The 61,178-nt window shown below is 36.2% G+C and overlaps 4 protein-coding genes and 1 long non-coding RNA gene across 14 annotated transcripts; 3 read left to right on the top strand and 2 right to left on the bottom strand.

Moving 5' to 3' along the window:
• The first annotated feature begins 1,511 nt into the window (after positions 1-1,511).
• Positions 1,512-12,026, top strand: LOC113723026 (acetyl-coenzyme A synthetase, chloroplastic/glyoxysomal). 2 transcript variants are annotated; one of them, XM_027246293.2, is made up of 18 exons: positions 1,512-2,170; positions 2,441-2,584; positions 2,742-2,897; positions 3,001-3,123; positions 3,247-3,415; positions 4,603-4,685; positions 5,093-5,194; positions 5,291-5,379; positions 5,492-5,582; positions 7,100-7,213; positions 7,909-7,985; positions 8,088-8,166; positions 8,262-8,330; positions 9,920-10,095; positions 10,252-10,308; positions 10,498-10,588; positions 10,679-10,777; positions 11,543-12,026. In XM_027246293.2, exons 1-18 carry the CDS (start codon positions 1,616-1,618, stop codon positions 11,726-11,728), a joined length of 2,460 nt encoding a protein of 819 aa, XP_027102094.1. In that variant the 5' UTR covers positions 1,512-1,615; the 3' UTR covers positions 11,729-12,026. The 2 variants fall into 2 exon arrangements, with proteins under 2 accessions (XP_027102094.1, XP_027102095.1); XM_027246294.2 differs by having other exon boundaries at positions 1,583-2,170; positions 2,347-2,584.
• Positions 12,002-13,573, bottom strand: LOC113723027 (uncharacterized). The gene is made up of 3 exons (XM_027246295.2): positions 13,203-13,573; positions 12,650-12,919; positions 12,002-12,192 (listed from the first exon to the last, which is right to left on the bottom strand). The coding sequence occupies exons 1-3, from the start codon at positions 13,429-13,431 to the stop codon at positions 12,137-12,139; spliced, it is 555 nt and encodes a 184-aa protein (XP_027102096.1). The 5' UTR covers positions 13,432-13,573; the 3' UTR covers positions 12,002-12,136.
• Positions 13,574-19,098: 5,525 nt separating this feature from the next.
• LOC113723006 (zinc finger BED domain-containing protein RICESLEEPER 2-like) lies at positions 19,099-20,543 on the top strand. The gene is made up of 2 exons (XM_027246273.1): positions 19,099-19,506; positions 19,548-20,543. Exons 1-2 carry the CDS (start codon positions 19,099-19,101, stop codon positions 20,541-20,543), a joined length of 1,404 nt encoding a protein of 467 aa, XP_027102074.1.
• Positions 20,544-26,943: 6,400 nt separating this feature from the next.
• Positions 26,944-29,634, bottom strand: LOC140011501 (uncharacterized). The gene is made up of 2 exons (XR_011818686.1): positions 27,981-29,634; positions 26,944-27,614 (listed from the first exon to the last, which is right to left on the bottom strand). It is a non-coding gene; the product is annotated as an uncharacterized lncRNA (long non-coding RNA).
• Positions 29,635-31,849: 2,215 nt separating this feature from the next.
• Positions 31,850-53,446, top strand: LOC113723117 (transportin MOS14). Of its 9 annotated transcripts, none has more exons than XM_072059718.1 (24): positions 31,850-32,362; positions 32,795-32,893; positions 32,977-33,201; positions 33,309-33,428; positions 34,099-34,182; positions 34,270-34,329; positions 34,597-34,725; positions 34,887-34,948; positions 35,332-35,388; positions 35,580-35,703; positions 36,311-36,457; positions 37,477-37,557; positions 41,134-41,247; positions 41,432-41,511; positions 43,003-43,138; positions 43,638-43,787; positions 46,081-46,166; positions 46,843-47,030; positions 48,546-48,638; positions 49,225-49,412; positions 49,598-49,709; positions 50,706-50,863; positions 52,130-52,270; positions 53,035-53,187. In XM_072059718.1, the coding sequence occupies exons 1-23, from the start codon at positions 32,147-32,149 to the stop codon at positions 52,268-52,270; spliced, it is 2,850 nt and encodes a 949-aa protein (XP_071915819.1). In that variant the 5' UTR covers positions 31,850-32,146; the 3' UTR covers positions 53,035-53,187. The 9 variants fall into 9 exon arrangements, with proteins under 9 accessions (XP_071915819.1, XP_071915821.1, XP_071915820.1 ...); XM_072059713.1 differs by having other exon boundaries at positions 31,851-32,362; positions 32,980-33,201; positions 52,130-52,246; positions 53,035-53,446; XM_072059712.1 differs by having other exon boundaries at positions 31,851-32,362; positions 52,130-52,246; positions 53,035-53,446.
• The last annotated feature ends 7,732 nt before the right edge of the window (positions 53,447-61,178 follow it).

The following is a 61,178-nucleotide window of genomic DNA, read 5'->3' as shown; positions in this document are numbered from 1 at the left end:
TCCTTTATTTTTAGTGTCATGATTTTGAAATTATATCCATAACAATTCATAATTGTAGGAAATACATTTTAATTATCATTAAATTTTTAAACAAAGGCTTTGTTCCCGACTGATTCTGATTCTTAAATATCAAATTTTCAGAATGATTCATGCATTATTGTTTACTATTTAAAAAGCTTTTTTAATAAACGCATAGGTGTTCTAAAAAAAAAAAGTTAAAAACTGATTTTGAAAAAAAAAAAAAGATGACTAAGTTACCTTTATATGCTACATAAATGAATTTTTGTTTGATGTAATTAGTTACTTTTCATATGAAAATTAAATGATGGATGAGATAAACAAGGGACACATATATAAATGTGGGAGTGAAATGAGAAAATGAAGAGACCGTAAAAAGTTATCTAATATGTAGTTAATTTAATAATTATGTTAAAATTTAAATGATGATTTTGTCTACATAAAAAAAGTAAGCCAGAATTAGAATCCAAAAGCATATTGAGATCTACTTTTGATTTTCAACTCTTTTGGGTCCAAAAAATCTAAAATCAATTTTTTAAAATCAGTTGAGAGCACAACAAAATATTCAAAAGCTAATATCAGATTTCCAAAATCAATTGAGAACAAAACCAAACTCATTTTGATAGTATAAAACCAATGTCTATGAAAAAGCATTTATGAATAAATGTATTTTTATTATTTGCAAACACATAGAATATGCCTTAATTACTAGTTATCTTTTATTTGAAAACAAAAAAAAAATAAATTGGTGAATTTAAAAGCAAGGCAAAAGTCATTGGATTATAAGAAATTAAGAATTGGGCATGGGGGAGTGAAATGGAACGGCACCAACAAAAAATCATCAACAGCGTTAAACTTGCTTGCCGTCCGTCGTGCCTAGGGGTGTTTTGCGAATGGAGCCGCTCGCGGCTCGAATACGAGCTCGACTCGAGCTCGTCAATATCGAGCTCTAGTCGAGCTCGAGCTAATTAAGTCGATCTCGAGCTCGAGATCGAGTTCAAAAACATTAAACTCGTTGGCTCAATTATATATATTTTTTATTTTTTATTTTAATAGTAAAATTACATATATATCCCTAATATTTTATTATTATTATTAAAAAAATTATTATTTTATTATTATTTTTTTTAAAAAATAAAATAATAATAATTTTTTTTTTTTATTTTTTAAACTCGAGTTCGAGCTCGAGCTCGACTCGAATTTGACTCGAGTTCGAGCTTGATATTTTGAGTTCGTCGAGCTCGAGCTCGAATTCGAGCTTCACAAAATTAACTCGAGCTCGGCTCGATTAGCCAAAACTCGACTCGAGTTCGGTTCGTTTGCACCCCTAGACTCGTGCCTAAACTGTCACTAAATATTTAAGTAAAGTAAACTAAACCAGTAGACCGCAGTAAAATTATATTGATTAACGGGTACTTAAGAGTCAAAAGGGTTGGACACCTCTGTATGTCCGCCTCCGCCTGTACAAAGGAACAAATATAAACTTATACACATGCGTAGACAGAGGCTGTAACGGTTGCAGTGCACTTATTTGTAGTCTGGGCAAGATTTTCAAGTCAACGGCAAGAAAAGGGCGGCAGGGAGGGACGGGGGGAGGATGGCCCTCTCTTGTTTGAACGATGCCACTAGTACAGCTAATAGCAGTAATTATTACACTGCTCCCACTAATACTATAATCAACAATATCCGGAGTAGATCAATTACCCGTAATAGATTGGCAGGTGGCCAACCCTCCTTCCCGATCTTCCGCAGTTCAAAGTCCAACTACTCGCTGGTCAACTCAAGGAACCCCCTAAATTATCCCTCCTCCTCATCTTCCTCCAGCTTTGAGTGCCAATTCTGCCGCCACCGCAACCACCACCCGGTCAGAAGCTGCTGCTGCTGCGCCTTCTGTTGTGGCACGACCTGGGCGGCATACAGGAGGAGGGCAATGGAAGACGATCTCCAATCCTCTAGTAGTCCTACGAAATGCTTGAAGACTTCGAATCACCTGCGCCACGTGGAGTCCATGAGCATCCTGCCCTCCGGCGCAGGCCGCATATCCAGATTGAACGCCGTTATTCTGGGCGAGTCGCTCGCTTCCGAGGAGGATGATTTGGTTTTCCCCAACGAGGCCTTCTCCAAGCAGGCTCACGTTCCCTCACCCCAGAAGGTAATAAGAAACAACTCTTTGCCATCTCTGTCCCGCCCTAATGTTTTAATCCTACATTCCATTCTCACAACCATTAATTGATCCTTTTCCATTCCTTCCCCACCCCACCCCTTTTTCCGCTTTTATTTTGCTGCTGTGCATTTTCTTTCTTCTGAATGCTAAATTGTTTTGTACAGGCATGGACTTTCCCTCCCATTACTCTGGAATTCTGATTTTTTTTCTCACTTCTTTGTTTTTGTCTTTCTATTACTTTGCAATTTATCATCCAAGTACTTGGAGATGTATACAAGGTCAATTGAAGATCCAGCCGGATTTTGGTCAGACATCGCCTCGGAGTTTTATTGGAAAGAGAGATGGGGCCCGCTGGTTTACTCCCAGAATCTTGACATTCGTAAAGGAAATGTCGAGATCGAGGTCTATCCCATTTTTATCCTCTCTTCTTTTATGTACTACCAGTAGCACTCTTGCGCCCTCCCACCTCGTTGCTCGTGCATTTCTTTTTCTTTTATTCCCCATTCATCTCCTTACCGTTTTATCTTTATCTGCCTGCGTTTGTGCCCGCTCAATACAGTGGTTCAAAGGTGGTATGACCAACATATGCTACAACTCTTTGGATAGGATCATAGATTCTGGGGATGGGGACAAAGTCGCAATTTTCTGGGAAGGAAATGAACCTGGTTTTGATGGCACCTTGACCTACAACCAACTGCTATCTAGAGTTTGCCAGGTCTCTATATAACCTCTCTCTCTCTCTCTCAGGACTTGAATACTCTGTTTATTTATTGTGATCTTGACCTATGCGATGCTTTCCTGACTATTCCTGCCAATAGCTTGCAAATTACTTGAAGGATGTTGGTGTCCGCAAGGGAGATGCTGTGGTGATTTATTTGCCTATGCTTATGGAACTACCAATAGCTATGCTTGCCTGCAGTCGCATTGGTGCTGTTCACTCGGTACAAGGCAACCAGACTTCTTTGCTTGCTCCCTATCTTTACCTACATGATACACCTTGCAGATTTAAAAAAAAAAAAAATTTGCAATTCTAATATTTCTTAATCATCTCTTTGGTACTTTAGGTGGTATTTGCAGGGTTCTCTGCTGAATCTCTTGCCCAGAGAATCATGGATTGTAAACCCAAGGTTGTTATAACTTGCAATGCTGTTAGGAGAGGTTCCAAGGTTATATATCTCAAGGACATAGTTGATGCTGCCCTTGCAGAATCTGCCCGAAATGGCATTCTTTTGGGTCAGAAACTGAGCTATTGCATTATGATATGATTGCAACATCTGCCTTCGTTACTATGCTTGCAGCTTCTTTCCCTCTATTTGCTTAAGTTCTCTTCCCTGGGAAGAGGGGGGGCGGGGGGATTTGTGATTGAAGTAATGGAGTTGAGAGGGTTCTGGAGGACATAATTCCTCTCTGTCTATTGATTTTTTATTACAATATTTATCTTGAAGAACAAGAATGATTTGCCTGTAGTCTATTATTTGTTTGATGCCACTGATTGTTGGTAGGTACAATAGTGTGTTTTTAAAATCATGTCAATACAGCACTTAAACTTGCAAGTTTACTAAATTATGTGGGGTTAAACTGTCTTAATGCTTGGAGATGCACTGCTAACTTTTGGAATAATAAATCAGTTAACTGTTCGGTCTCATCTATTGATAAATAACCAAAACATAGCATCCAGGAAGAAAATGTAATCGATCCTTTCTGATTACTCCCATGACTATCTCTCTTATATGGGCAAGTGTTGGGTCCATTTGGATAGTGTGTTTTGTGTGTGTTTTTCTAAAACTTTGCTGTAGCTTACTGTAGTTGTTTTAGAAAAATTGTGGGTGTTTGTACAAAACAACCATTTTTCCTAAACGCCCCTTTCCCTCTCACAACTATTACCCTCCTCTGCCACTGGTTCCCTATTTAATGTATATTTTTATTGGTGTTTTAGAGTGTTAATGTAGATGGTGTTTTACCAAAACTGTCTTTCTAAAGCACTCCTAAAACAGGGGTTCCATAACAAAACCTGATATTACCAGAGCACTAATTATAATGCCACGCAAGTTTCTTCTAAATGACAACTGGGCTCACTTTCAAAAGGGTAAATTTCTCATTATCACCAGCCTGTTATGTGTTTTTAACTGTCATTGATATTACACTCATTCCATGGGAAACATATTGGACATGAACTGTTGATTGCATGTTTGTAGTTATAGGAATTGCTTAAAGTTGCTTTCTGAATCAGGATGCTTCTTACATTACAAGTTGAACATTTGATTTAGGAGGATCTAGGATTGACTTCTGAATTTTTCTCTCTCTTCATTGATTGTAATTTCCTCTTCCTCAGAGACTTTGCTCAGTGGCTGGTGCTTGACAACTTAACAAAGCTGAGAGTGCTTCCTTTCTTATGTAGCATGTTATATTACTTATTGCAGATATATGCTTGACGTACGAAAATGAATCAGCCATGAAGAGAGAAGCTACGAAGTGGCAAGAGGGAAGAGATATATGGTGGCAGGTTAGGAGCAAAAAACGAAAAAAGCAATACCTAGTATTTGGTACACAGAAACATGAAAGTTGTTACCGTTGTGTGATCAGTTATCAACTAATTACAGGCTTACAGTGTAGCTGCATCTGCAAATTGGACATTGAATTTATGTTTAACGTTACCCGTTGCCTGTTACCCGTTACCCGTTACCCGTTACCCGTTACCCATCTTTGATATAGTACTACAGAAAAATTTAATACTTTGTTGTCTACCCCTTGCTTTGGAAGAGATTCCTAGGTCGGGAGATCAGCATTTATGTCCCCCATTTTCTTTCTCCCACCTTTATAATACATCCCGGAGCATTTCATGGTTTTGAAATTCTGAATTTTGTATTCTCTACATTCATTTCAAATGCTATATTGTTTGTTATTTTCCAGGATGTTGTTCCTCAATATCCCACTACATGTGCTGTGGAATGGGTTGACGCGGAGGATCCGCTTTTCCTACTCTATACCAGCGGGAGTACTGGAAAGCCGAAGGTATGTGGACTAATCCTGAATATGCTGAACTATTGACTCTTTCATTTCTTTTTCTCTTCTTTGATTTATTAAGAAACACTTTCTGCAAATCTCAAGGGGGTCCTGCATACAACTGGAGGCTACATGGTATACACTGCAACAACTTTTAAATATGCATTTGACTACAAGCCATCTGATATATACTGGTACTTCATAGTTTAAAAGTTGTCCTTTTCTTGAATACTTATAATCCTAGCAAACTGGAAGTGGATTAGAGTTGCTGACACATTTCTTTGGCCCTCCGCAATTTTGATTTAGGTGTACGGCTGACTGTGGTTGGATTACTGGGCACAGCTACGTTACATATGGACCCCTGCTAAATGGAGCAACTATTGTGGTTTATGAAGGGGTAACCTTTTAGAAACACACTTGACTAGTCCAATGTAAAAGTCTAAAACAGATAACTCATCTCAGTGAAATTGGTAAAGTCTCCTTTAGTCCTTTGACATCCGGATTAACAAAATGATTTAAAATAGCAAGGGAAATAGGAATACTGGTGAAAAGCACCAAAATTACATGTGCGCAAAACTGACTCACATGCTTAGTATCACAGTGCATCTTATAGGTACAGATACACATTTACACCTGCACACACTCTAAAATGTATACATTTGCATGTTTATATGCACATACACCTGCGCAGAATGTCATGCAATTCCAAGCAATGTTGAGCATATGATTATCATGATATTGTCAGCTCTTTTCCCCAGTGTGTCATACCTAATTTGATTTTACAGCCAGCATAAAGTAAAACACCCAAAGGCTGTATTGGTTCTGGAGCAATGGTGCATACACCCACAAACAGATGCATAAAAGTATACAGCAGTAATGGAGCATGTAAATGTTAAGATGGTGGGAGGGTTAGTGGTGGCTGTGACCGACATGGTAGCTGGAGGGAGGCAGGGCAGGGAGAGAGAGGAAGGAAGACTATGGGGATAGTGAGATTGTTGGTGGCGGGCAAGAGGGATAAGGATATGCTGAGGTGATGAGTGGTTTGGGCCCTAAGAAAATGCTTAGGGGCAAGTGAGGGTGGTGGAAGGGAGTGGGGCTCTGATTTGGTGGGGATGAGAGCTCACAATTAGTGAGGATAGAGATTTCATTTTCCATGAACTAGTGGGATGTGGTAGAATTTGGGATGGGCTGGTGGAGTTGGGCAGTGAAGGAAGGTGGGAACAGGGGAAAGTGAGTGTCGGGTGGGGGGTGTTAAAAGGTTGTTAACAGGACAGGACCAGTGATAGCAAACTGCAAGGTAGCAAAAGAGTCGCTTTTGGGGTCAACTTGTGTTTTAGATGGAAGAATTGGTGGCAGGAGTTGAGATTGGGTGGCTGTATTGGGTTGGTGGTGGGGAATGTGATGGAAAAATTGTATTAGTGTGAAGAAGAGAGGGGTTGGTGGGAAGGTGGATGTTTGTGGAGACTGCTGCTCTAGATGTGGTTTAGGTGATCAGATGTGTGAAATCTTGGTCAGAGGCATCGGGGTTGGCTGGGGATGCTATGCGTATGGATTAAGAAATTATGGCTGGGGATGCTATGCGTATGGATTAAGAAATTATGGCTGGGGTTGTCACAAATAATTGTTCAAAGGGCAATGTGAAACACGGCTGTTAGTTTGGGAGGTTTGCTGGATTTTGCAAAAACAAATGCAGATCCATTTGAACAAATTAGGGAGCATCATTAAGAGCTTCATTATCTCAACAAAATAGGCAATTGAAGAATATTAGGTAGCATCCTAGTCAGTCTGTTTGATTAGTTGATAAATGAATGTATGAAATTTAAGATGATAGCACGTATAGTTGTTCAGATTTGTAGAGTTTCTAAAATGTTAGTGTGCTAGGCATTCATATAACACATCATATATTTTTTGCAGGCTCCAAATTATCCAAATGCTGGTCGGTGTTGGGATATTGTTGATAAATACAAGGTGTCAATATTCTACACTGCCCCCACTTTGGTGCGGTCGCTAATGCGTGAAGGCGATCAGGCAAGGATACAATCAAATGTTGTCCTGTCCAAGTTTTCTAGTCGTATTATCTTGAATGGCTCTGAGTTTATTATTATGTAATTTGTAATTGGAAGAAAATTATCAGTCACCTTGTACTGCCTAGGCGCTTGTGTCTATTTTCTTTTTTCTCTTTAGATTGGATAAATTTGTAAGAGAGTTGTGGGAAAGACAAAAAGAAGCAAGATTTGACAATTCAGGGAAGATAGAGGTGACATTATTGTCTAAAAAAAGGGTGACATTATTGTCTATCATTTGCAGTCAAGTTGAGAAAATGTGAAATATTTGTAAGTGCACTAAGATGCGTATTAAGTAAAAATTTCTGGTCTTGTGCTTCTTCAAGCATAAATAGCTGTGCTGTCAGTGAGGTACGTGCTTCACAATTGAAACTGTGAGGTTAGCTTGAAGGTGTAACAGTCTCTTTCTCAAGTGTTTGATCTTGTGTTTCTACACCCTTTCTATGAAGACAGTCACTACAGGAGAAAAAATTTAGTAGCTGCCTTAGATCATGTTAAAATAGTTATGGCCTTATTTTAGATGTGTTCCTGCAACACTCTAGATTGCATTTGAAGCAAAGCTTTTTCATTTTTGAGATATTCCATTTTTTTTCTCCTTTCCCCTTTTTTCACATGTATGGTAATCTTGGTTATTCTTTCCTCCTCCATCTACTTGCACAGTACGTCACCCGTAACTCACGCAAATCATTGCGAGTGCTTGGAAGTGTGGGTGAGCCGATCAATCCAAGTGCATGGAGGTTTTTGTTCTACAAAACTTAATGCTGTACCCTATTTCAAATTTTTCAAAACTTCTAAAGCTGTTTATCGTGCATTTGTTAATGATCCTTTTGTTGGGCCAGGTGGTTTTTCAATGTAGTTGGTGCGGCAAGGTGCCCTATCTCTGACACTTGGTGGCAAACGGAGACTGGTGGTTTTATGGTATGTTTCTCAATAGTTTCGTATTTAGTGCCTGTGCCTGTCTTATTTGGGGAACCATTATATTTCTAATATGTAGCACTGTTGTAACGTTTCAGATTACTCCTTTGCCAGGAGCATGGCCTCAGAAACCTGGTTCTGCTACATTTCCTTTTTTTGGAATTCAGGTACTTGCAATAAATTATGCCACCCTTTCTCAAAGGGGAAAGAGAAAAGAAAGATTATGGCTTACAAGCATATGTAAAGAGGGAGGTTAATAATGATTTTTCTCAGCCTATAATTATATCCCCTTTTTATCTGGTTTCCAGTTGAATCACTAGCGACACTTAAAAAAGTTCTGTGGAAACTTTTGTAAGTCTAGCCATTGTTAGCATGCAGAATAAAATATGGAAACAAGGCTGGTTGGAGAATTCCAGAAATGACAGATTTCTGGAAATTCCTTGCTATTTCAGTATTTCACTTTTCAGGACCTGTTTAATGTTGACAACTGATTTTAGATTTTCTGGGCCCAAAAATGCTGAAAATTGGAATCAGGAGAGAATTGCTGCTTTTGGATCCTTTAAGGGCTACTATTTTATATTGAGAAAAATTCCCTCAAGACTTTAAGATAATTACTGACAAAATCTAAAGAGCGATTACCTACTGTTGTTCTCTTCTTTGTTCGTCTCTTTCTGTTAAATCAGTTATTTAGCTAAACAGGGTAACATATAGTTTAAATCAATGAAGTTTAATCCTAATAAAAAAGTAATGAGTTATAGCAAAAGTTAATGAATTAGCACGAAACTTCATTGATGCAGCATATAATGGAAGTGAAGTTAGTCAAAAGGTCAAAATCAGCTTTTGTATATGTTTTTTGAGAACACTCAAATTCGACTTTCACATTCAGTCAAGTTAGCTCCTTTTCAGGTTCTTTGTAAAGAGAGAATCTTGTGATTGTTTGGTTTTGAATTGCTTTGTGGAAAACCAATTTAATAATACATTGGGTGGTTACAATGATATGCACTTGTCACTAGCATAAAAAATCTACTGAAATGAATCATCTGTGTCTTTGTTTAGAAGTTTGCAAGCTTGTGCTCTCTTTGTGATTTAAAATTCTTCTCCTACTGGATATTCATATTCACATCCAGTTGCAGCTTTATGCTGTAAATAAAGATCAAAGAACGGACTAAAACAAAGAAAACAAGTTATCACCAAGTTTAAGAGATAGGCAAACAAGTCATCTCCAACTCAACCTTTATTATGGGATAAATATCCCCACTAGCCTAGACAGGGTCAAGTTTTCCTGCATGTGTGACATTAAAACTTTAAATGGGAGAAATAACTCTAGGCGGAAATCTGAAACAAACAAGGGCCTGGAATTACTTGGAAGTAAGTATATTATTCTAGATAATGCCATGAGGTGAACCGGCTTATCATTGTAACAGCATAAAAAAGATTGGAATGAAATGAGGTTTCTGAGGTTAGGATTTTGTGTTGTGCTTTCTTTGAGTACTGAAAGCAGCCTTACCTTGGTTGGTTAATCCCAAGGAAATCTAAGTGGAATTCCTACAATTTCTACTCTTTTTTTTTAATCATTTTCCTCTTCCTTGTTTTGTTCTTCTAAAATTGTATCTTATAATTCTTAAAAATTTCTTCAACTTAGAACCTGAATTCTCATTTTATCTGCTAAAGCTTATTTGGTGCATTACTTGTGTGTTCCTTTTCTTTTAAAGTGAGGAAGGAATGGCATGATATATGATCCTGTGATTTGTTACAGCCTGTCATAGTAGATGAGAAAGGTGCTGAAATTGAAGGTGAATGTAGTGGGTATTTGTGTGTGAAAAGCTCGTGGCCTGGTGCATTTAGAACTCTATATGGGGATCACGAAAGATATGAAACTACATACTTCAGTACATTTCCTGGTTATTATTTTAGCGGTGATGGCTGCAGCAGGTAGTTGACTGTTCTATGTGCGCTTACCATGTTAAGACATCTTTCATGGCATAATAAATTCTTAGGTCATTTATGTATTAGGATTTTAATTTCCTCATGTCTGGAAGCACAAAATTCCAAGTACCGCTAAATAATTAGGGACAATGAATTCCTCAGGGACAAGGATGGCTATTACTGGCTCACTGGAAGAGTTGATGATGTTATTAATGTCAGGTAATCTTTACAAGTTCCATTGACTGCAGTTTGAATTCCCAGAAACCACATCCTTTTCTACTTCAAGGTTCATCTAAATTTGATTCACTCTCTGCCATGCTTCTGTTGACAAGAATAAGCTTTTATTCATATTTGTTGGGTTCTTCACTGTTGAGCATTCTTGTGATTTCCTGTTTGTCATGCATATAGCGGCCATCGTATTGGAACTGCTGAAGTGGAATCAGCTCTAGTTTCACACCGGCATTGTGCTGAAGCTGCTGTAGTTGGTGTTGAGCATGAGGTATGTGTTCTTCTCGACATGTTTCCTGAGTATTTGATATGCAAAATGTCTTAGTTTTTCCTGTGGCTAAATGACTTCGAATGCATTTAGGTGAAAGGACAGGGCATATATGCATTTGTTACACTAGTTGAAGGCATCCCATACAGTGAAGATCTGCGTAGAAGTCTTATACTAACAGTGAGAAACCAGGTATGTTAGAAGAAGAAAAATTGTGGTCCATATCTTGAAGAAGTGATATTCTTGTTCTATATGCTTTTTCAGAAGTTATTGTAAATGTAGCTTGTAGTAATGTTTACGCACAGTTATCTTTGCTCAGCTTTTGGATTGGCCACTCAACATTAGTATAACTTTTGACTTGGTCGTAAGTTTTCTACCCTAATGCAGAGGTTTTGCTTCCTGTTAGTTATCTCCCTTCTGCCCTGTTTTTTTGGCTGGCAGTAAAATACCATATCATAACCCAGATATATGAATTTATCTACTTGTCTTGCTTGTCATAAAGTTAAGTTGTCAAACAAACTTGAATCTCAGAATGTACGATTATGTCTACAACCGATGTAAGAGTCAGAAACATGCATGATGTAAGTAATAGGTTTGACCAATTTGCATCCAATAGTCCTAATGCATCTGTATTGCTTTAGAAGCTTGATATCAATTCCTCACTGTAGGTACGTTTGGAACCTAGTTTCTGTGCCACATCTTGTGAGGTTATATTGCGACTTTAGTTTAGATGGTTTGACGCGAAAAGGAGGTTCTTTTATTATTTATTTATTTATTTTGCGTGTGTTCTTGGATCCCATTTTATGAATGCCTCTTGTGCTCTTAGTTTGTAGCAGTTGTCCCAAAAATTTCCATTGTTTATGATATTCAATGTCCTTCGACAAGCAATAGCTCAAGGTAGAATTTTGCTAGAAAATGAGGTGGTTAATATTGTAAGCTCCTAACGTCATGTATCAGATTGGAGCATTTGCAGCTCCCGACAAAGTACACTGGGCACCTGGCCTTCCGAAGACAAGAAGTGGAAAGATAATGAGAAGAATCTTAAGGAAAATTGCTTCTAGGCAGTTGGATGAGCTCGGGGACACAAGCACGCTTGCAGATCCAAGTGTTGTTGATCAGCTAATCAAACTTGCTGACTGCTGATTGCATGTTACCAGGAAAGAAATCTCACCTTATAAGGTAGGATTGGCTCAGTCCCATGCCAATTCAAGAGACTACGCCTATTGCAATCTTTTTTTTTTTGTTTCTCGGTCTTGAGCTCTGCTTTGCAAAGCCAATGTAGAAGCAAGTTTTATTGCCTGAAAGTGGTAAGGTGTTGGAGGGAACGGGACATATTTCGAGATTTGTATACTGCATGGCCATATTAAGCACTCAATGTGAAAGACCAAGGCCATGGAACTAATTATGGAATTGAAATAATAAAATTGGAAATTTTCATAAATGGTCACATTTATGTCACAAATTAAAGTATACACCGACCATCTCCATAAAAGGAAACCAGAAAAATGAACGGAGCAAGAGCAAGAGTTTTTCACGCCGAACTTGATGTAATCAAGAGCACAGTGCCTTCTCCAACAGTTCCTGCAACTGCCCGCTCTTGTATGCCTCTAGCAAATTGAGAAAATACTTATTAAGACATTACTGTCGCAACAGATAGTGAAAAAACTTATTTAAGACATATTATTATTCTAACAACTAAAGGAGAAGATCTAGTAACATGTTTTCCGCGAGTCAATGTACGTGTAACGATTCAAGTTTCTAGTCAATATACAGGGAACGATTCAACTTTTGTGCGATCAGAAAATTGTAAGTCCCTAATTCGTGGCAAATCCAACTTTCTCAAGCTCGTGTGATCAGTAAACTGTTGAGACCCTGATTCGTGACTAATCTTTTACAAAACTTTCTCGCGTTTTAAGCATTAAGTTCTAGACAGTTGAGACCCAAAACCGAGACAAATCTTTACAAAACTCTGATGGAATGGACAAACAAAGAGCAAGCAATGTGCGGGGACGTATTGTATTGCAGCAATAATAATTTGGTAAAATGGGAAGATTTTGTGCTTACCCACTGTAATATCGCAGCCACCAAAGAATTCCCCATCAATGTAGAGCTGAGGGAATGTTGGCCAGTTCGAATACTCCTTCAACCCCTGACGTAATATCTCATTCTCAAGAACATCAATAGTCTCAAAAGGAACATTTAGTGACTTCAACATCTGTACGACGGTGCTGGAAAACCCACACTGTGGAAATTCTGCGGTTCCCTTCATGAACAGAAGGACTTTTTGTGATGCGACGACCTTATCTAAGGTCGTCCTCAGTTCAGGGGTTAGAGCTGCACACAAAAACATCAAAGTCTGCATCAAAATATGGACAAACAAGTGACTTGGAGTACCAAAAATATCTCCCTACTGACGAAACGACCTGAATTCGCAGGAGAATGATAGTAATACTAATAAATCAGGGAGTATTAAGAAATGTAACGACTGGTGCCAGACTGTGATGTTTAGATTCATCATTAGTCAGCACTGCTACTGAATAATAATAAATAAATAAATAAACAGGGATGAAAAGACTATAACTAATCATTCTAATTAGTGATTAAATTCACCACCTACCGGACAAGCACCGAAATGATCTGAATTTTTTTGAGCGAAGTCCATTTAAAAGAGCGGTGCTGCGGCGAAGCGTGACGCGGCAATTAATTTTGCCTGTGATAGTGGGACCGAGGCAGTTAGAAACAGTTTTTCCGCTGCCTATGGCCGGCAGTCTTCCAGTGATTCTAGTGGAGGTGAAGACCACCGAAGGAGAAGCCCTCCTCAATGGTGAATAAGAGGCTAGCTCCATCTCCGACCACCCAGATGACCCTAGTCTTAATATTCGGATTCGATACTATAAAACCAATGCTCCCCTTCCGGCTGACCTTAGGGGTTCACGTCATCGCCTATTAGCAGCGGTAAAATATCTTTGGGAGTTGGGACAAGAGGGTAATTAGAAATGGATGCGAGAAACTATTTAATATTTGGGTGGTAGTATAATGTTCCACTGGGCCACGCCGTGCACAAGTCTAATCCAATTCAATTTCTTTTCATTTTTTAAGATAACGGCCTCCCCAGAACTTTGTTTTGGCACAATCGGTGCAATTGGTCTTTTGGGTTTCCCAAAAATTGATGTACATGACTTGCCGACATGGTTGTATTTAGGAAATTTTAGATAAAAACTCTTCCATTCATGATAAAGAAAAGTATAATATATATATATATATATATATATATATATATATAGACTTAATATAACAAACAACCGATGGAGCTATTAATTACAAGTTTCATGTCCTGTCTGGAAAACAAGGGTTTGAATTAGGCTATTAGGTTGGGGTTAGGGAAGGATTAGGGGATGGGAATCAGGGGCTTCATGCCCTTCCCGACAAAACATGAATCAAACCTGACTACTGGATTTAGGGGTAGAAAGGGATTAAGGAAGAGGATTGGGGGCTTCATGCTTTGTCTGACAAATCAAGGTTCGAACTTTGCTAACATATTAAGTTTGGGGGTAGGAAGGAATTATGAGTGGGGGGGAAGAAACAATATATATATGTGTGTGTATAGACTTAATACTCCTAAACAAAATTTAAGATTATATTAGCATATATTAAATCATATACAATATAAGGTGGGAGGGATAATAATTAGAAATTCTTGGGTTCAAACCTTCCAACTTACCAAAAAAAAAGTATAAAAAATATATATTAACTTAGTATAACAAATATTCATTTGGACTCTTAATTAAGGGCTTTATGCCCAGGATTCGAACCAAACTGTCAGATATGGGGGTAGGGAGGAAATAGGGAAGGAGGATCAGGGGCCTCATGCCAATTTCGCAAATTCAGGTTCAAATTGACGGCTAGATTTAGGGGTAAGGAGGGATTAAGGGAGGGGACTAAGGGCTTTGTGGCCCACTTGACAAACCAGGGCTCGAACTTGGTTGCCAGGTATGGGAGTATGGACGGATCAGGGATGAGGGGAAGAAACCAAAAAAAAATTATAAACTTAATATACCTAAACAAAATTCAAAATAATATTAATGTATATGTTAAATCATATACAATATACAATAATCTGATAACCACACTAATATCTCAATTGTAGTTAGCCCCTAGATCCTATAGGACTTAACAAGCGAAAACAACCTGGCAATCATTTGAGCCACAATATGTGGTCCAGTGGTCATCACCCTCTTTGGTGGTGCTGGAGGTCAGGGGTTCAACCCCTGCCTCCCTCAAATTTGCCACAATATGTGACTGGTCTTAGTTGACCATCTCCCCTTGCCCCTTTCCCCTAGATTATGCTAGTTTAGGTTATAGGACATCTATCGTTGCAGACAAAAAAAAAAAAAAATCATTTGAGCCTGCACCGATCCTTTGAGCTCGTTAGTTGGGCTTCAAAGTGACCAATCGTAGCCTCATTAAAAAACTTGACTGACCAATCGCAATTATCCCGCCCAAAGTTCATGCGATCAATCTTGGCTCATTATTCAAAATGGGCTTACAGCCAATATGGGGCTGCAAAATTTTGTAAAAAATATTTCTAGCTTTTAATGTGTTTATTTATGGTAGTTCAAATATTTCTAGTTTTACCAAAGAGACTTTAATCTAGTTGTTGAGCTTGAGGGAGGTGGTTTGGGTGATAAGATAGAAAAAATTATAAATAAGAGGTTCTAAATTGAAAACTGCTCACTTTTAAAACAAATAATAATAAAAAAGTTATTTAAATTGATAGTTTAGACTTATGAATTAAAAATTTGAAATTCAATCCCCTCTTCTCCCTCACCGTTTCTTAAATTTTACCCCTATCCTTCTAGATTATTTTGTTCTTTTAAATAGTAGGGGTATCATTCGAGTCTATGTATAAAGTTCATACTTAACTCACAAAGAAATTAGGGGTTTCGCATTTAATTCAACCTTGAACTAAACTCACAATAATCCAGAATTATATATTATGTGCATATAATATTTACTTCATTTCATCACTATATATAAATTATTATGTGTGTAATAATACATCTAATTAAAAAATAATATACATCATTATAAATAAAACTATATACTTGATTATTTGGCTCAAGTATCAATTGAGCTAAGTCTTATTAAATCTAAACTCAGCTCACAATTTAATTAGATCTTATTTGAGACCAAAGTTTAATCTGGCCCAACGATATATGAGGCTCGGTGTTAACTTTTTTTGGCTGATCGAACAATATTCTAGCTGTTTTGGTCTCATTCAATTGACAATCCTAATATATAGTTATAGAAATGAAGAGAAACAAAATAAAAGTAAAATAATTTATAATAAATTAAATATAAGTGCATTAAAATAAATATTAACAAATATAACTATTTTACAATTTTTTAGCAATATAAAATAAACAATTATAAAAAACAAAAATTATTTGAATTTGATGTTCATGTCTACCATCTTCTATCCCTTTCAAAAACCTAATGCACCAGACTATGTCTCGCATAATTAGGATTTCTCACATAATAAATTACGTTATGTTGTCCAATTAAATATACTCGTTTTCTTTTATCTATGGCAACAAGCCAAATATTTATTTTGTTTCATTTATATTAGAAAAGGATAAAAGGGAAAACATAAGCTTTATCAAACAGTAGCAAATGTACTCCTGGGAGATTTGAAATCCAGTGTTCGAGGAGTCAAGAATTTGCTGGGAAATCCGGAATGAAGAAGAGGCAGATCCAAATAAGCTTTATACGGCACGAAAATGAATGCAGGAGGTAAGCTCGATCAATACATTCGAGTTTCCCTTCTGACGTCTTGCTAAAACTTTGGTGGTTGGTTTTAGGTTGCTTCTATGGTGGAAAGTCGGATCAATTATGCACCGTAGGCAGAACTATTGCTAAGATGACAGCTCAGCATAGGCATCTTAGTCTATTTGTTTGGGGCCAAAGGTAACCGGCAAAGTTTATATTAACTGAAGTTAGGCCTGCTGGCGACTCGAGCTGCTCGCGAAACTCAGCTCGAGCTTGTGTTGACCGAGCTCGAGCCATTCGTTAAGACAAACGAGGCGAGCTCAAGCCTTCGTTTCTTAGGCTCGATAGCTCGACGAGCTGCTCGTTGGGCTCGAGTAAATGTGAAATTATAAAAATACCCCTGAATCAATTAAGATTTACAATTTCTCTGCTCACTCCTTCGATTAGGCTACCTAATTTTTCTCCTTCCTTCGATTAGGTTAACTTCTCTGCTCACTCCTTCCTCACTTCCTTCGATCGATCTTCTTCCTCCGCCGACCGACTGTCCCAGCTGCCAAACTCCCAAGTCCCACCTCCATGACTTCTCGTAGCTCCTCGGCAACCTCCAAGCTTTCTCTGCCGAGTGCCGACTGTCCCGAGTCCCAAGTCCCACTTCCGCCACCGCCATCTCTGCTAGCTCCACCTCCACCACTGCCGGCAGCTCCTCAGCAACCTCCAAGCTTTCTCTGCCGAGTGCCGACTATCCCAAGTCCCAACTCCCAACTCCCAAGTCCCAAACTCCCAATTCCCACTTCCGCTACTGCCATCGCTGCTACTGCTAGCTCCATCTCCATCACTTCTGCCAGCGCCACTTCAGCAACCTCCAAGCTGCGCAAGAATCTGAGTTTCTTTGCTTTCCCACTTCAGCAACCTCCAAGCCGTGCAAGAAGCTCTACTCTAGCACTTTACTTTCCCTCTTTTCTCACACGAGGCTGACTGACGGCCTTTCCGAACCCAACCAGCTTTCTGGCGCATTCCCATCTCAGGGCTTTGTCTAAACTTTTCCAGCGGCACAAGTCTGCAACCCACTGAGCCCATCTCCACCACTCCCTACCTTGTCCAACATCCTCAAATCAATCCACTAGATTTTCTTCCTAGATTTTGCAGGTATGTACTCAGGTTCTTTTTCTTTTCCTTTTCATTTTTTGTTTGGAATCTGGAAGGTGATCCACATTGGAATCTGAATTTCTGCACTTGTTTCTCTACCATGAGCTCTGGCACTTATGATTTCTATATATGAAGCGTTAGCACCAGTTTGGCAAAGTGAAAAGAGACTCCCATTTAAAAGCCTGATCAAACACGCTCACTGAAAATATGAATAGGAACAAGTGCTAGAGCTCTTTGTGAAAGTGTTTTGATAATAATTATGCCTAGATTGGCACTAAATTTGTGATGTCCCGTGTTTTGCTAATAATAATGCTTAAATTGTATATTTTTTTGGATTCTAAAAATAAAGGACGAATATCATAGTTGCATAATTGTTTGTTATCAATTCTTCAGAGAAGATTAATGTTTGGAATAGCTTGATAAGTTCCACAGCTTACCATGGTGTTATATTCTATTAATTCATTTATGCAGATCCCTAAAAAGAGCAAAATATTGAGTTTAAAAACTTTTTTGAGGGCAAAATGAAATGAAGATATATTAATAAGAAAAGTTGATTTGTCAAATTAGCTAAAATTCGTTTGACATACTAGTGAGACAGTGCTAAGAGGCTTGATATTTCTCTAGATCTTGTAGTAACTATGGGACAATGGCATTTAAGGAGACATACAGATAAATTACTTAAAAATCTAGTGAAGAAAAATTCCAAAATGAGGGAACAAGGCAGTCAGGAAGCCTTCCGTCATTTAACCCCAAGGGACTAGGTCAGGTTTCGTGTATTCTTGCTACTATGGGACTTGTATGTGTGGGTGAAAACTATCTCTACCTTCATTCAATTATAGTAAACATGATTTTATGGTTTTTTACTTGTTTCTTTGGGGGTGAAAACTGTGTTGACAGTGCAAGCTACTTATTATTATTCCATGGTCATGTGTTCTTGTCATTATGAGACTTGATATCCTCTTGTTTCTTGAAAATAATTACTACTACTAACTTGTTTCCTAGTAATAGTAATATGTTTTTGGAATTAAAGAATGCTGCTTATGTCCTTTTTTTTTCTTTTGGTATAGTTAAAAAAAATTGAGAATATAAAATGGATACGTCTAACCAAGAGCAGTCTTCACCAATTATTAGATCAGTTGGTGATTCCGCTAGTCCGGTGAATATCACTGACAAGGGTATTGCTGTTAACATTGACGAAGAGTTGGAATTCTCTCTTGGTGATGAAGAATTAGGAAGTGAAGATGAAGCATTAGAAGGTGATACGCATACAATCACTGAAACAGTTGTGGAAGAAGCTGCTGCGGATGATGGCTTGGATGCTTTTCGAAAAAAAAAAGGATAAAAAAATCAGTAGCATGGGATGACTTCAAAGATGTTGAAGTTAGCCATCAAAAAACTCTTATGTCGGAGTGTATTCATTGTCATGCAAAGTTCAAGAAGACGAAAACCAGTACAACTTCAAGTTTGTTAAGGCATAGGAAGTCATGTGCTATCCGATTGCAAAAACTCAAAAAAGCAACACAACAAATAAAGATCAATTTCCCATCTTCTGATTCTGTCGAAGCTTCTCAAACCTACCTTCACTTCGGAGGTTTGATATGACAGCCACGAGAGAAGCTACTGCTGAATGGATGCTTATGCATGAGCATCCATTTTCAATTGTGGAGGAAGAAGGCTTCAATTTGATGCAAAAAAGAGGGATGCCCGAATGGCAAAGAATCAATCGGACTATGAACAAAAATGACTACACATCAGTTTATGAAAGAGAGAAGACAAAATTGAAAAAGCAATTAAAGAAAGTCAAGAAAATCAGCTTGACTACAGATTTTTGGAAATCCAAGAACCAAAAAAATGAGTATATAGTTATAACCGGGCATTGGATTGATAGTAACTGGAGATTGCAGAAACGGGTTCTCAACTTTGTGCACGTTCTTCCTCCACATCGGAGCATCCAAATTGCGGATGCTATTTTCAAATGTTTAACGGATTGGCGAATTGTGAGCAAGGTTTATACAATCTCAGTCGATAATGCCTCAAATAATGACAGTGCACTGAGATGTTTGAAGGATACTTTCTCCCAAAACAAGTGTCTATTAGCAAAAGAAAAGTTGTTTCATGTGAGATGTTGTGCTCATATACTGAATTTGATGGTTCAAGACGGACTCAGCAAATCAAGGAAATAATTGACACAATCAGGGACAGTGTGGAGTTTATCAATAAGACAGATGAAATATACTTGCAATTTGCTGAAATTGTACACCAACTGCAGTTGCCAGAAAAAATGCTAATTTATGATTGCAAAACAAGGTGGAATTCTACTTATGAGATGCTGACTTGTGCACTGAAGTTTCAAGATATTTTTCCAAGATACAGAGATAGAGAGCCAAATTATGATTTCTGTCCAACCACAGAAGATTGGAAAAAGGTTTCAAAAGTGTGCAATATTTTAAAAGCTTTTTGGACAGCAACTCATGTGATATCTGGTAGTGATTATCCGACAGCAACTTTGTATCTAAATGAAGTTTGTTGGATAAAAGTACTACTAGATAGTAAGGTTGATGATGAAAATAGCTTTGTCCGGTCAATGGTGCAAAAGATGAAGCTAAAATTTGATAAGTACTGGGGAGAATGTAATTTGTTAATATCTATAGCAGCTATTTTGGATCCCAGATGCAAGATGAGAGTCATAAACTATTGCTTTCCATTGCTTTATCCTCCACATGAAGTGCAAAGCAATATAGGCAAGGTTCGACAAGCCTTGTATGACCTATATGATAAATATGTGGAGATACATGTTTCAAGCCAAAGTGGATCATCTTCTCAACTACTAATCGGCAATGATCACCCAACCAAGAGCAGCAGTAGTGCATCTTCATCAGTGTCTCATGTTTCAGGTATGAGTGAATTTCTTACCCATATTGCTACCATTGAGAGTGTTCAACCCGTCAATAATGAGTTGGATACCTACTTTGAAGATGGTCTCTTCACAGCTGCAGATGATTCAACGGTAGACATTGTGAATTTGGATGCCTTGAAGTGGTGAAAAGACACAATAAAATACAAGATTCTTCCCAAGATAGCTGCTGAAATTTTAGCCATTCTAATAAGCACTGTGGCTTCAGAAGTTACATTTAGTGCTGGAACCAGAGTAATCGACTCTTACCGTGCTTCCTTGGCTCCAGAACTGTAGAAATGTTGATGTGTGTTAGAGATTGGTGTCGTAAGCTACATGGAGTGAAGAAAAAGGAAAAGATAACAAAAAAAACAAAATTATCACGCATAATATTTAAATTCGGCCTTACTATTTCTTAATTTCTTTTTTTTTTTTCAGAAATTGAAGGATAGACAAGAGATTGTGTTGCCTATTTCTTGACTTCGGAGATGTTTGAGGTAATTCACCTTTAATTTCCTATTTAGAGTTTTGTCCAATTGTAACTCATGGTATTAAGACCTCAATGCTTTTAATTTTGAAGTTACATCAATTTTTCTGAAGTTGTTAGAATGCTGGATTTGATCTCCGTGTAATCAAATTTGTACTTGTTCAGGATATGAGGTTGTTGGTCGACAAATCCAAACAAATGAGCTGCTTGTGATATAGATTATCATAGTGCGACCTTGTGCAAATTTGGGTGTATGGCTGCTAGTTACTATTTTGTATCCAATGTAGACAAGATTGTTGATGGTTTATTTCATGCTTAATACTTTTTAGTTACCTTGGCAATCATACTGTGTGACGAGATATGAGTTCTCTGTTATTAGTGGATGCATTGCTGGTACTGAACTATATTTAGTACTAATAAAGGGAAGAACGTTAGAGTGAATGTTTTACTTCTATATGTAGAACACATAAACACTCTTTTTCTCTGGCTGGGAAGAGAATTTGAAATGATATTAGTTAGGATGCGTTGTCTTGTATCCATTAGTGGAGGTTTGTAATGGAATCATGTACTGGCTTGGGTCACTTGGGTGCCTCTGCCATGTTGCTGTGTTGTATCAGTAAGGGTCAGCTTGTATTTGTTAGCAGACTTGTCATATGGAGCAATTTGGATAAGATTTTTATTATTGAATGTTGGATTACCTTTTATTGGTGGGTTTCTGCTACTTGTTTGATGACAGGTGTCAAATTGAATAACTCATATTTGTTGGTATCATGAGACTAATTATTAAAAGCTCTTATATTATATAGTTTGATTAGCATGCTTGTCAGTTTGCTTTTCTCTTTTAATGTGATTATACTCATGAAACTTCAGGATATTTGTTGGATATGAGTTGTATGAGTTGACAAGACTGGCACAATGACATCTGATGATATGGTATGAAAATTAGAAGCTTGAAAATTCGTATTTGGCATTTGCATTTTTGCCAAATCATTTTTCTTATGACTTTTTTAATCTTTAGGAATTTTCTAGAGTTGGTGGACTAACTGATCGTGAGGAATTAGAAACAGAAATGAGTAAAGTTCCAGGACGCACTCAGGAAATTCTCGCTTCATGTCATGCCTTGGTTTTTGTGGACAACAAGCTGGTATTATTTAGACTTCTTATGGACATTTGGATAATTTGTACTAGTGGATATTTATGGACATTTGGATAATTTGTATTAGTGGACATTTGGACATTTATGATTGTATTAGTGCATAATTTGTAGGCCTCAAGATCAAGAATATGTGAAAAATTATTGTTATCATGCTCAAATTTTGTCAAAAATATGCGGACAAAAATGCTGTTTTCTTGCTTAAATTTCCAGAAAATCGAGTTGTTTTCGAGTTCGAACTCGAGCTCCTAACGAGCTAGAAATCGAGCTGACTTCGAGCTTCATGCGAGTCAGAAAATCGAGCGAAATTCGAGCTGCTCGCGAGCCAGAATTCGAGCTAAGCTCGCGAGCCATAAGCGAGTTGATCTTGAGTTTTCCTTTTCCTACATCGAGCCGAGCTCGAGCTTCATTTTTCGAGCTCGAGCTCGCGTATAAATAAGTGTGACTCGACTCGATAAATTCAAAACTCGATTCGACTTGGCTTGTTTGCACTCCTATTTGTGTAGATCATTTTTTTTTTTGTGAAAATTCATGAAATATGCGATGCAATCCCCAAACCATGAGTAATTTTTTTTAACTTAATGTTATAAGAGCATGCAAAATGAATTAATGATCAATTGTAAGTAAAGAAAAAGAAAAGTCAATGAATGATTGGTACTTAATATTATGTTAGTGCATAAGACACATTCTAGGTCTCTCTTTCTCTTACTCCCTCTCCCCCTCCCCCTCTTAATCTTTATATATATTTTTCAATATTAATAAGATTACCAAGGAAAAGAGATTAATACTTGCCACTCTATATTTTTTATTATTCAAAGAGGAGAGTATTTTCTTCTAAAATTTATGATTATTTTATCTACAATCTCAATTCTAGTTTCTTGGAGTACTATGTTAATTAGGTTTATGATTACTCATCTACAAATTCGATATTAATTTAAAAGTCACCATGTACGTATGAGATTACTTATCTAATTGCTAAATTTAAATTAAAATCTACTAGGTCAATTATGTCACAATTCTAGTTTCTTGAAGTACCGTGTTAATTATGTTTCTAATAAATCATCTATAATTTTGATTCTAATTAAAAAGCTACTATCTATTCAACATATAAAGTTAGAGAGATCGCAGTTAGTGTAAACATTTTTATGTCATTTTTCAAACTTTCTATTTTATCTTTAAAGAAAAACTAATTGTTGCTATGACTACTTAATCACATTTTACCAATATAACTACTGTAACTACTCTAAAGAATGTTTGTGTTTTAAATAATGTGTTGGGTCTCACCTCTTTACTTTATCGTCAAGTGCATTGTTTGGATATGTATATTAATTTGAATACGAGATTGTAATTGACATTTATCTAGATATCGTTGCTTGTTTGTTTCAATGGATTTACTCTCATTAGATAATCCTTATCACAACAAAATCTTTTAATTCAGCACTTACTTTTAAGAGTAAATTTTGATTTTTACTATAATTGGGTATCCTTATCATTAGATAATGTTAATATTTAAAAATTCTCAAATTTTGACACTATTTTACTAGTTAATTTTGTGATTTACAGTTTGTCATGTCTAGTACAACTAGTTGCGGAGTTAGAACTTAAGTTGGTAACTATCTAGTTATTTGAACTTATTTCAATAGTTCAAACGTTCAATCTCTGAAACTTTTGTATTATGTGATTTATATTTATGATTATTTTATCTATAATCTCAATTATAGTTTCTTGGTGTACTATGTTAATTATATTTATAATTACTCATCTACAAATTTGATATCGATTTGAAAGTCACCATGTTGCGTATAAGATTACTTATCTAATTTCTAAATTTAAATTAAAATTTACCACGTCAATTATGTCACGATTCTGGTTTTTTTTTGTAACACTATGTTAATTATGTTTCTAATTATTCATCTATAATTTTGATTCCAGTTAAAAAGCCACTATCTATGCAATATAAAAAGTTAGAGGGATCGCAGTTAGTGTAAGCTTTTTAATGTCATTTTCTAAACTTTCAATTTTATCCTTAGGGAAAACCTTTTAATTTTTGCTCTAATTACCTAATCACATTTTGCCAATATAACTACCCTAAGTATTGTAATTACCAAATTACTATAACCTTATAAACCAAGATTCTTCAATAAATTTATAATAAATTTATTTTTGTAAAAATAAAATTATATAAAATTAATTTCTTTTAATTATTTATGCATATAATTACTCATTTACGTCAACTAATAATTAAATTTAAACAGTTGTCGCGCCCCATTTTTTACAAGAAAAATAAATATAAAGGTGATTTATAAAAGATGTGATCTTATTTAAAAATAAGTGACAGGGGGACCTAGAATGGGACTTAAAAAAATGCGACAATTTGGGTCCAAAATTTAGTCTAAAAGGGTTTTCAAGAAAAAATAGGAGTCGCCACTTGGTATGGAGTTTTTGTGTACCAAGTCACCCAAAAAAATATTTTTGACAAAAATAAAATAAATCAAAACCCTTTTTGACAACTCCAGGTCTTTGAAAACAAGAGAAAATATGTTCGGGAGTCACGGTTGAAGAAAGGGAAGGCAAAGGTTTAATTGACTCAAACCTAAGGCACCCTTTCAACCTAGTCTAAGCTAGTTGCGAGGTTTAGTCAAAATTTTTTCTAATCTAACCCTTAACTTTATCATATTTGAATGTTTTCTACATGAATGCAAATCTAAATTTATAAAATATCGAAAGGGACAAAATGTTCATTCAAGGGTTTAATTGAACCAATCACATTTATTGCGAAGGCCAAAATGAATCCTCGAAGGTGTCACGAGGATGCAAATGATGAAAAAGAAAATAAAATAAAAGAAAAGAAATTAAATTATATACATATATATAAGTGATCAAAGAAAAAGGAAATGCAACATAAAGGGTACGGGAGGCAGAAAAAAACTTGTGACATAATTTTCTTATACATGGATTAATAGGGTATTTAAACTAAAAAGTTATAATCACCCATTTCCCATGTTTGAAAAATAATTATCCTAAAATGAACAAGCAAATGAACTAATTTAAATGAGATGTAACTCTAAATGACATGATTAGCACCTATAGAGGGTAGGGGATAATATAGTAGGGAATATCATACGAATGACAAAAGATCCTAAAAATGAAAATATGCATGAAAATGTAGTGAATAACACACAAAGATGAATCTAGCGCAAGATGACCTAAAGGGTCTAGCGTTGGACTAGCCCATTTCTAAAAATCCTTACTAGCGTTGGACTAGCAAGTAAATAGAGGGAAAAGCCACAACTAGCGTTGGACTAGTGTGGTGACGTCATGCATTAACAATTCATAGTGAAACAAATAAAACATAAATTAAAACAAATAAACACGTAAGAACACGTAGCACATAACACGTAAACATAATATTTAGATGCCAAAATCCTAAGAAAAGCGGATAAAACACATAACACATAAGCCACATAAACACGCAACCTATCTATTACATCGGGGAATCTAACTACAATCTAAAATGGGAAAAATATGACAAAATAAAATTAGTTATCCTATCTATTACATTTTGAGGTATTTAAATGTCTCTCGAATCATTATAAAAATTAACTAAACAAATATAATATAAGAAAATTTAAATGAACATTTAAATGCAATAAATAAAACATATAAAAATATATAAACACATAGGAGCACGTAATTGACATTGAAATAATAAAAATAGGGGTACCTCCCGTTTGAAATGGTGACTAAATGGAGTCAAATTGTCTTATTTATACTCACAATGAACAAAAGAATCATGGCACCACTTTAATTGAAGAAAATAATAATGTTAAAATACTAAATTCACATTAACATGTCAAACGCAAAGAAATTTAAGAAACATCTAAAAATTGCAAGTTAAATATATTCAAAAGTAACATAATTAGCTATTAAAGAAAAGAAACAATCACAATAAAAAGAGTCAAAATTCACTAGGGACTGGATTGCAAAAATTGAAAAAACTTTTGGGGACACAATTTATATTTTTCCAAAGTTCAGAGGTCAAAATTAAATAAAAGATAAAATTCAGGGACCAAAGTACAATTACTATAAGGACCTACATGAAAGAAATTTAAAATGTTTTGGGCCACAGTAAAACTACTCTAAAGATCAGGGGTTAAAGTGCAAGTTCGTTTCTGATTTGGGCAAGAAAAGGGCATCGGGCCTCCCTTTTTATTTTACCTGGGCCGAACCTACCTAAACCCAACTGAAAGCCCAAACCAAAACACACAGGCCAGCCCGTCTTTTATTACTCAAACCCAGCCAAAAAATACATAGGCTCCAACCTCCTAACCCAACCGAAACCCAAAAGAAAAATAAACCAAAGCCCATCCCCCAAAACCTAACAAAATAACCACAAACCTACCTAAAAAACTCATCTTAGCCCAAACCCCTTTTTTCTTTCTTTCTTTCTTTCCTTCTTTTCTTTTCTTCCTCTACTTCCAGCCGTTTCTTTTTTCTTCTTCTTCGGCCAGCTGAAGAAGCTTCAGCCGGCGGCCATGGCGGCCGGCGGCGGCGGCGGTCGCCGGCGACCTCTCCGGTCACCAAAAATTTCTCAAAATACACCTCCCCACTCCATTTTTCGCGTAGATTCCATTTCTGGAGTTAGTTTTTACGAAAAATGAGCCGAAAGTGGTCAAAATGCCAAGATATCAGTTCAGTTTTTATTTTTTTAAAACCCTCACATCTTCACCAAAAATCATAAAAATTATGCCAAAACCCTCTTGATAACTTCTACAATACAACTATAATCTTAGTTTGACAAGTAAACAACAACAAAAGGATGCATTAAATCAAAACAGCCCCAAAAATGAAGAAAATTATTCTAATGCTTTTAAGGCTCAAAAACTCCCAAAATTTTGGATAACCAAGCATTTTCAGATCTTTGCTAGCTAATGGTCTTCCATTTAAGCAAAACATACACGCCAAATTCACTTCTTTGATTCATTTTTTCATTTAGACATTTTTTCAAACATTTGGCATGCATTCACAGCACCGTTTCTTTTTTTCTAATTTTGTTCAGTGACCCATCCCAAAATTTCATCCATACAACACCAACAAAAACCAGCAAAAATAAGCAATAAAAAAGGTAACCACGCATACATTCAATCTAGTTAATTAAAAAAAGAAAAGCTGGAAAAAAGGGAGATAAATACCTCAATGAAGAGTTTGGTCCCTTTGCCAAGATTTTTTATGAAATTGCCAAGCTCCAATCCAACCGATTGCTGCCTTGTTGTGTGCAAATATGTTGGAAAAAATTTGGGAGAGAGGAGAGCCGAGAGGGAGAGAGGAGTTTTTCTCTTTTTTTTTTCCTTCTTCTTTTCGGTCCAGCCCAGAGAGAGCCGAGAGCCTCTTTTTTTTTTGTGTCTTTTTTTCCTCTTCCTCCACCTTCAGCCGTTTCTTTTTCCTTCTTCTTCGGCCAGCTGAGGCAGCTTCAGCTGGCGGCCATGGCGACCGCCGGCGGCGGCGGTCGTCAAAATACACCCCCTCACTCGATTTTTCGCGTAGATTCCATTTTCGGGCTTAGTTTTAACAAAAATTGGCCCTAAAGTGGCCAAAAAGCCAAGAAATCAGTCCAGTTTTTATTTTCTTAAAACCTTTAAACCCCCACCAAAAATCATAAAAAATATATTACAATACTCCTTATAATCTCTACATTACAACTATAATCTTAGCTAACCAGAAAACAACAACAAAAGACTACATTAAGGTAAAACAGTCCCTAAAATTCTTTTTGGCATTTTTTCAAACAATTAACATGCATTCACAAGAAACCTTTCCTTTTCCTAAATCTGGTTCATGCCATTTCCCAATTTTTTAACAATACAACAACAACAAGGAAACCAGCAAAAGCAAAAGAAAATTAAACAATGAAGCATGGCCTTAATGTGCTAAACAAAACTAAAATTACCTCAATGTAGGTGTGTGTGAGATTGAGAGGGGAAAGAGAAAGGAGAACCGAGAGATTGAGGGGGATTTTTCTTCTTCTTCTTGTGTGTTTTCTGTTTCTTTCCTCTGCCCAGGTCCGAGAGAGGGAGAGAGTGAGCCGTGTGCAAAGTGAGGGAGTGTTTTCTTCTTTTTGTTCTGTGAGGGAGAGAGCCGAGAAGGATGGAGATTTTCTTTTTTTCTTTTTGGCTTCCCTGTTGTGTCCTCAGGGAGAGAGCCGAGAGAGGAGATTGAGGAAGTAAAAGGTGGGGAGTTTTGTGTGTTGGATTGCCCAAAATGATGGTTTCTTAGCTAATGAAAAGAAAGGTGCCTGGCAATTGAGTGTGGAATGGGTTAATAGTTGTTTTGGTAGGGAAAATGATGAAATGATTTTTGATTTCTTGATTTTTCTCTTTTGTTTTGTTGTTTTTTTTTCTTTTCCAAAAACAAATCTACAAAAATGAGAAAAATACACATTAAAATGTAAGAAAATAAATAATTCATTAAATAGAAAAAATTCAAGAAAATATTAAAAATTGACAAAAATTTGGTGTCTACAACAGTCATAACTCTTCATCAGGTAAGCATTTATAGTTTAAAATTGGAGTACACATGGCTTCATTTCCACATATCTCCAAGGATTATTGCATTTGACCAATTTGGCCTGGGGAGCTGCTCCCTGGTTGATGCCAATTTTTGGGTGCAAATGAGTGCTCATGAGTTGTTGAGAGACTTACATTTTATTTTTCCTAGAAATACAATGGGACCCATAATCAACCCCGGTATCCAGTAGTTCATTTAATAGCTGCATCCTGCCCGGCCCCACAATAATGTCTTGGCCAAATTTCCTTTGCTCTTCCCACCATGCACAGATGAGTTAGCTTTCCACCATAGATGAAACCGTTGCTTTTACCTTCCCAGGTCAGCATCTTGTAAAGAAGCCTTATGAAAATGCTAGCTTGGTAAGGATACCAACTACTCTCAATCGTTTCGCCGACCATCGCTGAGCAGCTCGTTATTCTAACTCAACATTAAAGCGGGGTCTTCCACTTTTCTTCAAAGGTCCAAGGGGTCGGTTCTATAAACGACAGCAGTGGTGCGAGAAGTTAACGGGCGGACGTGCTGCAACCTAGGGATCACCAGGCTGTGATATCTGCTTCGAAAATATCTTTTAGAGGGTTCCCTCTTGAATGGGAACAAGGCCTGATTGGAAGCTGAAATCCAATTTTTTTTTCCTCGATTCAGTTCCATCTTTTATTCATCTCTCCCTAAGCTAAAAGTAAAAACTTATAGCTTCACTAGCTGCACTAGTTGAATTTTGGGTTTAAGTTAGTATTTAATGAGCCCATACAAAAGAAGGAAATATCCCTATTTTTTTCCTCTAAATGCCATCATTACATCCCTAGGCTGAAATGGTAAACCAATGATTCTAAGTCCTTCGAAGGGGTCCAGGCAGACGCAACCTAGTTTTTGATAGGAATGTCAATCGAGGTTGTTTTGAGAAGTCCAAACGTTAAGTGACACAATAAAGGGCCTGTTTGGCAAATGAGTTTTATGTCAAGTTCAACTCCTACCAGTTTTTTTTAACAATTTTAAATATAGTAATATCAAAAAAATTCTCAAAATTTTTAAATTATTCACTTTAAAATACCCAAAACACATAAAATTTGTTTCTTTCCTCCTTTCTTCTTCCATCTCAAGCCACCACCACCTCCGCCGCCAGTTCTGGCCACAACTTTTTTTTTTCTTTCTCTTATTCCTCTCTCTCACCTCCTCCTCCCCTTCTCCTTCATTTCTCCTTCCCCTTCTGCCCGATTTGGTCGCGACCAAGTCAAAACCACGATCTGGTGAGGGGGAGGGAGAGAGAAAGAGGGAAGGGAAGGGGAAGGGAGAAGAGGGGAGAGAAAAAACAAAAAAAAAAGTTGTTTCTATTGCTGTAACTTTCGACCGGGGAGAAAGAGTTGGCAGGAGATGGAGGGGGAAGGGGGAGAGGCAGAGGGAAAAGAGGGGGAGAGAAAAAGTAAAAAAAAAATTTGTTTCTGTTGTTGCAACATTCGACGGGTGAGGGGTAGGGGGAGGAAAAGGGGAGAGGGAGAAGAGAGGAAGAGAAAAAGAAAAAAAAATTGTTTCTGCTAATGGAACTTTCGGCCGGGGGAGGGAAAGTGGCGAGGGAGGGGGAGGGGGAAGGGTGAAGAAGAAGAGAGGAAGAAAAGAAAAAAGAAAGAAAGAAAGAAAATAAAAAAAGAAAAAGAAAGAAAGAACAAAAGTTTATATTTTAAAAATTTTTCCTACAACTTCTAAGTTAATTTACAATAAAATTTTAGGCAAACACCTAAGAAATTCATCTCCTCAATGGGGCCAAAGTAGAGCTTTCGAATTAGAATTTCGAGTCTATTACGTGGCCTCGTTTGATAATCTAATTTAGTAATTAAACTTAATGAGTTCAGATTTTAACATGTTTAAACGCATCTGATGACTAAAATTAGAATATCTGATTAATTAAGCGGCACTGAATTTCTTGGACAAAACTTGCTCAAAAAATAAGTAATAATCTATTCATTTATCAATTAATGTAATATATGCTCAAATATATCAAATGTAGTACTTAAAAATTCAAACTTAATGAATTTAGATTTCAAATTTCAAATTTATCAAACACACTCGACTCATACTCAACTCATAAAGATATTAGAGTATGCATATAGTATTTATTTTATTTTACCATTATATATAAATTATACGGATGTATGCAATAATAAATATAATTATTAAAAATATGCATCATTATTAATAAAAAATATATACTTATATACTTAATTATATCGGAATAAGCCTCATTAAATCCAAATTTAGCTCATAATTTAATCAAATCTCAAATTTGAAGCTCAAACTCTGCCCAATCCAATAATATACAAGGTTGATTAGACAAACTTGGGTTGGTCTGGCCCTATCAACAGTCAGCGCTTATGGGGTATAGCCAAGGTTTTAATTTTTTGGTCAGCGAAGTAGTAGTAATGATGGCTATTAGGGGGTTTTACTTTTGGGATAATTTCAGAAACCTTCTCCGACATTTCTCATAATATCACTCAATTCTTTTAAAATTTTTAAAACCTCACTTACCTCCCTTAAATTGACATTTACTGTAACATTTTAGTCCATTTGGAGGAAATGCAAGAAAGATAAAACTTTCATTCCAGTACTACCCTTATATTATCCTACTTATAAAGTTTACAACAACTATAAAAAATAAAACAAGGTTAATTTTTTATAAGGTGTAAATTTCTTGATTTAAATTTTTTAGTTTAGTTGTCGTGAAACAAATCAAAACTTACACCTTGAAGAATTCACACATATGAAGAGATTATTATTTTAATACAACTTAAACTACATCATGTATTAAAATCTATTTCCTAACAAAATTTCTTGACTTTTTTTAAAAATAATTTATTTACTTTTGTATAGCTGTCTACGAAAGTTTTCAAGGTATTAATTACTCACCAAATTCCTCCTAAATGGTTGATTTTAACTAGATTTAATTTATCCACATCCTTTGTTGTACTATCATGATCTTGATATAAAGATATATAGACCATTATTAGATAACAATTTGTTTTTGTATTAATATTTTTTGGTTTAAAAATTTTATTTTGTTTTGACTTTTTGGTTAAATAGTTATTAAGAGTAAGGATAATATTGTCAATATATGACATTTGATAAGAATATTTAGTTTTGTCAAGTTGGCAGGGGAGGTCAGTGAAATTTTAAAAGTCTCAAGAGAACTCAATGATATTATGAGAAACCTTAGGGGAGGCTTTTGAAATCATCCCTTTACATTTTACTCATGATTCCTGCAACTCTTCTAGGATATTACTAGTTGCAGAAGGGTTAAGGAAAGGGGACAAAATACCCCTTTGGGTAGCAGGATTGGTAGTATTTCTTCAACGCCCTTTGAGGCCCCTGGTGTAGGTAATAAATAGCTAAACGATTTACGAAAACACATACAGACTCACTCTGAAGCAGGAGGAGGACATGGTGCTGTCTAAACTTACAGGCGTCGTCCTCTCATTTTTTGCCTTTCCTATTGATGATTGACTATAGCCCTTTGCTCTTTAGAGTGTTGGAGACTGGAGAGGAGGAGGAGGAGGAGGACGGATGGAGCTTCAAATCAAGGTCGCTCAGGCCGTTCACCTCCTAAATCACGACACCCAGTCATGTAACCGCGTGGCCGCGAATCAATGGCTTGTTCAATTCCAGCAGAGCGACGCCGCTTGGGAAGTCGCTACTTCCATTCTCACCTCCGACCACCATCAGCAATTTGATTCGGATTATGAAGTGGAGTTTTTCGCAGCTCAGATTCTCAAGCGAAAGGTCTGTAGGCTGTTTTACACCGATCTTATATAGAATCGCTACGCTCTGCTGCCTCTGTGAATGTACTATCCTCATTTCGGAACAGCTGAATCAGTAACCAGAACTATGTACAAAAGGGAAAAAAAACATTAACCAGAATATGGGCGCATTTTGGCTCCCTTAATCTTCTAAGTTTGGTTTATAGAATCAAATTTGAGGATAACGATACAAGTTTTGTTGATTCCAGTCATGTTTGGGCCGACACTAGTGAAGCATATGTTACGCCACGAGGCTTGCTGGCCGACGTTGGGAATCTTTCTGCATTCATTTCATAACCGGTTTAACTTATATATTGGCAACTCAACGTGGTTATACGCGTTTGTTATTATGCCGGTTGTGTTTGGGTGCAGTATCTCTTCTTAATTATGATTCTGGTTGTTCACTGCTTTGTAGATCCAAAGTGAAGGATATTATCTACAGTCCGAAGCAAAAGATGCTTTGCTGAATGCTCTTCTGTTGGCTGCTCGAAGATTTAGTGCTGGCCCTTCAAAGGTGATCCAACTGCCTACTTTGCTCTGTGATCGACTAATACTAGTAGACTGAAATTGAGTCACATGCTTGTTCTATTCCCACAGCAGCTATTGACACAAATCTGCCTTGCTCTCTCCACACTTCTACTTCACGCCGTAGAGCATGGGAGACCCATTGAGAAGCTTTTCTACAGTGTGCAGAATCTGCAAAGTCACGAAGGTGGCCATATTGCCGTCCTAGAGATGCTTACGGTCTTACCGGAAGTCTTTGAGGATCACATCACCAATAACTGCAAAACTTTGACTATTCGATATGAATATGAACAACAGGTGTCGAACTAGTTTATTTTACATAGTTTCTTTTATTTTTACCAGCAAAGGATGAATACATACTTCATATTTTCTTCTCAACTATATCTTTTTTCTGTTAAGGACAGCTTCTCTTGCATACTCCAATGGTCATTGAGTTCCTTCTGCAGCAATCTGAGAAGAGGTTTGGAGGTGGCGTTCAACTTGCTGACACCAATAAAAAGATATTGCGTTGCTTGTTAAGTTGGGTAAGACAGTTTTCAACAAGGAAGAGGATTGGGAAAAGAAGCAAGTTGACAAATATGTTATTTCTTCTTCATATAGGAAATGCGTAAATTAATGATGGGAAGAGCCATAACTAAGAGGACAAGGCATGATTGAAAGATGGAAGTACTAAAGTTTCAGACCGTCTACCCTCTAGTTTTTATGTGATTTGTGGTTGACTTGTCTTAGAAACTCTAAATATAATTTTTGTGCTATGATTTATACATTTTTCATGCACTGACATACTGAAAATTCTCAACAATATTTTTCCCTGTGATTAATAAATCTTGGATTAATGGATTCCATTCTTTTAGAGTGCGATAAGGACGTACAGTTTCAAATGATCGTTCTGAAAATCTAGGAATACCCTTTTGAGTAGTAGGTTCAATAGACTTAGAACGTTTCTATTGCCTATTGATGTAAATTAAGTAGGATCTTTGCCTCCAAATTACGCTAGCCTATAATTATCAATTGGCACAGGATATAATTGATACGAAAAAATGATTCAGTTGGACCACTGGACAGATGAATTTGCCGTGATTTCTTTTGAACCTTGAATGGAATTTTACATCAAATATATGCCATAATTGGTTGGTATTGATGTCTCTCCTTTCTTGTTATTGACTTTCTTTGTTTAATTATCTCTGCATGTAGGTTCGAGCTGGCTGCTTCTCGGAGATTCCAGCTGCCTCATTGCCATCGCATCCAATTCTTAATTTTATTTTTAATGCTTTGCAAGTAATGTTTTGTATTTTTTGACATGTTATAGGAGATTTCTCGGGTCCCAAAGTGATGACATATTGATATTGTTGTTTTATTCTGTAGGTCTTCTCTTCATTTGATCTGGCTATTGAAGTTCTTGTTGAACTTATGAGTCGAAATGAGGTATAAACTTGCTTCTGTATGATCATGTGCACGAAATATTATCAGTTTATTTTGCCATAGGAGATTATTATACTGGGGAACCTAGCAGCAACCTTACTGACAAAACAAGGGAGAGTTGTTCTTGCAGTTCTTTAGCTATACTGTTTTGATTCCACTGCAGTTATTCTTCATGCTTATTTAGGAGCTTTTCTGGGGAGTATAAACAATCAAGTTTCCTGAATCAGAACTTCTCTATTATATCCTAATTCCTCGTCCTTTATTGCATAGGGTTTGCCACAAGCTTTGTTAAGCAGAATTGGATTTCTAAAGGAAGTGCTTCTTCTTCCAGCTCTTAATACGGGAGATGAGAAAGTGATTGCTGGTATTGCTTGCTTGATGTCAGAAATTGGTCAGACAGTGAGTGTTCAAAGTTCTCTATTCAATAGGAGTTTTCCTTCTTCATGGCTTGCTTCTTATAGAATCTTGATTCCAATTTAGATTTCATAAAATCATAGAGTGGTACTAATGCTCATCTGATGTGGCCTAAACTGGTTTTTTCTGATTATGATGTATCCTAGGCACCATCTTTGATTTTGAAAGCAAGTCCTGAGGCACTAATACTCATGGATGCTCTATTGAGGTTAGATCTTGAACATTTGACAATGATGTGCTTAAGAAGATAACGTGTATCATAGCCATAGGTGTGTGGGTCATAATTTGATGCATTTGCCTTAAAATGCTAACTTAAGCTCTCTGCCTTTCTCCTACTCATCAACATCGTAACTTTTTTGGAAATCAGAACTGTCTTAGTAATTAAAGATGAAACAACTAGTTTGGTAAACAATTACATCATTGGAGTATGAATGTTGAAGATGTTTGACCATATGAGCCTACTTCAGTAGATTTAGGGTACTGTACATCTCCCTTGTGGCATGCAAAGTGCATACTTACGTAATTGCACTGCAAAATGTCCCTTGTTTGATATTAACTTATAATGTTCTGATTTCTTATCTATGCATGCAGTTGTGCTGCTTTTCCAGGTGAAGATTGGGAAATTGCTGACTCAACCTTGCAGTTCTGGTAGAAATAGTTCTTTGTTTTCCTATCTTGCTTATCATTGCCTTTTCCCACAGTGTTAGTTCCCTGATACGAGTAACCTAGTTTTGTTTGTTCCTGAGCGCTCTGATGTGGCTAAAGCTGGGTTCACAGTTTACTTTATGAATTAATTATATCTCATGCAAATTCAGCCTTTTGTTCTCTTTACATGTCAGGTCAAGTCTTGCAGGTTGCATTCTTGGGCATGATTTGAGTGGTGGAGGAGATAGAAAGAATATTCAAGAAGTATTTCTCCCTGCTTACTCAGCTTTACTTGATGCTCTTCTCTTGCGGGCACAGGTTTGCTTCATTTGTTTCCACTTTCGTTGGATGCAGATATTTGGTTTGTCCATTTTTGTGCAAGTCTTAGTTCTATTGGTTTATGCAAACATGCTTAAGGTATGTGCTGTGATGGAATATATTGAAGAGAACATTGTACAAACATGCTTAGATCATTCAAAGTTGAAGAATAAGTTGGAATAATATATTAGTACCTGATTACACCTGAGCTGGAGAATGACCTTAGTGGGTAAAAGTAGTTTATCTTTTTCCAGGGGTGGTAGTTGCTTACGAGATTCATGGTTACTGTGAATGCTTTTAAAAGCAAGTCTAGAGGCCTGTTCATCGTTGGCTAAGTTGTTAGATGATGGAAGGTTTATCGTATTAGTGAGGACAGAATCTTTGCTATGTTGCAAAGATTGTGACCTTTTCATCCTTTGTACACTTCCCTGCAAATTGGAAAATAGGCGAGCAATGGAGAAAGAGTCCATATGTCAGTTCATTTTTGGTCATATTGCCATTTTGAGAAAATATTGTGTCTGTGGGAATAATTTTGTTTTCAGATACATGTATTGCAAGATTCTTTCCTTTTCCTCATTTTTTTGTCTGGATTATGATTAATTTGTAGTCTTTTGGACAGGTGAACGATTCTATGTTTAATGATGATGGAGAAACTATTGATCTGCCTGATGGCCTTGTTCAATTTCGGATGAATTTGGTGGAACTTTTGGTTGATATCTGTCAGCTTCTAGGCTCTGCTGCATTTGCTCAAAAGGTACCTGTTATTTGATATTTCGGAGTATACATGTTAATTGGCACTATAGTTGGTGTTTTAACTGATGGCGTTATTTATCTAAGTTAGGAGTGCTTTTGCTTTTAAACCAGATGGAAACCCATATTTTTGTTGGTTACGCAACTGAGTTTTCAAGTACAATATGAGATCGTAGCTAATACTTAACTTGGAAAATCATGTTTGTGCTGTGGTGTTGGGAACTCTAGCATGTGTGCTAGGATAGATTCTCTATACCAAAATTTGAATCTAGGTGTCCACTGTGCCTTTCCAGCACTCTCTTAAATTGGAAAATTTGGCTGTGGCCAGTTCCAAAGCTTTAATCCTAACTTATAGTGAGCTTTCCCATGTGTGGAATGCACTGGCTTCAGACTTCTAGGAAATGTGTAGACTTTTTGCCTTCTTGTTTATAGTGCTGCAGTAGCAAGTGGAAAGTTAGGAGAAAGTGAAGGTAAAACAAATTAGCAACAATCATTCTGGTTTCCGCCTTGGTGTATAGAGGTTCTTTCACAACATAATTACTGCATCTAATTGAGGAATTTTCTATCATGGCATATTCTACTTGCCATTTGTCACATACTGCATTTAATTGAGGAATTTTCGATCATGGGATATTCTACTTGGCATTTATCATATGTTCCTTATAAATACAGTTTGTTGGAAAAGCTTTCCCCCGTTGCTCCCCTGTTCTCGCGTTACACTGTTTCCTGGGCGGAACTTCATAAAAATAGTGCTGACTCCTGACATAGCAATGGCGCCTAATCATCATCCCTTATGTAGTGTGTCTTAGCATTAGTATTCAATTTGTTGAATTCTTATTTTCCTAATTGATTTAGGATAGTGTCAGTCATTGTAGCTCTTCCATGTGAGGTAAGGTCTAAGAGCTTTGAGCATGATTCTTACCCTGAAAAAGGATGAAAATGCTTCATTTTCTCGTTCTAGTTAGAAAATTGCTTTCTAATTGTATTCTTAAATTCATATCAATATTTCCTTTTCTATGTCAGATCTTTCTTGGGGGATGGGTGTCTTTCAATGTGCAGGTACCTTGGAAGGAGGTGGAAGCCAAATTGTTTGCTCTCAATGTGGTATGTAAAGTGTTAAGTTTGATTTGTTTTTCTATTATTCCTTTTCTTGCTTTCTATGGTCCTTGTTTACTTTTACCATTTCTACATAGTTGCTCAGGTACTCATTGGCTAGGCACCCTCAGATTCTTTATAATTCCAGAAACCTCCCTTGAAGATTTTGAACTTGTAGTTATTTAATTGGACCAGAGTTCTGGGTGTTTTTCTAAAACTGACCAATATCTTTTAATTGCAACAATCTGCTGATGCCATAGTAGTTGTAATGGGAATCTTGATATGACATCGACAATTTCAACAGGTGAGGTTTGCGGGAATATAAATGTGATGGAAAGTCTAGTAGTCTATGCATTTGAAAAATCTCAAGAAAAACTTCACGGGGAAGGTATTATGGTATATTGCTTATAAGCATGTGCATGTAGAAAATGGAGAGCATTTTAAATTGTTTTCAGTGCTTAATTGAAACCAGGACATTTAAGGGCCTCTTCTGTTGGATGAAATTGCAGTCATTGATGGGTATTAAAGTGACAATATCTTTCTGGCATATACCTACTGGAATCGAGATGCACAATTAAAGATTTTCACCACTGTCCTCCTTTACCTTGATTTTTTCACTCATATAGTAAAAGAACTTACACAAAAAGCAAAATGAGCATGTAAGAAGCACCCTTGAAGGTGTGTCAGAGTCCTGGGCTGTGTGGCTGTGTTCTAATTTTAGAAATTCAGTGAAATGGCACCTACAATACTTGTATGTGACACCATGCTGGAGGTGTTGTGACATAGTGTGGTGTTGGTTCGTGATCCTAAGGGTTTGGATTCTTAACCTTCCTATCCAAGAGAATATACGATGTCTACAAGTCATCATGCACTTAATTTCTGTTTATATTGTGAAATTATAGAATTGTAGCTAGTCTTTGTTTGAGAATTTTAGATTTTTTTGGGTTTATCTTGGTGTAATTTTGGTCGATTTAAGTGGATTTTATGTCTGTGTGACTGCGAGATATGTCTTGGTTTAAAAGGTTTTGATTTTGGTGGGGATGACATTGGTGTGGTGACTATTTGGAGCTGAACAGTTGGGAGTTTGATAGTTTGGATGTTGGGATTATACTCTATATGGAGAATGGAGATTAGAGGCACATAGTATGATAAAACAAGATTGACGGTGGTGTCACCAGCTTGTCCCCGAGACTGTACTAGGCTTGTAGGCAACAACAGTTTGAAGCTCTGATTGCAGTGGTAGTGCAGGAGGAAGAAGACAAAGAAGAGGAAGAATAAAGAAGAAAAAAGCAAAAAGGGGAAAAATTTGATTTTCTAACCTTAACATCCACCAAGCAGACAAGGGATATGGCTCTAATCCATTCTGATTGAAGGAACTTTCTTCCTAATCCAGCTCTAATGCCATAAAATGAGCTACATGCCTCCTATGGTTGCTGTTAGGACTTCTATCAAGCACTGTGTATGGATTGTATTTTCTGCAACACACGAGCCTGCACTTGATCTAAAGCAATGATCTGGGCTATCCCAGAATATTTTTATCAAACAGTTGGAGAATATTTCTTTTGTTTTTGGTGATTTTAAAAATGCACGAGTGGATTTTATGTTAACTATGTCTCATAAACATCATGTATAGGTACACAATTCCAAATTGTCATATTGTGTCCCCCTATATCAACCTCGACAAACCTCATAACTTGATAAGGAATCCTATCCGTTGCACTACTTTTTTCCTGTCAAATCTACTGCTCTAGATTTCTTCTTTATCACAACATTCCACTATGTCTAAACACAGGGTGCTACCTTAAATCTCTGATTTCTATGTTTCACAACCCAATCACTCAAGTGGATGTTTGATTTCTTCTTGCTTCCATTTTGTGGATTGTCTTTGGCTCTAGGGATGCACAAGAAGAAGATGCCAAAACTGTGGTTTTTCTGGGAACAACTAGCAGGAAAACTTGATTGATGGCTAATTTTGCAACCCAATAGAATATTAAGAATTCATGGTGGAAGGTGGCAATTTTTGTTTTTGTTAAACATTGAGCTTGGATGACAATGTCATTAGTGGTCAAAATCCCCGTAATTCCAGTTCTTGTATCATAATCCAATGAAATGTTTATATTCCTAGCAGTTAAAACAAACTTTGAAATCCTTAATCAAGTAGGAAAGAAATTAATACACATTAAGGCTAAAATGAGTAGCCACTTGTTGGCTAGAAAGGAAACTGCTGCCGTGGTACTTCGCTTAAACAGTTCATATTCTCATTTCTTCCCCATCTGCATCATTAGGTTTGACTTTTCTGCCAGTAACATGTTAAAAATGACTTGATAATGCCAAAACCCTGGTTTATGATCGCCGTTGATTTTATAGAGAGGCCAGTTCTCGTATGCTGTATCAAGAGTTTCTCTCTTTAATTACAGGAATGAATGCAGTACTTGCATTGTTCTGTAGGTGTATAGATTATGTGAATCTTTGCTTCTGTTTAGTTTATAGTCTCTATTCACACTGGTTCAGAGGACCAGTTGCATGTACACTTTGCTGTAGGTGTGTTGGGTGGTTGGTTGCATTTTTTTTTCATTTATATGTTGGTGGAAAACGTATCATGAGAAGCTCAAGTTTGGTGCAAGTATTCTCCTGAGATCGGTAGCTGTAGGCTATGTACTTCTATAATCATGAGGAATGGGAAGCAAATGCCATCTCTGCAGGTGAATTGGAGAAAAGCTGTGAAGAACTTAAGTTATTTTCGTCCATGATTGAGCGATGAGGGATTAGACAAACAGCCTCTAGATTTTCTACTTATGGAACTGGCTTTGACATTTGATATTAAATGCACTCATCAGCCCAAATGGCAGAACTGCACGAAAGAGGTTTCCTTGTGCTTTTAAGGAGATATTTGCTGGATAGCATTACTCAATCTGCTTTGTCCCTACATGGTCTTAATCCATTCAGACAACAGTTAGAGGATTTTTTTTTAGTTTTTAATGTTATGCTTTTAAGTTTCTTAGGATCATGTCCTCATTTTCATAGTTTTTTTTGGTGCTTGTGGGATGGTCCTACTTGAATTATTTGTTGATCTGCAAGGCTGCACCTGAAGAATATGCTAGGTGTGTGCATGGTACCTTTTCAAGGCTCACTTTTTTCCCTGGTCCAAAGAATGCAAATATCTTGACATTTTGATTATTGTTTAGTTCCCTACTGGTAGTTTATTTGAAGTCATTGGACCCAGAACCACATCAGTATTTTGAAAAGATAGTACATAAGCAATTATTTACTCTTGGATGGCACTCAGAGAGCTATGTGGTCTAAATATCGTCAGTATCTGATCCTCTTTTTTAACATATTGAGCTGTCCAATAACTTGTTTCTTATAGTTCCTGGCTTCAATGTCAAGTCATACCAGGGTATTGTAGAAACAATCTTTTTTTTTTGTTCAGAAGTTGAAAGTTAGTGTCTCATAATACTGTTTTAATCTTCGGATTATCTATACCTGCACATTTTACTAACAGTTTTGCTATCTGATAATTTTGTGTGCAATTGCTCTTTTAGTTTCTTGTTTTTATTGGTTATAATTTCTGTTCTTTATTTGTAGGTAGCTGAAGTAGTTCTTAAAGAAGGTGCAAACTTGGATTTCTCTGTTTTAATCGAATTGGTGACAATTTTGTCCAATAGAACGTCTGATGACCTCAAGGGCTTAATGCTTATGGTACAGTATATGCTTTTTTAACTTCCTCTTCCATGGTACTTTGCTTTTTATGCTTCATTTGGCAAAAAGGATATATAATAGAGACATATCTTTGCACCAGTTCTAGTCGGAGCACATTTGTTCCTTTTCAGCATTTGGTTAACTAATCTAACTATTTTTGCCTCCCATTGCTTATCCTTACCAGGTATATAAATCGGTTGCAGACATTATTAGTTCCTATTCAAAGTGGATATCTGCTTTCCTGACTAATGGCAGGCCATTACTGTAAGGGTTATTTTATTTCTTTCAACTTATAAGGGATATCAAATGAATTAGGAGTAAAAGCAAGAAGCTAACAAATATGTTAGGGAATGATGATTATCAGATAACTCGCAAGTAAGAGTAATATTAAGGGTTAATATCAGAAATCTCCCCTGAGGTTTATCATAATATCACCTAGCACCCTTGAAGTTTCAGAAATCTCATATAGCTCCCCTTGAATGATAATTTGTGTAACATTGTCACCCCTTACATATAAAAGTAATATTAAACAATGCATTGGAGGAGAGAGATTATGTTATCCTTCCACTGTTATCCTTGTGCAATTTTATTTGTGAATTTTGAAATATGAAAAAAAGACAAATAAGGTGGAATATTAAACTTAGAATATGAGAAGGTGTAAGTGCAATAAGTAGGAACAAGGACGAAATTAAACATTATAAAAAGGTAAAAGTTTCAGGAGATTGGTCGCAACAAGGAGGAAATTAAGAGCAAAGATTTTGTAGCAATGAAACACAAAAGTTCTGCAAAGAGGGAAATTAGAACGAAAATTTTAGGAGATCAGTTGTGGCAATGACGAACATTAAAAGCACAGATTTTTGAATCGTTTGTGGCAAAGACGAACATTAAAAGCAAAGATTTTTGCAACAAAGAGGGAGAAAAATATTTTAGATGGCATTCTTGTTATTTGTTTTTAGATACTTTAGCTCGTATTTTTTTTAATATCTTCCAACCTTTTGCTACTTAAAAAAGATGGAAGACATTGGGGGTAACTTTGTCGTTTCAATGTCTCTGATTGGGACTTCTAGTCGCATCATATTGATAGGGGAGGTAAGTGAGATTTTTGAAACTTTGAGGGTGCCATGTGATATTAGGATGAACCTCGGGGGAGGTTTCTGAAATTAACCCTAATACTAATCATGTTATTACTGAGCACTGTAACATATATGAAATATAATGTAACAAATCGGAGGAATTGAGTGGGAATTGACTCAAACCTAAATGTGCTTATAGTTACTTGGGCATGTGCATATGCTGATCCCAGCCCAATTACCCATTTTAGCAATTTTTGTGCTTTCACCAATATGGCCTACCAAGACACAGAAATTTTTTATGGAGCATCTGTGGTACGCTTTATAATGAAGCCCCAAAAAGCATGGTCAGAAGGGAAACTGGGCCTTCAGTGGAGGGAAATGAAGCTTCAAACAGTTGAAAACTGCTCCCTGGAAAATGCTGCATCAGTTAATGAAGGTTACCCTAGATTAAGAGGGGGTATTTTAGGCAATTTACTAACTTTATTATTAGAGATCATATCGTATGCATAAAAGCTTATAACACCTAACAACTATTAGGAGTATGGACAGAAGAGCGTATGGAATGTACATATTTCTACCATTATATTGTAGTAGTGCAGTAGCATTTTGTTGTGACTTTTGCTTTTCTTTTACTAGATCGGTTCTTATCAGTTCTGTTCTGAGACTAATGTGCTATTTTCAGGCTTTTTCTTGCCACAGGGATTTCAAAACCTTTCTGTTCAAACGCTTCTTCATGTGCCCTGCGCAAGTTCTGTGAAGATGCTTGTGCAATCATGCATGAACCTTCAAACTTGGAAATCTTAATCTGGATTGGAGAGGTGTGTCATGCTATATGCATGAACCTGATGCTTCATTTTAAGGCTCTTTAATAGCATTCCAACTCTACTATCAACTCACAAATGGATATTTTGTGGCAAGTAATTAATAACTAAATGTAGTTATGTACCAAGACATTTTGTTCTATAATGAGACATTTTCTTAGTAACTCATTTACACTTTATGATACTTTATGCTATTTATTTGCTCCCCTCAGATGACCTAATATGATCCATGCAAGATTACCTTTTGGAAATTTCTTTTCAACTCTGAAGTTATAGTTCGAAGTTTTATTAGTGGGATATTTAGTAAATATAAAGCTTTCTTCAAGAGTACCTTCTTTGTTTTTTGTTGAGTTTCTTAGGTGGAACATATGAAAGTAGTAGCATTTACCGTAATCCTTTGTGTTGAAATTATCAAATTAGCACTTGAAACGTTATCCTTCCAATTCCTTCAAATTTTCTATTTTTCCTGATATATCTAATAATCTTCTGATTACAGAAATTGGAAGAGAGGCACTTTTCTCTTGAGGACGAGGAAGAAGTAGTTGGTGCAATCACTTTTGTTGTTGGTTCTGTTCCTAACAAGGAGCTGAAGAATAATTTGTTAGTTAGATTACTTTCTCCAAGCTATGAAGCTATTGGAAAGCTTGTGAGTGTCTGATCTCCTGATCTCTATCCTCTGTCTTATGATGGTGGTTGGTGGTGCCAAAATTGTCTAGCTCTGATGGTTAACACTCACTTATCTCATGATCCATTGTAAAGCCTTATTATCTTCGATATGTTCTTGCTATTTCCTTTGTCATTTTCACTTTTGTAATCATGGAATTTTAAACATGTACAAACTGCTTTAACAGATGAATTTGATATGAAAAATGTTTAAGTAAGAACATGCTCTCATTTGGTAAACTACAATATTTAAAGCAGAGGGTTCCTAATCTACATTTTGTCTTGTGAATAAGCATTTAACATCTCTCCTTTTGGTGTTGTTCGTTTTTGCATCCTCTGGTTTTGCGTTTTTTGTCTCTAATAGGCTTAACTGATAGGAGTTTCCTCAAGCACTTCAGATAAACTATGCTTCCATAGAACATATAACATGTCCGATATGAGGTGAAACATCCTCTTGCTTGCGATTCGTTACATTTTGCATGTGCTTGGCATGCATGGTTTCTTGAAACTGAATTAGTTTATTTTCATTTTTATTTTTTTAACTTCTTTTGGCCGTTGTATCAGGTTCTGTGAGTTATAGGGTGAGAGTTTTGACCAAATGACCAAGCGACCTGTATTAATGGTGGTTGACCTCAGCATATTTGATTTGCTCATTAAAACTTGTTCCATAGCGAGGGCATATCTATGCTTGTGCCACAAAACTTCTTCACTTCACCAAAAAAAAGGAGGGCCTAATTCAACTAGATGATTTGATCAGGCTTCTGTACTCTGCCTTTAACTTCGCTAAGTGACTTAATTATGACTTATGCGACCCATGCAATGCCAGTACCTTGATATGCCAGTACATAGATTAAGTGATGGCATTAAAGATTGAACCTCAACTTCAATTCTTTTAGCATGATAGGCTATACTTTCAAGTGTATAGAAGTGAGAAAGGCTATGTTTGATGCAGATCTTTGATTTGGAGCACCAAAAAATAGTTACTTATGCAGGGTTCTTTTACCCCTTCAAGGTTTGGTGAAAAAATATTTAATGGGCCAATGGTGTTCGGCTTAAGGCTAGTGATATGAGTCTTCAAAATTCTGGTTGGTTGGCTTTGAATGGCGCTTAGACTTGAGCTAAAGAAGAAAACAGAGCTAATGGTTACTAGATCTCGTTGTTAAGTAAAGTGGGGTTTGTCACTGAAGCTGCTTAAAATGAGCTTAAGACATCATATTTATGATAACGAGTTTGAGACCCAGAAGGGTGCTTAATCTCCAAGAATACTTGTTACCAAAGCTTTTGACACCATATGGACAGCTATAGCTCTGCTTACATCTGGTTACACAATAAAATTTTGGAAAATCTTATTTCTTGGGTCATTCTGTAACATGACTCTTTTATCCCTAGCATAAAGCATCTTTAGAGTTGACACTAATGTAACTCTGAAATTCAAGACCATCTTGAAACTGGAATCTGCTAAATGAACCCATTTGTTATACTACTCAAGTCTTCCTTCTTTTTTTTTTTTAAAGTATTTCCGGCTTATAATTTTTCAATCATTCAACTGGAAATGGTTGTCCTAAGTTGACTTATACACAAAATTGATGAAATGGCAGGCATCAGGTTGTCATAAGTTGGACAGATGCTTCAGATATTGCATGTTATTCTTTAAGAATGTTGAGAGAATCATCAAAATTGCTTGCTTATCCATTAAGATTTAAGAGACTCAGATTATATAGCTTGTAAATAAGGTCCTTTATGTAGTTATACAGAGTTGCAGAGGACAGTGATTAAGTTCTAGCTAAGGCATAATATACTGGACTGAATGGCTCAAACCTGGAGAATAATGAAATCACTGAATCTAAGTTCATTTGATTATCTGGAGATCAGAAAAGATGACAGCATGCAATACACCTTTTAGTGGTACAACTATAGCCTTTCTGTGTCATTACTCATGAGCATCCAACCTTACCAGGGATGAGAGCTTATCATTGACCTAATCGTCCAGCTTTAGAGCTGCCTTTTTAAGGTCTAATAGTCGAGGTCTTTAGTTATCAGGCTCGCCATTTCTCATGCCTTATTTGAACAACTTATGGCATTTTGGGAAAGGCTTTTGTGCAGAATCAGGAACTGTACTAAGACCATTATTGTTGTTTCTGTTGCCACTCGAACTTGCATTGGTGGTGTATTTACTTGAGCCAGCTTTGAGTTTATTGGAGAAGCAACATCTTTGCTTCTTTTTTAACCGTCGCTTAAATTGATATCCCCCTTCAATTTCTTTATCTTTGCTTCAGATCAGTGAAGAACATAAGCATTCTTTGAGGCAAGATCCAGCTATATATACTCGGCTTATCTACTCTGCTAGAAGAGGACTATATAGGTTTGATCTTTCTACTTAAGATTTATTGCTCGTTCCTTAGTATGTAGTGTTCGCTGCATTTTTACCTTGGAAAGTAGTGGAGTATTCCTTTTTTTTTTTTTAATAAATAATTTGAAGCTTACCTTTAAGCTTTTTGACTATTCTTCTTTTCCTTTTCACTTGTTTGAGTTTGGGAAAACCAAACTCTTTATTTCTGATTTGCTGTATAATTTCTACTTGATAATGAATTTATGCTGTCCCAACAATATGTTTAACAAACAAAGTCAATGTAATAAATGACATAATCTGCGAACAATCTTGGCGTTGAAAATGAGCTTACTGTGTTTCCTTCCATTTAATGTACTGTTACTGGAGAAATAGTTTTCTTGTGGAAACTGTATTTATTGGAGTAATGTACCATTCCGGCCTCTCCTAAGTCGTAATGAGCTTCATAATTTGAGGAAATTATGGGTTCCAGTTTAATGTGTTCTTTCTGTTGGGCTCTCTAGTATATGGTAATTACCACTTTTCTGCCCTGCAAATTATTGTGATTCTCGTAATGTGTATCCTTTCGTCTGATAACTAAATCAACACATTAGAGGATAATTTCACATAACCAAAGTGAATTAATATGATCTAGCATATCTTTTAATCAGTATGCTGTAACCTAAATTGCACTAGATCTTTTTGGTTTCAGAATGGGAATTGTATTCAATCATCTAGCAACGCATGTATCCAATGGTCCATCTGTAGACAATTCTATTCTTGTGCTACTGGGGGTGTTGTGGCCAGTGCTTGAGAACGTCTTTCAATCAGAACACATTGAGAATTCAAGTTTATCTGCTGCAGCTTGCAGGGCACTGTCTCAAGCAATTAAGTCATCAGGTATTGTTTTTTTTAATTTTCTGGATGTTGGTGACACCTCATACATACTCGTTGCAAGTGGATTAAATCAATTGCATCTCCGATCCAGAGTAATCTGTCAAGTGGAGGCTGCCCTAGGATCCCAACTCGAGATGAATGGGTTGCATGCAATGCAGAGAATTAATATGAAGAACATCTTAAAAAAAAAGAAATAATGACCTTTTTTTTTAATGATGCTTGGGACAAAAAAGGTGTATAATTAATAACAAAAGCACAACAATAACAAAGATTTGTAGAGTGTTTAGGCTTCCAAAAGAGTTTCACACACTCTACCTCTTGCTTGCTTCGTCTCCCTCTCATTTCCTTTACTTTCTTAGTTGGGCTGCCCATCATTCTTCAGCATTTGTTTTATGACCTTCACGCTAAGCCTTCATTCTTTGACTTAAGAAGTGACTAATAGGTGGTTGAACTTTCCTATCTTTTGGCTCATTAGAAACTGAAAGTTGTTATTTTGTTCACGCTGGCAGAGATTGGCTCAGTGGTATTTAAAGATTTTAAGAACAGACAGTGATCTTGTTACACAACAACTTGCTGCTGAAAGAGATACTAGATCTTTTAGCTGGTTGCTTGAAATGAAGAATTTTAACTTTTTCTTAACATCTAATCCTATTATTGAGTCTTGTGCTGGTAAGCAAAAGTTGTGATGTCCAACCTATTGCTTAAGGTCTAGCCAGTTGGATGGTGGGAAGAAGCAACCTATGCATCACTAGCTGAGCTATCAAATCACTATATTGGAATACGTATTCCTGCCAATTCATTGTCTGACTGCAACACTTAATTCAAAGGATTAAGCACTATATTTGGTTTTATATTAACCACCTGTCTTGGGCAAATGGAAACAGCACAAACTTCATTGTCAAGCTGCAGACTTCAGAGGCCTTAATCATAGCCCATAATTAGTAGTATTAGTGAAGATAATAATACTTGGAAACAATCTATGGCAGTAAAGTTTGGTATACCTGCTGAAGCCATTAGACACAATTCAGATTGTTTGGCAGTCTGCCTTACTCTGATCAATTTTAAACCAGTGTTTACTATATGTAGGAAAACAACCAGCTATTCAGCATGTGATGTCTGTAATTTTTGGTTGCCTGGGAAAAATTCTACTGCTTTTGCTAGGATTTAGAGGAAAAAAGGGGAAAACTAGAAAGGTGAGAATAGGGCACAATGAACTACTTAAGTTTTGTCATTATGCTGTATACCTGCTGAAGTGAAAAAAGGATCTCCATGCGTAGAGATTTTCAGATACTGAGGTTTGGGTTAGTTGCAGCTTTCAAATGCATCCCTAATACTAGCTGTCATCTTCCCCTTTGCTTCAAGTTGCGTAATTTGCATTCAAGTTGTACCAAACAGTGAATTTTGGAGTTGCCATGTCTGTTCTTTTCTTGTTTTATATATATTATTACTGAATATATTAATAAAACTGAAAATGATCTGACCCTTATGCTTCATTCAATTTGTTCCATGTGTCCGCAGCTCATCACTTTGTGACACTAGTGCCCAAAGTTCTAAATTGTTTGTCAACAAATTTCACATCATTCCCAAGTCATGAGTGCTACATCAGAACAGGTAAACTGTCTAAGATGAAGTAGGTTATAGCAATTCACATTATTGACACCGTTTGAAAAGGACGCCGCTCAGTCTTTTTCTTCCACCAATTTGCAGTTGTAAAAGTATGTCTGCTCTTAGTTCATCTCTTATATTTCCCTAAACTGTGGGTAAATACAATTTCTTAAATATTTGTTTCCTGCAATTCAGCAATGTATAGATACCAGCACAAGTATTGAATCAGCTAACCAACAAGCAAACTTTTCTCTGAAGTTTTTATATCCCAGATGAGCTCATGCTGTCAAGTCAGTTGATTAATCATTCTGACAGAAAATGCAGTTCTAGAGTACTCGCAATGTGAAAATATTGAAATATTTTGAATTTTTTGAGTGTTATCAAAGTGCTAGTTGATGAAAGTGTTACTTTACTAGCAATTGTTGTGAACACTGAAGCTTAGTTTGAAATGGTGTTGCTGGACCATCAGCTCCATGTTGTTGTGATTTTCTTGAATGTCACAGCTTTTGTCAACTGTCTGCATTCGTTTTTGTCTCCTTTAATGACCAAAATGTGCTATTATTATTGACATGCGTCATTGATCCTGTTTCAGCTTCTAACATTATTGAGGAGTTTGGGAGTAGAGAAGAATATGGGCCTCTTTACATCTGCACTTTTGAGAGATTTACCTATACAAGATCAATAATTGCTCTTACGTCTTCATACATATGTGACCAGGAGCCTGATTTGGTGGAAGCCTATACTAATTTTGCATCTGTATATGTCAGAAGCTGTTCCAAGGTGCTATACCCTCTCATTCGCTCTCCCCCCCCCCTCTCTCTACGTACACACGCGCACACATTTAGGGGAGGCTGATTAAGAGTTTCTCAACCTTTGGTTGTTAATTATTAATTATTATTATTGTTGTTGTTGTTGTTATTATTGTTATAATTTTGGAAATTGAAAAAATTTCTTACATATCTCAGGAAGTAATAGCTGCCTCTGGCTCTATTTTTGAAATATCCTTCCAGAAGGCTGCTATATGTTGTACAGCCATGCATCGAGGTGCAGCCTTGGCAGCAATGTCATATATGTCCTGTAAGCTCAATTTCTTCCTTCTGAGTACAGAATTCTATCGAGAAATTTAAGTGCTGATTGATGAATGATTCGTCTGTCAGGAGACTTGATGTTTCTGAATCTTCCTTTCCACATCAAAGCTTCGTGTTAGTCAAATTTAATAATGAGTCTAATAAAATGTACGTCATCCACATTTTTAACCAGCTGTGTATATCTTAAGGGGAATCTTGTCCATGGCCTGATAGCGGAAAAAAGTACCATAGACACAGCATTTTATCTCCATAGGCATTTCAATTTTAGATCCATATGGATGTTTTCTCATTAAAGAGCATGTATGTAACCCTTAAACCTGTAAATTGGCTGGTTACAACATTTTGGGACAATTTAGTTTGATATTGCTAAGTGCCTGTTTGGTGTTGCGGTGGCTTATTAAAATGTACATGTAATGGAGCATTTAATGAAAGCACTTATTAAGTGCTTAAATATATTGTTTGGATGCATACAAGGTATAAGTGCTTATGGTGTTGGATAATGTGTGATTTTGTCTTTGAGATGTATTTATTGCTTTATTTCAGTTCATAATTTATGATTAAATGATCAAGTTTTATGTTTAATTTTTTAAAACACAAAAGTTATTCTAAAAGCACCATTTTTGAGCTTTTGCTAAAAGTGCTAAAAGCACCAATTTTGAGCTCTTGCTACAAGTGGTTTTGGCATCATAAGCTGTAATCCTGAATCTATGGAATGATGTTTGCCAAACCCTTTAGAAGTACTTTTAGCATGCAAAAGTAATTTTTTTTAAAGCAAAAATGCCGTACTCCCAAATGGGCACTAAGTCTAAGAAAAAAAACTCAGATTGGAAGCATGTCTAGGTTACAGGTCACCTGTAAGTGAGGATGATTTCAAGATATTAGTCTCATATCTACCCACTTCAATGTTAATTTCAACTATCCTGGGTTATCTTGTTTGTGCTTTTGTGAGGTAAATTATCTCCATTACTTTTTCTGGGGGTCTCAGGCTTCTTGGAGGTTGGCCTGACTTCTTTGCTGGAATGTAAAGCTTCTGTTGCTGAAGAATCAGTTGAGGCAATGGCAATACAAGTCATATCTCACAGTGGTGAGGGGCTTGTATCGAATCTGGTGTATGCTTTGCTGGGTATTTCAGCACTGTCAAGGGTAAATACTAGACCAATGAATATCTTTCCAGATGAACTATGTCTTTCATGTCCTTTTAATTTGATTGGCTTAGATTTTGCCGAAGTATTGATGCTTAAACATTCTGCATCTTTTGATCTGGATAGGTGTAGTACCTGAAGTGGGTATCACTGAAATCAGAAACGTACACATACTTGCACGTAGTAAACTTTGAAAGTTAGAAAAACTTGGAATTGAACATGTTTTTACTTGTTAAATTTTCATTATCTCTTTATTTATAGAAAAGCCCTTATATGCATAATCATGGAGATATAGCTAGCTGACTTTTGTGAACAAGAACTCTATGCATTTCCTTTTGGGTAAAATGTAAAATGCCCCGTCCTCATAGCAAGGTTGAATTTCCTTATTACCTTGTGCAAAAAGGCCCCTTGTTTGTTCATTTACATAGGTAGGGGGTAACCAACAGAGAATGGTAATATGCATGTTCGCTTTGACAGGGTAATTAGCTAAATTTAACTTTCACAAGGAGCTATTTTGTGCTTTCTTTTTATCTTTCAAATTGCGTGTACAGTACATCTCTCCTTGTTAATATGATCTTCGGTCTATTCTTACTTTGTATCTGATTACTGGACCAGTGCATGTCCTGTGTTTATCAAAATGATCTTATAATCTAGAGATTGAAACTGAAAAGTTGGCCTTTTTATGTAGGGGAACTTTGGTAGCCATGACATTTTACTTTCAACCTCATAAGCAACATTGTGATCCAAAGCCATGAAGAAACTGTGCCACTAGGATATAGCATTGAGGGAGTACTGGCAATTTATTCAGTTATACCATTATTCTAAGGTGGAAAACATTTGGCAAACCGAACTGCATGTATGCTAAGGCAAAGTTGATTCAGAACTATCTTCAGCCTAACAACCTTAACTCCAGTAAATTCTGATCTATGTTATGTGATGTCTACTACAGCTTTATTGATAAGTTTGATGTTCGTCTGCGGGGTCTGTAAAAACTATATCAAATATAACTATTTACATATCAAGAGGAGCTTTAAAGATTGTCCACAAATGATTTCTTTCTTTCTTGCTGTTTATGATATATTGAGTTAGTCCCTTTCACCATCAGGGGAGGCATGTGCCTTTTATGTAGAATTGCATACTTAAAATGAATCCTAAATTTCAACATGCCAGCCCAATGCTTTGCTGAAGTTCTTGTTGTAATGATTGGGAATATGTTATGAAAATTGTTCATCTTTAGATTTCTTTCACAGCTAGTTATTTTTCTCAGGTTCACAAGTCTGCAACAATCTTGCAACAACTGGCTGCGGTGTGCAGTTTAAGTGAAAGAATGACATCAAAAGCTGTTCTTTGTTGGGAGTCTTTACATGGATGGCTACATTCTGCAGTCAGTCTCTCTCTCTCTCTCTAGGTTCAAAGTTACCTATTGGACTTCCCTCTGTCGCTATTCCATGGAAATTTCTTGATAATGGCCCTCATGATACATACAATGTGTTCATTCATCTGTATGTATTAATGCTTTCTATGTGCCAGCAGGGCCATTTGCTTATCTATTGGCATTAGTGGTGATCACGAATTAACTTCTATTAGAGCTATTTGAACATGTTATCTTTAACGTTATAAGTGTGCAAATAGAGAAAGTTTACATATTTTCTTGCATATTCAGTTCTTTTCAAATCATCCTATGTTAAAAGCACATGTATTTTATAGTGTGTGTTGGTCCCTTATTCAATTCCACTTCACGCCTTGCCCAAGCCCATTACTACATGTCTAGCATGTTGGGTTCCACCAATTTGTTAAAGTCTTGAGGTTGGACTGGTACTGGTAGGTATATGAGTTAGTTGTTTTTGTTATTATCTGGAAATTGGAGTATAAAAAGGTCTTTGGTTTCTAGAGCAAAATCATGCAAGGAAGGTAGCTGCTTTGTTTGGTTGAATGGTTCTTTTGCAATTTGGAACTCAAAATTTATGCAGAAAAGAGGTTATGCCATAATATGTATCTTGCTGCTAACTCAAGTGACCTTTATGTCTCTGCTGTCTAATGATGTCAGATGTTAGCTCTTCTATTGCCTATATGTCTCTTTACTGCAAATATAACAAAAATCATGACGTCAATTAACGTGCTCATGTTCTTATATTGTTGAAGGTTTAACTGAGTAGCTCAAGTTATTTCCAGGTGCTGGCTCTACCAGCTGATTACTTGAAGCAGGGAGAGTCTGAATCTCTTGTGCCAACTTGGTTGAAGGCCCTCGGTGCTGCATCTTCAGAATATCTTGAGAGTAGATGCCGTGATGGAGGAAAGGATAATCATGGGTTATTAAATGGGAAAGGGGGAAGATTTCTCAAACGGCTGGTTCGAGAATTTGCAGATAGCCACCGGAATTGTTCATACCTAGCATAAGTTTTGCTCATAATTTCAGACCTGGCTAACATCATTGACTATGAAATCCCTTCCATTTGCATGATTCTCATTCTTTTGTAGCATAACCAGTGTATAGTATCTCCAATTTTGTTGATGCATTTAGAGAATTGTAAGTACCTTTTCTCCCATCTTTGTGCTGTATATGTAAAAACATTTCTTTCTAAAATTTTGTTGAAAGGGGAAGCGTGGGAAAAAGAGGTAAGGGGGTTGGGAAAGGGGAAAATCAAATCATATTCTTGGACATGAAATAAGGGGCAAATATTGGATTCTTGGAGCATGCACTAGTAGAGCTTGTTTGCAGGCCGTTCATGGGATTGACTTACTTTCCTTTGTTGGTTGTGCTATTAATTGCAATGATTGAAGTTTTATTTCATTTTATTTTGTTAGGGTAAGTCAACAGTAAATTTATTGGTGTATGATATCATTAAAGGTTGTCACTGTGCATGCACTTAAGAAATCTTATTGCTGTATGGTTTGAAGATGAGGTTGTCACTGTTTGTTTCTTTCTTTTAAAAGAGAGGTGTACACTTGGCAATTGGACGGGTTGGGTGAGTTTTGGATGGGTTGATATCAGGTTTTTACTTAAATGGATTATATCTATTCTCGTCCAATTTTAATTTGGGTTGATTTTGAATTGGGTCATCTCAAATCCATGATTCAAATATGATTCAACACTCTTTCCGTTCTATTGAAAGTGTCATACTTTTCATTTTGGAATGTTCTAAAACAATTATCATGTTAGAAAAGTCAAATCACCTTTTAATCTCTCCTTCCGATAGAGTTCTCTCTAATCATATGTGTATTATCATTCAAATCCAATAATAAGAACAAGAAAGAATGACTGTAAATAATTTTGAAATGAATGCTGATCCTTTTCTTTTTTTCAGTATATATTGAGTTGTTGTAGTAGTATGTATGGGTTATTTGGCAACGAGTTGGAAAAATGAGTAAACATGAGGTTAGGCATCATTGGTTAACAACTTTAAAATGTTTGGCAACTAAATAATTATTTGTTAAATATTTACCCAATATGACACTTTATGAATACTCTATTTAGCATTTTTTTTTCATTTACTTAGATAGAGATATGCATGTACATTTATATCATATTTAAGTTGAAAGGAAAAACTTGAAGGTGTACAAATAGCACCTATACCAAATCTTGTTTAGATATTTAAATTGATTGCACAATCATATGATTAGTTGGTTCCATTACATGTTAGGAAATAACTTTGAGTTGGGCTGGTTAGACATTGGCCATAACGATGTTACCATAGTGTATATCATTTTTGGTTCCTTCACATGTCAGATGTAAATGCACTATGTTATGGACACAAAATAAGAACAATAGCTTCATCGAGATAACTAATAATTTTTTATTTTCATACTTATTATATCACAACATTACCTTCTAATATATGTGAGGATTCCTGTGCTTACATATGCACATTTACAAACCATTGCTGTGCTGGATTAGCTACATGACTTCGTTTATAGAAAGTATTAAAATCCACGTATGGTGATAATTACTTCACTTTTAAAAGTATCTATTGATAAACAAATTATGGAAAATATATGTATGTGGTATCCATTAATGGTAATAAATATAAAATAATAATTGTATTTTGCTTCATTCTTGACATCTAGACGTTTGAAGGTAGTGTACAGTGAAAAGTAATAGTTTGTGGAGTAGAAGAGATGAATTTGAACAAATGAGGTAATACATAAATATATGTATCTAGGCCCGTTTACTACTAGTAGTTTTGCACCATTAGTGTGAGTAAGATTAATATGTAAAAGTTACATGTCCAAGTCATGATTGAATTACAGGTAACAATTCAAATTTAAGAGAATGTCAATTAAGTGCATGTGTTCAAAGTAGAAAAGTAGGATAGTTAGTAATAAATAAATAAATAAAGAAGATAAAAATTATCATCTCTGACATTCTTTTTGTGCATGAATGTAAGCAAATAAAGTTTGCTTTTTTTTTAAAAAAAAAAAAAGGAAAAATGAATGTTCTAGCATTTGAATATTTCTATTGACAAATAGGGGGTTTCTAAGTCCATGACTAAATACTTATTATTTCTTGGGTTGTAATTGCAATCTTGTTACGCAAAATAGGAAATTAAGAATAAACAAAATAGGAAATTATCGCCATCAACTCCTATTATCACACTAACTAACTAACTCGCATTCTTCTTGTCTTTACAGACAAAAGTTGTAGTAGTAGTAATAGCTATGGGAGTAGTGGTGATAGTACTTAGGAGTAGTAGGGTGTTCTCTTCCTTAATACGAGATTGTTGTAGCTGGTAGGGGTGGGCAAAAATATCCGTCAATCCAAAAATCCCATGAATCCAATCCGATTCAATTCGAAAAATAGGATATCTGATCTGATTTTTCTTAGTGGAGCAGATGAAAGTCGGATACTCGCAAAAAACGAATACGGATACAGATTAGAAAAATAAAAATCCACGGGTACTCGACCTGCAGGGTATATTATACAAATATTAAAAAATTAGGGATAATTTTATAATTTTTAATCCTAAATGTAAGTGAAGTGACTCGCAACCTTATATTTTAATTCTATATGATCAGCCTCTCCTTATATTGTCAAGCAAATATTCTCAATGAAACCTAAATCAAATGAACAAAATGAAAAATAATTTGTGAAACTTTATCATAAAAATTGTTCATCCCTTTCCTTCTTTTTTTATTTTTATGCTACCTCCATCGATCTTTCTTGCAAATTTTTCATCAATTCAATCAAAGATTTGTGTTTGGAGTTCCAATTTTCTGTTAGCTAGATAATTAAAACATTTGTGTCTTTCATTTATTTATTTATTTGATTTATTGTATTGCAGTTATGTCTCTTATATTTGTCTCTTTTTCATTACCTTTAGTGCCATAAGGTCTATCCCAAAGATGTAAGGAAGTTGGGGAAGATTTTTCAAGTTTATTTTGGTTATACTTTTTTCAAAAATAATTAGCTCTGTTCAATTCTTTTCTAAACTTGATTCCACAGTCGACTCATTTGGGATGTAGTCTGTAAGGATCGAAGACAACCAAGTGGAAGAGATAAACAACAATGTACAGATCACAAATGTAACAATAAGTAAATAAAAAGGAAAGAATTGCAAACCAATTAACTACCCAACTCCTCTTGAGCTTGTAGATTAATTCAAACAAGCTTCTTCAAGTTGATGAATTACAATCACTCTTGTGTACAAATGAAGGTTCACCTCCTCCTTGCCCCGAACTCCACTCGGTCAAGTTAGGACGTTTTACTATCCCTCAGGACAACCCTCACAGAGCTACACTCATGAAGTATTCACTCACAAATGAAAAGCTTACAATGAACCTCACACCACTAAGACTACAAATCTTCCTTGAAGAATTTTTTCTCACTAAAATCACTCTAGATCTTTTGTATCTTCAGTGTGCAAAAGTTGTTTGAAATATCTGACCAACCACTATTTATATAGGATCAAGAAAGTGCCTCATTAGTGCTTCCAACGGATAGAAAGTAGCTGAAGAGTCAACTAGCCGTTGGAGTGTCGGACGTCCGATAGCCCTGTTTTATGCGTCCGACAGCAGGCAGTGAGTTTAAGAGATTTTCTTCAATTCTTTCGGACGTCCGGTGCAAGTTTTTTGTGCGTCCGACAGCAAACAAAGAGATTTGAGAAATTATCTTGTTTCTATCGGACGTCCGGTAGAGACATATTCAGCGTCCGATAGTTTTGTCGACTTCGAAAGATCCTATCGGACGTCCGAAGTATGCGTCCGAAGTTGTGCAATGATTATCGGACGTCCGGTACTGTCTTCTTGAGCGTCCGACAGGTTCAGCATACTCTGTCTTTTTCAAATATGCTTAATCTTTGAACCTGATTTGTTTCATTACTGAAAAAGCCTTTGAGGAGATGTTAGCAACACCCATTTGTTTTGTAATCATCAAAAGTTAGGAACTATGGTCAACATAGTCTTGTACCATAACATTCTTAAGGAAGTTGGGGAAGTTGCCAGATACTTATTATCCTTGTGTTTGCTGTGTTATAAAAGAATGAAATGTGTGAAAATGGTGATGTACTCAAAATTATCATAAAACTTCGTTTTGTCTATTAGATATTATAATTCTAATATGTACTAAATTTATGAGATCGGTTTGACTGTTGGATGAAATGCGTGAGAGCGGTGATGTTTGGATTTTGATTACAATATCTCTACCAATATTAATTGGAAAGCATGTTTTTTTTTTTTTATTGAAAAACATGTTGGTATTAAGTGCAAAGCAATTTTTTTTATTGAAAAATAAATTTTCTTTTAGGGACGGGTACCCTATGATCCGTTCTTTTTTTTCGGGTACCTAAAGATATTAGGAACGGGTTAGAGTCACAAAATAGCTGATTCAATATATTAGGGTTGAATCAACCAAATCATGTTAGAGGCGAGTACCCGACCCGCGCCCACCCCTAGTAGCTGGTAGTGGCCGTAGTAACAGTAGCAATGGTAGCGGTAGTGGTACTTTTTTAGTAGTAGTATTACTTGTAGTTGTAATGCTTAAGACAAGAACATTGCACTATTCGTTTATTCATGCATTTATCGATTAAAAAGCAATTTGTAATTAGCTACATAGTTAATTAATAGTAATCAAAGACCAGCTATTAAACATTACTTTATTTATAACTTATAATTTATAGTTTAAATACTATTTGTTAATTAATTACTAATTAAACTGTTCATTATTTAATTGACAATTATTAATTACTGTTTATCAGTACTTACTATTTACCCTACTGTTCATAAATTAACTGTTATACTGTTCATCAATCAAACCATCATTAATAGTTATTTTTTTTGATAATTATGAAATGTTTATCAATCGATTTATAATCACCAGTAACTGTTTACTGATAATTACTATTTTTTGATAATTAATTATTATTAATAATTATTAAATAACAACTACTATTGCGATACTCTTCATAATTTAATTACTATTTAAAAACAAATTAACAATTACAAAAAGAATTTTTAGCTTCAAGTATAATTGTATACAGAAAGGATTAAAAAATCAAAATTATTGAAATGATGAAGTTAATGGTCCAATAGAGAATAAATTGTGATTTCATTGAAGCTTATGGGTTAATTTAGAAATTAGATAAATATTTAGGCCAATTTGGAATTTCATAAAAATAGAGATTAATTTATAATTATTAAAAATTTAGGGGTAAATATCTTATTTAATAAAAACATAGGGGTCATAATATAATTTAGCTAAAATATGGGGTAATATATAATTTTAAAAAATTGAGTAAATATCTTATTTTATAAAATATAGGGTAATAATTTAATTTAGTTAAAATATTTGGGCATAGTATAATTTTAAAAAATTATGGGTAAATATATTATTTAATAAAAATATAGGGGTCATAATTTAATTTAGCTAAAATATTAGGGTCATAATATAATTTACCTAAAATATTAGGGTCATAATATAATTTATAAAGTATGGGGTAATTAGGGGTTTAGGGTTTGGGGTTTGGGGTTTGGGGTTTAGGGGTTTGGGGTTTGGGGTTTGGGGTTTGGGGTTTGGGGTTTGGGGTTTTGGGTTTAGGGTTTTGGGTTTAGGGTTTAGGGTTTAGGGTTTTGGGTTTAGGGGTTAGGGTTTAGGGGTTTAGGGTTTAGGGTTTAGGGTTTAGGGTTTAGGGTTTAGGGTTTAGGGTTTAGGGTTTAGGGTTTAGGGTTTAGGGTTTAGGGTTTAGGGTTTAGGGTTTAGGGTTTAGGGTTTAGGGTTTAGGGTTTAGGGTTTAGGGTTTAGGGTTTAGGGTTTAGGGTTTAGGGTTTAGGGTTTAGGGTTTAGGGTTTAGGGTTTAGGGTTTAGGGTTTAGGGTTTAGGGTTTAGGGTTTAGGGTTTAGGGTTTAGGGTTTAGGGTTTAGGGTTTAGGGTTTAGGGTTTAGGGTTTAGGGTTTAGGGTTTAGGGTTTAGGGTTTAGGGTTTAGGGGGTTTAGGGTTTAGGGTTTAGGGTTTAGGGTTTAGGGTTTAGGGTTTAGGGTTTAGGGTTTAGGGTTTAGGGTTTAGGGTTTAGGGTTTAGGGTTTAGGGTTTAGGGTTTAGGGTTTAGGGTTTAGGGTTTAGGGTTTAGGGTTTAGGGTTTAGGGTTTAGGGTTTAGGGTTTAGGGTTTAGGGTTTAGGGTTTAGGGTTTAGGGTTTAGGGTTTAGGGTTTAGGGTTTAGGGTTTAGGGTTTAGGGTTTAGGGTTTAGGGTTTAGGGTTTAGGGTTTAGGGTTTAGGGTTTAGGGTTTAGGGTTTAGGGTTTAGGGTTTAGGGTTTAGGGTTTAGGGTTTAGGGTTTAGGGTTTAGGGTTTAGGGTTTAGGGTTTAGGGTTTAGGGTTTAGGGTTTAGGGTTTAGGGTTTAGGGTTTAGGGTTTAGGGTTTAGGGTTTAGGGTTTAGGGTTTAGGGTTTAGGGTTTAGGGTTTAGGGTTTAGGGTTTAGGGTTTAGGGTTTAGGGTTTAGGGTTTAGGGTTTAGGGTTTAGGGTTTAGGGTTTAGGGTTTAGGGTTTAGGGTTTAGGGTTTAGGGTTTAGGGTTTAGGGTTTAGGGTTTAGGGTTTAGGGTTTAGGGTTTAGGGTTTAGGGTTTAGGGTTTAGGGTTTAGGGTTTAGGGTTTAGGGTTTAGGGTTTAGGGTTTAGGGTTTAGGGTTTAGGGTTTAGGGTTTAGGGTTTAGGGTTTAGGGTTTAGGGTTTAGGGTTTAGGGTTTAGGGTTTAGGGTTTTTAGGGTTTAGGGTTTAGGGTTTAGGGTTTAGGGTTTAGGGTTTAGGGTTTAGGGTTTAGGGTTTAGGGTTTAGGGTTTAGGGTTTAGGGTTTAGGGTTTAGGGTTTAGGGTTTAGGGTTTAGGGTTTAGGGTTTAGGGTTTAGGGTTTAGGGTTTAGGGTTTAGGGTTTAGGGTTTAGGGTTTAGGGTTTAGGGTTTAGGGTTTAGGGTTTAGGGTTTAGGGTTTAGGGTTTAGGGTTTAGGGTTTAGGGTTTAGGGTTTAGGGTTTAGGGTTTAGGGTTTAGGGTTTAGGGTTTAGGGTTTAGGGTTTAGGGTTTAGGGTTTAGGGTTTAGGGTTTAGGGTTTAGGGTTTAGGGTTTAGGGTTTAGGGTTTAGGGTTTAGGGTTTAGGGTTTAGGGTTTAGGGTTTAGGGTTTAGGGTTTAGGGTTTAGGGTTTAGGGTTTAGGGTTTAGGGTTTAGGGTTTAGGGTTTAGGGTTTAGGGTTTAGGGTTTAGGGTTTAGGGTTTAGGGTTTAGGGTTTAGGGTTTAGGGTTTAGGGTTTAGGGTTTAGGGTTTAGGGTTTAGGGTTTAGGGTTTAGGGTTTAGGGTTTAGGGTTTAGGGTTTAGGGTTTAGGGTTTAGGGTTTAGGGTTTAGGGTTTAGGGTTTAGGGTTTAGGGTTTAGGGTTTAGGGTTTAGGGTTTAGGGTTTAGGGTTTAGGGTTTAGGGTTTAGGGTTTAGGGTTTAGGGTTTAGGGTTTAGGGTTTAGGGTTTAGGGTTTAGGGTTTAGGGTTTAGGGTTTAGGGTTTAGGGTTTAGGGTTTAGGGTTTAGGGTTTAGGGTTTAGGGTTTAGGGTTTAGGGTTTAGGGTTTAGGGTTTAGGGTTTAGGGTTTAGGGTTTAGGGTTTAGGGTTTAGGGTTTAGGGTTTAGGGTTTAGGGTTTAGGGTTTAGGGTTTAGGGTTTAGGGTTTAGGGTTTAGGGTTTAGGGTTTAGGGTTTAGGGTTTAGGGTTTAGGGTTTAGGGTTTAGGGTTTAGGGTTTAGGGTTTAGGGTTTAGGGTTTAGGGTTTAGGGTTTAGGGTTTAGGGTTTAGGGTTTAGGGTTTAGGGTTTAGGGTTTAGGGTTTAGGGTTTAGGGTTTAGGGTTTAGGGTTTAG

This window comes from Coffea arabica, chromosome 7e (assembly GCF_036785885.1).
Source record: "Coffea arabica cultivar ET-39 chromosome 7e, Coffea Arabica ET-39 HiFi, whole genome shotgun sequence".
NCBI lineage: Eukaryota > Viridiplantae > Streptophyta > Magnoliopsida > Gentianales > Rubiaceae > Coffea > Coffea arabica.
Note: the sequence above shows the minus strand (reverse complement) of the source record. Positions and strands in the feature narration are given on the sequence as shown.

Excerpts from the sequence above, each read along its gene's own strand:
- LOC113723026 (XM_027246293.2), top strand. The coding sequence starts at position 1,616 with ATGGCCCTCTCTTGTTTGAACGATGCCACTAGTACAGCTAATAGCAGT. Across the intron at positions 2,898-3,000 it reads TGCTATCTAGAGTTTGCCAG|CTTGCAAATTACTTGAAGGA; the intron begins GTCTCTATATAA and ends TCCTGCCAATAG. Across the intron at positions 5,195-5,290 it reads GGAGTACTGGAAAGCCGAAG|GGGGTCCTGCATACAACTGG; the intron begins GTATGTGGACTA and ends GCAAATCTCAAG.
- LOC113723027 (XM_027246295.2), bottom strand. The coding sequence starts at position 13,431 with ATGGAGCTAGCCTCTTATTCACCATTGAGGAGGGCTTCTCCTTCGGTG. Across the intron at positions 12,920-13,202 it reads ATCATTTCGGTGCTTGTCCG|CTCTAACCCCTGAACTGAGG; the intron begins GTAGGTGGTGAA and ends TTTTGTGTGCAG. Across the intron at positions 12,193-12,649 it reads TGGCTGCGATATTACAGTGG|AGGCATACAAGAGCGGGCAG; the intron begins GTAAGCACAAAA and ends TCAATTTGCTAG.
- LOC113723006 (XM_027246273.1), top strand. The coding sequence starts at position 19,099 with ATGACAGCCACGAGAGAAGCTACTGCTGAATGGATGCTTATGCATGAG. Across the intron at positions 19,507-19,547 it reads ATTGGCGAATTGTGAGCAAG|TGCACTGAGATGTTTGAAGG; the intron begins GTTTATACAATC and ends AAATAATGACAG.
- LOC113723117 (XM_072059712.1), top strand. The coding sequence starts at position 32,147 with ATGGAGCTTCAAATCAAGGTCGCTCAGGCCGTTCACCTCCTAAATCAC. Across the intron at positions 48,639-49,224 it reads TGAGTGCTACATCAGAACAG|CTTCTAACATTATTGAGGAG; the intron begins GTAAACTGTCTA and ends ATCCTGTTTCAG. Across the intron at positions 49,413-49,597 it reads ATGTCAGAAGCTGTTCCAAG|GAAGTAATAGCTGCCTCTGG; the intron begins GTGCTATACCCT and ends TACATATCTCAG.